The sequence below is a fragment of the Xiphophorus couchianus genome, chromosome 23, assembly GCF_001444195.1.
Source record: "Xiphophorus couchianus chromosome 23, X_couchianus-1.0, whole genome shotgun sequence".
Taxonomy (NCBI): domain Eukaryota; kingdom Metazoa; phylum Chordata; class Actinopteri; order Cyprinodontiformes; family Poeciliidae; genus Xiphophorus; species Xiphophorus couchianus.
In genome coordinates this window covers 20,333,573-20,403,354 of record NC_040250.1, presented here as the reverse complement: position 1 = coordinate 20,403,354, position 69,782 = coordinate 20,333,573, and the positions used below count along the sequence as shown (strand labels likewise).

The following is a 69,782-nucleotide window of genomic DNA, read 5'->3' as shown; positions in this document are numbered from 1 at the left end:
AAAGAAGCTAAACAGAAAACCTTCAGTTTCATATCTCGTAGTTGCCACTTTTTTAATCGCCGTTGTCATTTAACAGATAAGTGACACTCTTCCTCTATGCTTCTCATCTTTTGGGGAAATGTGTCTGCTAAATCAGCATAATGTCATGAAGAGACACAGGGCTGTTGCGGGTCTAATGTTACTGCAGCTTCACACAGTTCATGATGATCCCACCCACGATGAGAGGATAATGTCTGTGCTGAAACACGAAGCGCTGTGTCGAGTCAAAAGCACCATAATTGTAGACATAACGAATACATTTGACTTGGTTTTTTTACAGTCAGTTTCAATGTTAAGGCAAATGATGGGATTTTCCGATTTAGATGTAGGTAAAATTTGGAAGATTCATTGATAAATGTTACATTTAAACAAAGAAATATACTAATAATGTTGATTAGTTAGTAGGGTTTTTTTGTCAATCCATTCATAACATCAGAAGAGCAACAACTTGCTTGAAGATTACAGCAATAATCAAAAACAAAATCCTGAGAATTTATTTTTAAAGTGGTTGTAAGATTCCATGATCGAAAATATTTCTGTTTGGCTAAATTTATGAATCTCAAAGAATTAAAGGGCCATTTGCACCTAAAGCTAGCGAGAGACCAATTGACACAACAGTCATGTTTTTGGACTGTGGAGAGACAACAACACTTAACATGTTACTTCAAAATAAGAAACTAAAATTGACTCAGCTGGTTAACTTCAAATGTTAATTTTCTAAAGAGCATGTTTTTTTCAGATTTCTACAGAATATGCACATTTCCATCTGTTGTGTTATATGTTTGAAACCTCGGCAGGACACAACAAAAATATTTGCAAAATCAGTTTCCATTGGTGTTGTGGAGCCAAAACAGAAACATGTCAGTGAAGAAGTGAAGCAACAGTTTTACAGACCTCTCTGCCGCTCTGCGCTTCCAGCTGAGATAACCATTCGAATAAAAGTTGCCATTTGATCTGTTTGAAATGTGAATGATGTAAGATCTTTTAAGCAAGAATTACTTTTTGAAGATGAATAAAATGTTTAAAGATAAAACCCAATGTCCTCCGCCAAAAAAATCGATTTGATCTACTACTGGTAACAAGCTATGAGTCTCCCTGCAGGAGGAGGACGTCTCTCTGGCATGTCACTAAGCAATCTGAGGAACAACATATTTTTAGCACCTCTCATCCCAAGAAGAAACGTTTACCTTGTTACTGCTACCCACTTCAGCTATGTGTTTCTGTTCTATAGTCATTCCTCGTCTTTCCCTTTCAGTCTAAACATCTCTGCTCACTGCTTCACTCAGCCTACATCATGCCTGCCGTCAGTAGCTTCATATGGCTGATGATCCCAATGAAAGACCACATGCAAATGGTTTACATGCAGCAGATCTCTAGCGATGACCTTTTATCTTCTTTGTGCCGCGACAATGAAGGCAGCATTAAGGAAGGTCTTTCTTCAGGAGCGATGGCCACCTTCACAAATCCTCTGGTGTCCCCGCCGGCGTACATTACAGATGGAAATCACTTGGGGATTATAGCAGCAAAATCAGCTCTGCTTGGATTAAGACGCAGATTGCCATCAGCCGTCTCATGCTTCCTCTGCCCCGCTGCGTTTCTCAGTCTTCGCCACTCCCGAATCACACTCCCACATCTGAAGGCAAGGCTTTAAAAGGAGAGATCGCACCCATCCTGAGTGTCAGCATGGGAACAATTAGCTAGCAGGTGCAGTTTGTTGCTCTTTTCATAATAAATGTTAGTTATGTGGACTTCCCCCACACCACACACACACACACACACACCCACGCCCACATGCCCCCCCATCTCCTCCAGCTGAATCATGGTTAAGGCTTCATCTCTTTACGTTGCTCTCATTTTTTTCTGAACACACAAAGCTCCCAAAACAGAGCAGTAATAACCGGACGCAGGAACACAAACTAAAGGTTGCAAAACATACCTCCCCCCACTGGACGTCGGCTTAGACTAGGACGTTACTGATTCTCAATCCAATTATTTTTATTGACCATAGAAAATCTATGTGGAGGGTTGATGAATAATCTTTAGTGCCAAATTTCAGGGATTGCCTCACTATAATTGCAGTTGGTTGTGTCTGTCACTTTCTCTCTAATGAAATAATCACAGACAGGCATTGTTGTTATTAATCTCCCTTTTAAGAACAAAGTCTCCGTGACCCACTCCTGAGACCTTCCCTCTCTCTCTGTTTTTAGATTTTTTTGTAAAAGTGTCTGACATACAAATAAATCCAAAGCATTTTTGCCATATAACAAAAACACATGCAGAGATCATACCAAAGAGGACAAGGGGGTAAGGTGAGAGTAATCCGTCGTGATTTCTGAGGCACTGCACTCACTCTATGGACATTAAAGATGCTGAAGGTCACGCACTTTTAGCCGATCGCTAAGTGAAAACAGTCTGCTGTGATTCAGAGATAGCCACATCATAACGACTCTCACTTTGTGAGGCACGTTTAATTCAGTCCACAAGGTCAGAAGGGTCAGTGGACAAAGTGTTGCTCATCTCAACTGACAAGCAGCCACATGCTGCTCCGCTCAGCTCCCTACAAAGAGTGCTACTGCTCTCTACTGATGGCTGCAAGACACTTAATGTACCTGACGACAGCCCGAGTCAGGTTTACCTTGTAACCTGACATTGAATGACAATGTGGTGATGATCCCTTTTAGTTGCTCATATAAGAAAAGTCCATCTTTTATATGTTCATGACAATTCGGATTGTATTATTATGGGATCATGACATCTATTCTGTCCCATCAAACTTCTGGTTCTGACTCTCACTCAAGACTCCATATTTTTTTTAATCAACTCCATCACTGTATCCTGCAGGATTTGAATCTGACTGGCAGTTCTGAAATGTGTTATGTGGTTCCTCTGACTGAACAATGAACCCACTCTGATATGATGCCATTAATGCCACATGTGTGTTGCCTGCTGTGTTGTCTCCATCTGGTGGAATCTGGGTGTATTGCAGCAAACCTGGCACCCTCGCCCTAAAAGCTCTTCGGCTTCATTTGAAAGCTTATTATTTGTTGCCACAACAAATCTTATTTCTAACTGCCATTTACTTGGAGCCGGTTTGGAGCCGAAATATGAGAGGAATAAAATCCCTCGGATAAAATAAAAAAAGAATAAATTTAGTGAGGGAAAGCATCTGTGTACTCGTTATTTTAACATACCCACTAAACTAGAAGAGTCTCAAGTCTGCTGCAGCCTCTCACTGTTGTCTTTCCAGAATTTCACTGGGATTTATCTCCGTTCGTCCTCCCATCAACTCTGACCAGGTCCAGAAGCCATATCGAAGAAAAGAAGCCTAACAGTATTATGCGTCCACTATCACACTTCGTCATGTGGGTGATATTTTTTGTAGATTGATGTGAAGTGGGGCAGTTTTCCACCACATTTGAGGGGTTTTATAGGGCAGAAAGGTAAAGGATCTTTGCAGCACCTGGAGAGTTACTATTCTGGGTTTCTCTTTTGATTAGACTAGGTTTAGTTGAGAGGATTGCAGTTGTAAGATGCTCTTTCCATTTTTGGAACGCAGATTGAATGATTAAGTGTCGAGCGTTTAGGATAATGGTTTACGATCTAAACCTGATTTAATTCCTTCACTTAATTATTTTTCTAGCTTTAAAGGGGAAGAGGTATTATGCACAACTAATTTTTTTAGCCTCATATCACATTATAATGTTATTACCAAATCAAAAACATACCTGGGGTGCTACTTCGATTCTTTCATGCATGTTTGAGAAATCTTTGAATATTCCATGGAAGCCATTTGGGGTGCTTAAACATTTGTTCATGTCTCTTCAGGTCGAGCTTCCACCTCACAGAGTATCTTTCCCCCATGCCTTCCCCACTCAGCTCCTCTAGACTAGCGGCAGCAGCAATGAACAAACACCTGGTGAGACTGAGTCTGCTGAGCTTATCATAAGAACTGCCTCTCACTCCAACACTCCTTAGCACAGCCATAAACAGCATGATGAGAAGCACTGTTGTGATGACGTGCTGAAGGTGAAGTGCAGGGAAGAGTAGGAGGTTCTTAAAGAGACAGTATCTGTCAAATTACAAAGTCAATTTGCTTTTAAGCCATGTTTGAAATGTACAGCATTTTTATAACTGAAGATAACATAGTTACCCGATTGTGCTGTGAAATGACACTTTGTACCTGGAAAACACAGGTACAAAAAATACATAAAATATTTACCCCCTTTTAAAGGAAGTTAAATACAAATGCATGATGCAATTTATAATTTAAAAAAATGAAAGCGATGTATCATTTTCCTTCCACTTTACAGTTTTGAAATTTCACTGCAAACCATAAACCGTAGGAATTAAAATACAAAATAAAGACAAACCCAACAACAGAATTGTACAAGAGATTTCATTTAAAGAGACTGTTAGGATCTTGTGTTCATCATCAGTCAAACCGCAAAGAACCTGGATGGCAAAGGGAGGCATACGATTCAGAGAACAACAAAGATTTTTGGCTCCCACTACAAGTGGGACTGAAAATCACAAAGAAAGCCCACAGAGATTTCCAGCTCCTTTAACGAACCACAAAGAGACATCAAAAGGACTCACAAGCGACAGGAGATGACACAAAACTGCAACAAACAACTGCAAAAGCTCTTCAAAGAAGGAATTTGGAAATCTGACACTAAGGCAGTAGAAGTGACTCTAAAAACAAATAATAGAAACGACAAACGTTATAAATAAAAATGGCTATGCGTACAATACATACAAACCCACACAAAAGAGAATAAAACTAATAAAGAAAGAATTGAAAATGATCACGGAGGCAAACAGTAGCCATGGGAAAAAGGAAGATAAAATGATTTGTACTTTCTCAGTTTTGTTGCTCTGCAGCTTCAGGGAACATTTGACAAGTTTGTTTTCATTTGTTTTTATACATCCATATGTCAAACTTCTGCTATTAACACTTGAAACCAGAAGATTAAACTCACCCAGGACATACATACGTTCTTCTGATTTTGAAGACATGAATAATAAATCTCTGCCATATTCCTTCTCTCAGTTTTCGGCAACTCTAGCAGACCTAAAACAAGAAACGTTTGGTGTGATTTAACTTTAGACAGTGAGACAAAAATTTGAATGCGTCTTTTGATTTTTTGTATGTAAACTTCTGGTTTCAGCTTTGTGAATGGTCACTGTGTGAATTCTTCCAAAACAACACCACCACAAACTGAACCGGAGCTTCAAAAATCACCACAGGGTAGCCTCACCTTTTTAACACCGCAAACGGACAAAAAAAGATGTGCATTAAAAATAAAAATAGAAAAAGTGCTCTCTCCTTTCTGGGTCTTAGAAATGCGTTACAGTGTATGAACAATAGAAAACAACTTTCACTTGGGCCCAGGGCCAAAGTTTCAGTGGAGTCCTTCATGATAAAAATGGATTGGGCCAAAGATGCTGTCCACTCATCTGCACGCCTGCCCATCAACGGCATATAATGATGTCATTACAACCACAATAGCCCGCCCAGGCATTCAGTGTGTAATGGATAATAAGTGTCTATCCACCGCTGACAGCTTTCAGGGTCCCTGATGCTCAAGTGTCTGGACGCCTTTCTTCTTTTGGTTGATGGGCTGGTTCTTTACAACACAGTCAACGCACGTGTTTGCCTATCTGCCATATGGTGTGCTGGTGCATTAAAAAAAACAAAACGCTAAAACATGCATTTCATTGTGGTTTCACAAGGTTTTAATAGTATTTGAAAGAAAATCAGCAAGATTAAAAAAGATTGATCAAGGAGCATAAAAGTTCATGCAAAAATGGGATTAGTTGTATAAATGTAGGATACGTCCTCCACCTATATTGAGTGGCAAAAGTACTATGATGTGTGTGTTTAATGGATATTTTCAGTATGTTCTGGTAAAAACTCAGATTTGTCTTACTCTGAATTTAATGGTTAGCTTACTTCTGTAACTTTGCACATCTAAACACATTAGCACTACTGCCTTTTAGAAATAAGACACGTGGTTGTGTTTTCTACACAAAGCTCAAAAAACCTGAGAAAATTTGTTTATGGTTGATTGTTTCTTTGTTGTACCAAAGCTTATTGTTAGGTATCACACATATTTTTCATTAACCTCACATTCACCCTTTTATTTCTTTTACAAATAAATCACTAGGAATTAATTATATTTTTTTCCTGAAAAAATATTACAAAAAAACAAACATTTAATGTTAAAGTGAACACTGATCTGAGCCGAGTTTGCCAAGAGCGGTCATGGTCAAGTGGAAGAAAGTGTTTTGAGCTGATGAGATCAAAATGAAGCTTTTTGGCCACCAGACAACAAAGTTGGCCAAACACTAAATATCACCACAAACTCACCATCCTCACTGTTAAGTATGGTGGTGGCAGCACAATGCAGAGGGGATGCTTCTCAGCAGCAGGCCCTGCATGTAGCATTCCAATTTTCTAAGAAACTAAATGTTTGTGTTTTCATTAGCTGAAAGCAGAAAATAAACCCACTAAGCAGAAATACAGATCTGAAAACAGCTGTATGTGTGAATGAATAGACTTCAAACTATCTACCGGCTCCATAGCAATGACAAATTAATGTTGTTTGTTAGCCTGGGTTAACAATCAACAATAAGTGTCTGCCAGGCTCCATGTGAACCATGATTAAAGATATCCATTCATCCATCCAACCAACTCTACTTAATGGCATAAATATAAAGTTGATCGATTGATTGATTGGTTGATTGATTGTCTATAGCTACCCCCTTATGCTGGCAGGGTCACAGGGGTGTCTCCAGCAATTCATACCCTGCACAGTTCTACAGTAATATAAAAAATATATAATAAGGCCATCCATAAAAAGCTTTATTTTTTTTAATTACAGTTCACTGTTTCCACATACACGCAGCTCCTGTGGGTTGTCTTTTTAAAGTAAATAGTGGTGTGGTTAAAGTATTATTTTCAGTGGCTTAAAAAAAAAAAGCTTTTCTCCTTTTTTTGAAAAAAAAGTCCAATCCAAGCAAGATGCTGAGTGGCACGTGCCGCCCGGAACACTGTGATCATTGGTGCAGGTCCGCCTGTAAGAACCTGCTTTGTTCTGCCTGAAGTACCGCTCTTTCGGACCCCGTCTGTCGGACTCGGACTGAAAAGGCACCCCCTGCAGGACCTCGACTTAAAGCATCGCGACATTTCCTTCCACTTCACTGGAGCAGCGCGCGGTTACGCTCGAGATGACCGAAAGGAGAGCTGAAGATCATTACAAGCAGCTTCTAAACGAAAGATGATGACACACAGCATAAAGTCAGAGAGAGAGAGAAAACTACCCACTGTCTTTTTGAGTTCATCAATTAGCCCTTTGCCACAGATACCATTAACTTAATGAACCGTTTCTGTAAGGAGAATATTACTTCCCTCTTCCCAAATTAATGAGGCCGCTAATTGTCCTAATTTGCGTCTGAAACCCAAGCATTAAGCTTTCTCTCTGTGCTCACCAGAACCACCTCCGTAGCTTCGGGTGTGAGGGGATAATTACACACTATGGACTGTTTCCAACATCAAGAGGCTCTCTGTTGCTGGTGCACGGTTGTGTAAAATAATCCACGCAGTCTTTTGTAGGGACATTAAAGGATCTTTAATTAAATAAAAAGATAGTTGACACAGAAACTTCCACTAAGATTCATCAACTTTACATTATAACCAAAGCATCCGAAAGTGTGTGGCGGTAGCAATCCTGAAGATAGAAAATAATATTCCTTTTTGAACTGAAACCAAAAAAGAATAAGGTATTTTTGGTTTAAAGCTTCATCAGTTATTTATCACAATTATTACACTGTATAGACCTGTATTTTGCAAACACGTCCAATAAATACCAGTATTACTGTAATAATAATGTAATAATATTAAGCAACAACAAACCATGGTTTAGGTTACTTTATACGCTAATGTGGCTTAGAGCTTTCATCAAGATCAAAAACAAAATTAGTCACTTGTCGCAATGTTAAAGACAAAATTTGACTGTTCTTGTGTGGAGCTAACAAAAAATAAATTTAGCATGAGTTGATCTTTAAATGGGACAAAATTGTCTTAAATCAAGCCTAAAAGACGAGAGAACATTGGGGCCCTTGTGGCTCCCCAGGGAGTTCACTGAGTGGGTCTGAGTGCGTCCCCTGAGAAATATCAAGACTGTTTGGTTTGCTTGGCACATCATCCGTCACGCTGTGTTTAATAAGTATGATTGCTATTAAAATAACCAGGCCCTGTGCAGTGCCTTGTGGAAGTACATATGTGGGTGGGTTTTTTTCCACATTTTGCCACAAAATAATAAACTTCAGTGCCTTTAATTGGAATTGTATGTGAAAAAGTAGCATAAAGAGGCAAAGAAGTGGAACGTAAAGGATGCATGCTTTCTTTCTTTTTTTTTAAATAGACTTTTGAAAAGTGTGCAATACACCTAAATTAAATCCAGTTCAACCAATTATTTTCAGCAGTCACCTAATTAGTGAATGGAGTCCATCTGTCGGTATATTAACCTCAGTGAAAACACACCTGTTCCCTGGCGGCCTTAGGGACTTTTAGAACATATTAATTATGATATGAGGATAAACTGAACTTCTTATCTGCTGTGCAAAAACTCTTATGTGAGACACTGCACATCAACCTGGACACATCACCTCCACAGTGACCATGGTAGTGGGGGTGATTGTTATTTAGCAGGGACAGAAGAAAAATACAAAACGCAGAAGAAGACCCGGCAGCCAAAGGTACTGTTCAGATCAAAGAATTTTTAACCCTTTCATGCATGAATTATGATCCTTTGTGTCAGAATTTTTTTTCCATTTTTTTAAGTTTTTTTCTTAAGGCATAAAAGGAATTTTTTTTTTGTAAAAATATATATATTTTTTTTTTTATGTGATCAATTGTAATTTTGTCCAAATACAAAGTTGTTATTTGAAAAATACATCAGTAGTATTGTTCCTTAGGGGTTATCTGATGTCACAATATTTTTTTTTACTTGCAAGAGTCGTCTACAGTAGAAGGAGGGACCGGGTCGGTTCTCATGCTTTTTTGTCTGTCGGCCATATTGTATTTAACAAAAATAATTTCTTGCATTTGCAGCTGATGGCCAGTAGTTGATGGTATATTTTATGATGCATTAGTGTCCACTTCAGTGGTCTGTGTGCATTTATAACATAAAAATCCACAGGAAGCACAAGAAAATGGCTTTTAGAAAGCTGTCCACTGTAGTGACCACTATGCATGAAAGGGTTAAGTATTTCAGACCTTTTGTTAAATAAAATGCACGAATCTCAAAATGGTGGAAAACAAAGAAAAAAATTCTAAACATTTTTTAGTTCTATATTTTGCTGCTATTGATCAGACGTTTTTAATTCTTTTGGGTTCAAGTCCAAGCCACCTATGCTAAATCCAGCAGCTCAGGTGGTTAGCTGAACAACAGCCATGGGGACATTGTGTCGACACAAGTGGGTGCTGCTGCTCTTGGCTGATTAAGGTTTGAATAATGGTTAAGGCTCAGGAAACAAAGCACCTGGACTGACGCCAGGTTCCATCACTAACATCGTGGGCCAGAGGCAGTCATCTGCAGCTCTCTGGTTGCCAGGCCTGTGACAAGTTGTGTGCAGCCCATTGGCTGTAAACGGATGTTGTGAAATTTTCTCAGGGAAATTTGTCCAACCAGCTCGACTAACCATGTTAACTCTGACAGCAGAGAGTCGGAAAAAATCTGAGGAAAAATGATTACTAATGAAAATAATAATGTTGGAAGTTATTTGTTTGAGGCTATTTGGAGTTTCCATCAAAACTGTTTGTGTTGGTGACATCAGTCATCAGATTCAACTTCTATTGTTTTATTTATATAATGTTTATGCATAAATTTTATTTAATCGGACTGAAAAGAAATTTAAGGACATAAAGTAATAGATAACTTATATTTTAACTTTACATATTTCTACAATTGTAAAACATAATTTTGGCTTATAAGCAAGAATATCTAATATTAAATATATTTATCTCTTAGTCATAATATTTATTTTTTTTATTTGCTTGCTTGGCTGAGTAAAATTTAAGAGATATTTTATTGAGATGACAACATTCAGATTTAAAATAAATAAAATAATCTTGTTAAAACTTTACATTATTTTAAAAATCATATTTATTTATTTATTTATTATTTTTGCTGCATACCACATTGTTTCTGCTGGCATAGCTTTTGGTTATTTTATAATTTTACTAAAGACATTAATATATTTCAGTGTAACTGGAAATAAACTTGGGCCAAGATATATTTTTTAAATAGATTAATAATATAATCTATTTATATATTGAAATCTATAATGTATTTATGTATAGTTACTGCCCATAGAATGTCCTGTCTTCTAATACCTTTTAGTTGTGAAGCCTGTGCCTAACCTGAAGTGAGTTAACATGGAGTCCATACTATCTACCACATCTCAGTGTAAAGTAAAGGCCCCCAGCAGGAGCCACTGGGCGATTCAGAGGGTCAGTAGAAGTTGACCTCAGCAATGTTCCTCACACCTCCTCGGCCTGCGCTGCCACTCCTCCGCTCCCGCCCTGCACCAGATGGGAAGTGTAGCCGCATTTTTAAAGCCTGCATGCAGGGTTACAGGCTGTTGTGCTGGCCGTGATGCCGAAGGAATGAAATATTCATGCAGGCCCCCAAATAATACAAAAAAAAAACCTGAATGGACTCCCCGGGAGAAGAACGTGCCGATTTATTCAACTAAGACCAGGGCTCATTAAACTGCTGGCGGCGAGGCAGGTCACGGTGATTTTCACTAACACTGCCCGACCCCGACTGTCTCTCTCACACAGAACTACCCAAACACCAACTCCACACACTTCAACAGGGGTTGGGGGGTGAAAAGGGCTGAATATAAAGTGTGTCCAAGTCACCATCGCCGGTCTACATGATCTCAAGATCTCCCAGCGGGACAGGTCTGCGCTGGTGCCGAAGCTGCTCCTCTGCAGTAATTGACGCCCTAATGAGTGATTAGCTTCGGAGCGCCGTGGGCAGCATATGGGAGATGTGGGTGACACTGTGTCCACCAGAGGTGCGTGGCTTGTGAGGGGTGCCAGGGGACACCAGCTGATAGGCACAGGGCAGGAGCCAAGTTACTAAAACTGAAATTTGTAGCCTAATCAATCATCCTTCACATGAAAACAACATCTTCATTTTGGCAACAACAGCTATAACAGGAACCTGGTTATTTAATGGTGTAACTACCTCTTTTATGAATGTTTTCATCCTGCTCTTAAATGATTCATAAATCGCCTTGAGACAACTTATCAGTTATCATGGTTTCGCTGTGTAGCCAGGTGTGTCTCAGCCTTGTCTCCCACCTGTTCGTTTTATTATTCTTCTGCAAATAATCAGGGAAAGATTGGCCTTTTTTTTTTTACTGTTTGTTTGAGCATGCATTTATTTTCCAGATCTGCCTTTCCCTCTCACAGAGATCTGAGCCAATAGTTAGTTTTATGTTCAGTAAAATACTCAAATTCACTTTACCATGGCTGATGATGGTCCGTGGTTAATCCAAAAAGGATTGCTGTTCACTACACACCAACATTTAATGTGTAGCGTATCTTCTGTCTATTCAATAAGATTATTTTGACCACTGTAAAAATGATTTTTTTGGGTGGTATCAACCATTAGTCATTAAATGGGTTTACACTTTTATCAAGGATTTTATATCGTAAATGTAATCTTGATTAATGGTTGAATTATACCAACTTTAGCACTTTATTTTGATCCTAAATCCTCAAAGAAGGTTTAAGAATTTAACAGAAGATGAAATGTACTTAATTCTCAGTCATTGTGTGTTGTTACCAGCAGTAGAAATGAAAAGCTGGGATGATTGTGTGGCTTGCATTATAAATAGAACGTTTGAAAAATTTTGCCACAAGATTTGTGATTGAAAACATTTCTCTGCTGCACTAAAAATTTGAGTTTGGGTCCAGCTTAAGGTAGTTTAGCAGCACTGCTAATGATAAAGTCAAACTTATCAGCAAGTTGAGCTTCTTAAACATCTTTAGCTGTCGTCAGGGAAAATATTTTCATGCCATCTTGACAGAATAGATTTCTTGACAGGCTGAACAATGAAACGATATTTACTATTTTACAATACAAGTCAAACTGGAGAAATTTGATTTGACTCGCTCTTTCTCTGGTGAATCTTCTGGAGACATTACAATAGAGTTAGAGGCTTTAGATTCTCCCGTTCAATTATTCGTGACCTGAAGTAAGGGCATAAACACTGGAGATATGTTCATATCAGAAATCTCTTGAGACATCAGTGCAAAAATATAAGCACGATGTAACAATTTGTTATAATGCAACTCTGTTGACAAAGCAGATTTTAAAGTTGGTTAGAGTTTAACATACTTATTTTAGAACATATTAGCCATTAATCTTGCAAGATTTCTACGCAGGATGTTGATTAAGCTCCATCAAAATAAACTGCTAGACCAAATGTACTGGTTGAATTATAACAGCTTGTTTCATCAGTGTATTTAAATGTAGATCTGGTTTCAGTTCAAGCTCAAAAGTCGCTGTGCATAACGTCAAGTCTTGGCAAGCACACTTGTAATATGATCTGCATTTATCCATTAAGATTGTGTTTGCAAAGTTTACTGTCATTCCAGTAAGAGAGACGTTACACCCATTTCTTCCTTTATCCAAACTTTCTAGACCTCCAGTGCCATCCACGCTCCTGAATGATTAATACTCCAGCTCCCCTCATGTGTAAGGACAACAACAAGGTCGTGATTGAGTTACAAAGCACAATAGGAGAGAAAAAGTCAAGCTTTGTCTGATTGTTCTTTGACAGGGTCAGAGGCTGCTCTCTCCTGAGACAGCAGGGCTGTCACTGGGCAGGGAGTGACAGCAAGGTGACTGAGGGGAGGCTCTATAAATTGGCGGCGCCGAGCAAACCTCTCCAAAGACGCGGAGAATCCCGTGCGCAATTCCACTGCAGTGCATGAGCGCAGGCTGTCACTGATGATGACCGCAAAAGCAGAGCTTCCGGGCTGGCCAGAGTACCCCGAGGACTTCTCCCTGCTACAACAGAAAAATCTGGCCCACCTCAGCTCCAAAACGTGGATTTCCTCAAATTCGGTCCGTGGCTTTTCGCGAAGGGAAGCGCACGACGCCGCAGAGGCTGGGATTTCACTGGAGAAACTCGGGTCAGTGGGTAGACTCCACGAGTGCGCGTCCGCAGAGGCAGGCCACGCGAGGGCATCCGATGGAGACAAGGGGAGCGGCTTGGGGCCTCAGAGACACCGGCGCGTCGCAGCCAACGCCAGGGAGCGCAGGCGGATGCACGGTCTGAACAAAGCCTTTGACGAACTGCGGAGCGTCATTCCATCGCTGGAAAACGAGAAAAAGTTATCCAAGTACGACACCCTACAGATGGCGCAGATTTACATCACTGAGCTGTCTGAGCTGCTGGCCGGCGTGGTTCAGCAGGAGTCCAGAGGCCCTCGCTCGGGGTCAGAGAAGACCTCCAGGAGGAACTTGATTCACTCGATCCGGCCAGACGCGGCTGCGCAGCCAGCCATGCTGCTGACTGGAGAGGAACAGCAACAGCAGCAGAGAGACCAATCCATCAACCACCTGATCATACTCGGACCTTCATCTGTGATAGAGTCCAACACGTCAGAGGCGTCCTCCAGCAGCAGTGATGGCGAATCCTCGAATTTCAGCGACACGGAGGACAGTCAGACTGGGAGACAGTGACAGAGAAGCAGTTTATTTCTAACTTGGTTCCCAGATGTTCACATGGCAGTGAGGCAGAGCTGCTGTTTACTCCATGGCCGTCTCTAATAGATCAGATGTTGCACTGCTGGATTTCAAAAGTGAAGAGAACTCATTCATTTCTCAGAGATCCTGACTTGGTTTCCTCTTGATGAACTAAAAGAGGCCTACATCTGCACTTTAAGGTCCTGAACAATAACTTTTTCCAGAGTCAGTGGTTGGATCCTAGCTTTTATTTTGAAATAAAACAAGTATTTTTCTATTTAAGAATAGCTAATCTGTATTGTATGAGGGATGTTTTGTTTTTGGTACAATAAAGATATAATTAATTAATGGGTGTGCATTTTAATTTATTTATGTATCACTTCCAGTGATATGTGCACAATTTATACCAAAGCACAATTATTAATTATGCTGCAAAATAATTGATTTATAAATATACATTCCATGGCTAATAAGAAGACAATGACCCTTTCTGGTGCACAAGTCATTAGGTTTGAGTAAATACACTACATTGCAATGATATTCATGAATATTATAAGGTTTCACAAATGATACCACATTATAACCACAAACCTAAATCTATTTTTACTGGGCCTTTTTGTCAGACCAACACAAAGAAGAACATGACAGTACAGCAGCAATGATCAATTGTGTTAAATCATTTTTAGAGGTCTGCGACTCTTGTCCTTGGCTGCCACCGACCTGCAACGTCTGTGCCACTCTAGCACACCTCAATCAAATTAGGAGATAATGACCAAACTTTTCTAAAACTTGCTGACATGCCATTTGATTTGGGTTTGTTGGAGCAGGGTTGCATCTAAACTTGCAGGCCGGTGGCACTCGGCGGGCTGGAGTGTAAAGAGAGCTAAACTCAAATCCATGACAAACCTCTATCGTTTTCATTTAGAAAAAATGTAGAAAACCAGGCAACCTTTTCCTTTTGTTTCACAATTTCGAGGTCCTTCGTGTTGGTCATATCCCAATAAATTACACTGAAGTTTCTGGTTTGTAATGTGACAAAATATTAGCGAGCTCAGCACTGTATCAGCTAGAGGTTTCATTTTTAAACAACTGTTTTCTGCTTCGCCTGGTCAACCAAAGTGGCTGTAAAAGGTACAACGCTTCTTCAATGTCCAAGCAGCTGCAAAGAACAAAACTGATTATCACATTTCACATTTTGCTATTGCAAATCCCACTCACCCCCCAAAAAAGTGGGGGGTCCACTTTTCCAGATCCATTTTCAAAGCAGAAAAGCATACAAACATCTGCAAGCACCAGAAGCCTAATTATGGTGCGTGACAGTTCATCATGTTTGAAAAGGTTTTTCCCAGTCAGTCTGTGAGCTAACAGCCTACTGTAAAACGTGGGGCTTCCTGCTCAATAGGGAAGAGGAGGCTGGAACTTCGCCAGATCCTTAGAAATGATTTCTGCCAGCCTCTGTTTGAAACTGCCGGGGGGCTCAGATGGGACGGTGGAGCTGATGGCCTCCTCCGGGTCGATCGTGTTGTCCGCTGCCTGTGCGCTGTACCCTGCACATTCGTAGGCATCTGCAAGGGGGAGATGCAGGCTTTGTGGTCGTGCTGAGGCAAAGTGATCTGCATTGGTGAGGGTGAGGGTAGAGGGCTCATTCGAATAACAGAGGTTGGAGGAGGAGTAGCTTTTGGTCTCACTGTACACGCACTGAAATTCACCAATCTCAGTTTTTCTCATCAGTGGAGGCGTGGTCTTCCTCAAGTTGTAATAAATGCTGTCGTTTGTGTCGCTATCCTCATCTACAGCTTCAAGGGAATGACACCGATCATCCTCGCCCTCGATTTCCTCTTCCTCCTGGTTCTCCTCCTCCTCCTCCTCTTTGCTTTCCTCTCCCACCTCCTCTTTGCTGCCGGAGAGATAAGGCTGGATAAGACACAGATGCTTCATACTCTCCTCGGAGGGGAGGAGATTAATCGTAGCGTATTGGCTGACAGAACTGTCCTCCTTGTCATGACGAACCCGAACAAGACTGTAGATTGGAGGAGCATCGTTCTGGCCGACCGTTGTTGGAAGGGCAACGGAGGACGCGTCAAATGATGGCCTTTTCTTGATACCGGAGGGCTGGGCATCCTGTTTCTTCTGCAGCGAACACTGCCTCGCTAAAGTCTGGTAGATCTGGGGACCGTCACGGGTCAGGAAGGTGAACACTCCCTCTCCCGAATCACAGCGACGGCCTGCTTCGATGCAGAAGCCCCCCTGCAATCACAATCAAACCAGCGCACAATTCATATTTAGCATATTTTGGCGGATACTGAGCCATGTGAAATTATCCATACATCTTGGAAGCAGTAACGTCGTGTCACGTTACAACCACAATCATCACTGTTTGGTGTTGGGATTTTATGTGGTCGACACAAAGCAGCTAATAACTACAAAGTGTAATATAACATTTTTAAATAAAAAAAAATCTAAAAAAGTGTGACCTGCATTTGTAAACAGCCCCATTTACTCTGATTGCATTTTCCCCCTCCCCAGTCTTCTAATTCCAATTTCCCTTAGGGGTGAATAAATTATTCTTGAATTTTGAATTGAATTGGTCAGCATAAAATACAACGAAAACAAAAAAGTAAAAATAAAATAAAACAGAGTCCAGCTGTGCTTCAGTTTAATTCAAGCTCTTCTGTAAAGACATCGGTGGTTTGCAAGACAACATTAGTGAGCCACAAATGCAGCCACTATAGAAAATTTATTGTTTGCCTCAAACCTTTTAACAAGTTCTTGTCTTAGAAGACTATACTGGTGCGATAAAAAGGCCCAGTCAAAGTCTAGACCAACTGACTTGAACAGTGAGATGTTCTCCATCTAAATTATACGCGCTTGAGTTATTTTTGTGCAAAGCTAGCAGAAACATACCCCAAAAGATTTGCAGGTATAATTGCGATTAAACAGTATTGATTGAGAGAAAGGGGAGTATGCAAATGTGTTTCATCCAACCTTTATTTAACTAGGTAAGCTACTAATAAGGCATTCTTATACACAATAATGACCTGACAAGGCTGCTATTGACCTGAAGTGCATGCTACACCTTCAGATTATTATTTTAAAGTAAAGCCATGCCATATGCTGTACTTGGTGTTGCTCCATCACACAAAATCACAGTAAGATATATTGATGTGCCACGTCAAAAAAAAAGTGCATGAATAATTTTGTAGGACATTGTATGTTCACAAAGACTTCACTGAGCATGCAACTCATATAAATGAGTCGTTGTGCGATAATCTATGACAAAATTTCTCTTTAGGCACTAAGATGAATTAATGAGGTTCACTACAACTTTACCTCCACTTGTCCAAACTTGCGCAGGAGTCTGTACGGCCAGCTGTAGACGACTCCACCTGTGTTGACGTCGAGGAGCTCCAAGGCCTCACTGTCTGTGAACACCACATACTCCCCGGCCAGTTTGCACCTCTTAGCCGCATCCGTGCCCAGAACCTTCACTTTGTACTGGTCAGGAGGAAGTGTCGGCTCTACACGTCAGAAAACAAACCCAGCAGGGAGATGTTCACACGTCAGGACCGAGCAAATCCAAAAAAAAAACTTTTCTATAGCAGCTCTTGAGAAGCGGAGTGTCATCAAAGGAAACAAGCGCTCACCACATTTTCAGACAGTCTGATTCGAAATTACTTGCACTCTGCTAATCTCTCCATGCGTTCGAGCTACGCGGGTGTCTTGGGAATGTAATCCGCTCGGAAATGAAAGGAAATGCATTTTTATAAGCCGGAACTTGCTGATGCCAAAGCATTCGAGCTTTAACGCCTGAACAAATGAGCACACTTAGCTGCTTCTGACGAATAACGCGAGTTTCAGCAGATGCTTACAATTTATTGTGTTGCGACATACCGTCTGGTCGTTTTACATTTGTTTAGTAAGTGATAACGAATTTGACACTAACCATCAAGGTATTTATACTACATTACAGTGACGACTTGGTAAGAGCTAGACCTTCTATTGTTTGTAAAAAAAATATATATACCTGTTTATCTAAGCAAGAGTTCAATCTTTCAAAAGAGAGATTACTGAAAAGTTTCTAATGTTAAACGAAAATAATCTGGTTTATGATTTTGATGATGATATTACTTGGGTGTAAACAGTTTGTGGAGCAGACTAAAGATAAAGGGGAAGGTGTTTGACATTTGTAGCCGTGTTTACGATGAGAGGTGTTGCACTTCTTGTTGCTCAGTTCAACTTCTTGGGATGTTTTTAGCATATATGCAAATTGGGAGGGAAACCACCATCTTCTTTCGTTATTTCCTTTCTAGAAGAAAACACATTCTCTTTAAATTCACATGTACGTTTTCGGACATAACAAGAAATTGTCTGGTTTGAGGTGTGGAAAAAACAGTCAGCAGTTTCGAAGGAGTCATAGTTTATGAAACTAAGAGAAAGGTAATGGGGGGGAAAAAAAGGTCTGCATGAAAAGCTCCACCCCGTGATTCAGTATCTTTGGTAACAGTAACTTGAAATAGTTGTTTCCTGTGCAATTTTATCAGTCACTCATGTCACTGGGGATGGATTTCGGCCAACTCTTCTGTACAGCTACTTCAGTTCATTGGGTTTTCAATTAGTTTGAGCCCTTGACCTTAAGTAGGCCACTGCAATGCCTTTATGCTTTTCTTTTGGGCGTACTCTGCTGCAGATTTGTTGATGCATTTAGGATTTCTGTCCTGTTACATAATAGCATTTGAAACAAGCCTTAGTGTTCAGACAGAAAGGGTTTAATTTCACTCTTGTAAGCTTTGGGTTACAAAATGCTTGTGGTCATTTTGGCGACTCTGACCAAGATGACCCCACACGCCCTCTTCATCATTGGTTAGTATGAGCTGGTTGTGCTGATATTGTGATTGGTTACTGGTTGAATATAGTGTAGTGTAGGGTATTGTGGCCAAACATCACAAAACGTTCTCATCCGATCAAAAGCTATTGTTCGATCAGATGCAGTTTTTTAAGTCATGCTTCCTCCTGGAAGAAAAAGAAACTTTCAAAGAAGTCAGTTTTTTCTAATTCTTATTGTCATGACCTTTAACAATTAACATGCAAGATAAGGTCATCAGAGTCACAGGTGTTGTTGTTTTTTGTTTGTTTTTAGTCTTTTCTCTGAGCATTCTCTGACAACAATCTTGAATATAATAGTCTTTCTCTTCAAAAATGACCTAATAACCATGTTTACATCAATTCTCTCTCTAACGTCATCGCTGGTGTCTGCTTGGCATCGTGCTAACACACTGGCAGCAGCTCCCGCTTTCACACAAGTGGCCACATTTGCTGATGAGCAAGTTCAGAAGCAGTATGGCTGTGGTGAGTTTTTTGAACACAGTTTTTTGTATTTTGGCTCTGTTTTTCACAATGGCACCAACGGGTTCGAGGGTACCGGGCCCTTTGATACGGGCTGTCAGGTCCCTCTGGGTTGGGCTCTCCAATCTCTGGGGGCGAGGTCGCCGAGGTGGTTAAAAAGCTCCTCGGTGGCAAGGCCCCGGGGGTGGATGAGATCCGCCCGGAGTCCCTTAAGGCTCTGGATGTTGTAGGGTTGTGTTGGTTGACGCGACTCTGCAATATCGCATGGACATCGGGGGCAGTTCCCCTGGATTGGTAGACTGGGGTGGTGGTCCCCCTGTTCAAAAAGGGGGACCGGAGGGTGTGCTCCAATTATAGAGGGGTCACACTCTTAAGCCTTCCTGGCAAGGTCTATTCAGGGGTCCTGGAGAGGAGGGTCCGTCGGATAGTCGAACCTCGGATTCAGGAAGAGCAGTGTGGTTTTCGTCCTGGTCGTGGAACACTGGACCAGCTCTACACCCTCAGCAGGGTCCTGGAGGGTGCATGGGAGTTCGCCCAACCAGTCTACATGTGTTTTGTGGACTTGGAGAAGGCGTTCGACCGTGTCCCTCGGGGAGCCCTGTGGGGGGTTCTCCGGGAGTATGGGGTACCGGGCCCTTTGATACGGGCTGTCAGGTCCCTGTATGACCGGTGTCAGAGTCTGGTCCGCATTGCCGGCAGTAAGTCGGGCTCGTTTCCGGTGAGAGTTGGACTCCGCCAGGGCTGCCCTTTGTCACCGATTCTGTTCATCACTTTCATGGACAGAATTTCTAGGCGCAGCCAAGGTGTTGAGGGGATCCGATTTGGTGGCCTTAGGATCTCATCTCTGCTTTTCGCAGACGATGTGGTCCTTTTGGCTTCATCAGATCGTGATCTGCAGCTCTCGCTGGATCGGTTCGCAGCCGAGTGTGAAGCGGCCGGGATGGGGATCAGTGCCTCCAAATCCGAGGCCATGGTCTTGAGCCGGAAAAGGGTAGAGTGCCTTCTCCGGGTCAGGGGGGGTGTCCTGCCCCAAGTGGAGGAGTTTAAGTATCTCGGGATCTTGTTCACGAATGGGGGAAGAAGGGAGCGGGAGATCGACAGGCGGATTGGCGCAGCGTCTGCTGTCAAGCGGGCGCTGTACCGGTCCGTCGTGGTGAAGAGAGAGCTGAGCCAAAAAGCGAAGCTCTCGATTTACCGGTCGATCTACGTTCCCACCCTCATCTATGGTCATGAGCTTTGGGTCATGACCGAAAGAACGAGATCGCGGATACAAGCGGCCGAAATGGGTTTTCTCCGTAGGGTGGCTGGGCTCTCCCTTAGAGATAGGGTGAGAAGCTCAGTCATCCGGGAGGGACTCAGAGTAGAGCCGCTGCTCCTTCACATCGAGAGGAGCCAGTTGAGGTGGCTCGGACATCTGGTCAGGATGCCTCCTGGACGCCTCCCTGGTGAGGTGTTCCGGGCACGTCCCACCGGGAGGAGGCCCCGGGGAAGACCCAGGACACGCTGGAGAGACTATGTCTCTCGGCTGGCCTGGGAACGCCTCGGGATTCCCCCGGAAGAGCTGGAAGAAGTGGCCGGGGAGAGGGAAGTCTGGGCCTCCCTTCTGAAGCTGCTACCCCCGCGACCCGACCTCGGATAAGCGGAGGAAGATGGATGGATGGATGGATGGCTCTGTTTTTCTTCACTGTGCAACAGCATTGTGGAAACAATTTTCTATTTTATTCATTTGTGGGCAGCACTGAATCATTTTAGAACCTGGCAATGTTTAAGTTGTTATTTTGTGATGATTCATATGGTCTTCGGTCCAAAAATACGTTTTTTTTATGTTACTATGAATGTACACTAAGAAATTAAGAGCGGAAATTTCGTACCCGAAAGTATTTCAAATAAAAGGCAAGATGATACTTTAGACTTTCTTCTTTATCCTGAGTAAAAATGAATTACTCCTTGCTGTACCTTTTTATTTTCTGAATAAAGCACATCTTCCAGCTTTTCAGCAGTAGTTTCTCATAGCAATACATCATCAATTAGCAGAAACAGCGCAGTGTTGCGCTCATCCTACTGGATGAATGCTACAAATGATGGGAATTACCACTTTTCCAAGACGAGTAAAGGTCATTATCCGCCATGGTAAGGCCATTCCCTTCCTCAAAATCCCCTTCCTCTGAGTCTCCAGGATCCCTCTGCAAACACGATGGCACAATAAACATTACACAGAGTAAACGCCTCCCTCTTATCGCTGCTTTTTATGACTTCAGAGTGGTAAGATGCAAGCAAGAACATGGCTTGTGCAAGCACAAGAATTGGAGAAGTGGCAGAAGTTCCAGATAATGTTTCAACTTCCCCATGTTCTTATCATGTCTGGCTGTGGGGAAGGTTTCTGAGCATTTTTCCCAAATTAAAGCACTGATATGAAGTGAAAGTCTGGCAGCTGCAGGGGTCGTAACAAGGGGAAGTGTGATACCTGGAAGGCAAGACAGCAGAGGGCGCTGATCCAGTCCTGGCTCTCCATGGAGGCGAAGGTGTAGGTGTGGTGTGTGGTGTTCAGGTAGAAGGCCGTGCAGCGAGCCGGGCACGACTCCTTGGCAGCAGGGGTGACACTCAGACAGTCGCTAAAGCGCACAACCTTTCTCTCTTGTGTTTTCTGTCGACTGGCCTTTAGCTGCTCGCTGTCGGATATAGAGCGGAACTCCAGCCGACCCACACCCATGGAGCTGGGTTTGAAAAGCACCATCCAGATTTTCCGCCATGTTCTCTGACAAGAAAAGAAAGGAGACGTTTTTTTATCGGAGACAGATTTTGAAAGTGAAATCGGCCTCCAGCATCTCCACTGAAAAAATGGTAAATGGTCTATACTTGTGGAGTGCTTTATCAAGTCCAGAGGACTCCATAGCGCTTCACACTACATTCATTCATTCATTCATTCATTCATTCATTCATTCATTCATTCACACACTGCATCATCTTCTAGCTGCATGAGTGGAGGCACACCACAAGGGGCGCCAGGAGGTAAAATAAAGATTGAGCTGTCATTTAAACTCTAATTACTTCTTTGCTTGTCTAGTCTAAATTACTTACTTACCTACCAATAAAACAAACAAAAAATGGCACTGAGAAGGCCATGCCGCCCTGTTAAAATTTCTGATTTTTAAACTTTAAAATACTAAGACCATTAACGTGAGGTACATCATGGAATATTTCAGCGTTCCACATCTGAACTTTTTTTGCTCATTCTTCTGAAAACGTTTCCCAAATCTCTCAGATTGTGTGGAGATCTCTTGTCCACAGTGATCAAGTCATGTCATGTATTTGCTCCTGGATTTAGTTCTGTTCTCTGGGGCGCCATTCTAAAACTTGTATCCTTTTTTATTTTATTTTTTTGCTGAAAACATCTATTGTTGCTGATTTAAATGTTTGCCTGGACTCGCAGTCATGCAACAAATGAAGCCTCTCTTCACTTTCAGATTTCCATGAGATACCTGAAAGTTCGGGGTCTAAACTAGCTAGTAATTAAAACTTATGAATTCACCCAGGTTCAATCAGAAGAGAGGGAGCCCCAGATCATGACCCTGCCATCACCATTTTTCACATGTGTGAACTCAGGAAAAGTCAAAGCTGAAATAAATCAAAAATTGCTTCAGCAAAGTATGTGCTTAAGAATGTGTGCACACTTCTAAAAGATTTGACTGTCATATTACAATATTACTGACAAGTTTATTTATTTCAGTAACTCCATACATTACGGAGATTAATTGCGCACATTGATGATTTTAAGGCTTTTAATTTTGATAGTTATGAGGATTTTCCACTAACAAATGAAAACACGACATTAATGATTAGAATTTCAGACCAACATTAAAAATACTTTCAATTCAGAAATGTGGACTTATTAAAGGCTATGCTTAATGCCTTATTTTAAAGTTATTTTTCAAATAATCTGACAAACAGTCTCATCAGAATCAATATTCTAATTTATTTAGTATGATCGCAACGTCACATCAAACGTGAAAAATTTTAAAATTCTTTCTGAAGTCTGGAAAACAGGATTTCAGCAGGGCTGTGTAAACTTTTATTGTATCAGTATCTGTTTAAAACTGCGTGTGCATCCCCGTCCAGCATGATGCTGTGGGAATATGTTGGGGAAGTCGGTCAGCGTTAACAGAAAGATGGATGAAATTATAAAAACTAAAAAAGGAATAACATGAACATTTTCCAAAACTTTACATAATTGTTGTTTAAGACTGAGCTCAATCCCAGAGTGTCTGATTGGATGTGTGTGAGGTGACAGAAGGTGTGTTTGCACTGTTCTTACAGGAAGCGTGATTAATAGGTAAACCTCCTGTTCTTGTTCTAACACAGCTTGATCATCCTCATCGTATCCACAGAGCTGAAGTGGAAAATAAAGTCAAAAGTCTACAGGTGACGTATTGTTCCCGTTACTCAGCAGCGAAGACCAGAAGAGAGAGTCTCACTTCTCTTTTCGCCACCCATCATCAACATCAACTTACACCTCTGGTCTAGAACCTGAAACCGATTCCAGGAACCAAATTCAAACATCTGTAGCCTTTCTTTGTATTATAGTTTGTTCCGCCTTACATTTCCTGAACAAGTCTTATTTGGGATTCTGTGTTGTAAAACACGGTTCTTCTCACGGTTGAGTCTGTCGGATGAAGTTATACCAAATTTCTGACGTTGTCGTGAGGACTCACACTGCAGAAAGCATAGGTGACCCTAATAGTAGGGGTCAAGAAAAGAAGGTGTGAAAGTTTATCTAAAAGCATCAGTTTTTAAAAGGCAGAACTTTATTTACTCACTGCAACTTCTGGAAACCCAAATTTAAACCTTGCAAAACAATACCAGAAAAACTTCCTCTCTGCTAATAATCTCTGATTAATCTATCAGACCACTTTAACAAGCTTTTAGTTGTTTTTGGCGCCATAACCAGGTTAGATTTAATTAATAGTGACAGTCCTTTACTTTTCAGACCTTAAGGTTTTTGCAAAGCAATGAACATTTTTGCTTACTCCCAAAGAAACAGCAAGTTCCATGTTTTTAAAGCAAAACACTGATCTGACAAACCCCACATTTGAATTGTAGTAAGACAAACATACACTGCTTGTCTTCTAAGTTATCTGTTCAGTTATCCTGAATCTATATTCGTCTTTTTCTTCTCTTTTAAATCAACCAAAAGTAAGTTCAGTCAGTCAGGTCTTTAAAAGAACTCAGTATCACAACTTTTAACAGAAGTAAATTAAACTCTGACATAAAATAAACAAGTTGGCCAACCAGAAGCATTGATCCGATTTAGATTTAAGTTTACGTGCAAAACCGAGAAGGGAATGATTTGCAAAGAGCTGGGATGCAAAGAACGTGTAAATGACTGGGTCAACTTCTCTGCAGGCTTCGGATGCTGCTGTGGGCCCTTCCCCTTTCAAGTCACTCTGATCACTTTGGGGGGGAAACATGGCAATGACAAGGTAGAATCGGGAGAGTTCCTCTTGCATGTGTATCTTTGAATTTCCAAGAACCATCGAAACAGCCCCAACGTTTAACAAATGCTGCACAACGCAGTCAGAGGAGATGTTCTTCACTCTGATATGGTTAAAAAATGTAATGTTTGATGTTTGACCAGGCATAGACAATGGATGGCTGGAACATTAGTGTTTTCTTCATTTGGTTCCATCTGGTTAGGGTAAAAAAAAACCCCCAAAAACCTCTTTATATATATATATATATATATATATATATATAATTCTTACATCTTTTATAGTGTGAGAGGTTCTCACACAATGCACCAAGTTCTAAATCTTTTTTTCCACTGGTTTACCAGGGCACTGCACTGTGAAAACCACAAACACAGTGTAGCTCCAAACAACACTTGCCACAAATATTGTTCTCAGAGCCATCAAGTGTGACAATAATGCACTATTCATGGTAATTTGATGCAATAAAATGTTTTTTTTTTTATTTGTTAAAAAGTAACAATTTAATCTACCAAATGCATGACAAATGCAAGAAAAAAGTTGGAGCATTAGCTGCAACAAAAGCCGATCTCTGCTCCAGCTTTTTGCAGATCCATATTTGCTAGTTTACAATAATATAACTGTTTCCCTGTTAAAAGGTTCATTGCTTTACTGATTAAAAGAAAATGCTTTTTAGAGAAACTTGTAAATCCAGGGAGATTTTTTTTAAAGTTACTTAATTTATTTCTGTGAATTGCTTTAAGTATTATTTTCATTCTTACTTTTCAGTTACTTTATATTTCAAGATACTGTAATTATTATTATTTCACACCCGTGACTTGGTTTTCTGTGCAAGTATTTTAAATTTTTGTCTGAAAAATAAAAGCTCCTGACAAGTTTGAGTTCACCACACCTTTAAAAATCTAAAGTTTGTATGAAATAAACATTTTAAGGCTCCATAAAATATTTTACGTGATGTTTTGGAGCAAAAATCCCATAACATTTCAAAAGGATTTCAAAACTTCACTATTTAAGCTTCAGATATAGACTTTGTGCATAAAAATGTCCTTTAAAGTAAAACTTGCTTGTATGAATTATTGAAGAATGCATTACTGTTGTAAAGAAAGTCTTTGCCTCACGTGTTTCTTTTGTACTAGCATTTTTGGATTTTGTTTCATTCTTCCTTTAGGCAAGTATGTCCCAATCATGAAACTAATTATAATTTCAGACAAAAATGGCCTTGGTAGAAAACAAACAAAATTTTCAAATTATGATTTATTTATTAAATAGAATTTTTAAAAAACAGCCAACTTGACTGAGAATAATTTATTTTTCTTATACGCTGCATTAGTTTTTACAACAGATGTAACAGGAAACATATCTTCCTTTTACCTTTACCTTTTCTCCTCATCAGTCCACAGAAAATTTCCCTCCAGAGTATTGAGGATCATTGAGAGTTTTTGGACAAATGTCAGATTTTCCTTTAAGCTCTTTTTGGCCAGCATTGGTTTTCTATTTGGGAACCTCCCAGAGATACAATTTCTCCCACTCTCCGTCTTATTACCGAGTTATGAGCATTGACGCTAACTGAGGCATGTGATGCCCGCAGTGCTTTAGATGACGTTTGGGTACTTTTGTGACCTCCAGGATGAGTTGTTGATGTGATCTTGAAGTAACTGCACCTGTTAAATTGTGAATTTACCATGATTTATTTTGGAATGTTGGTTTTAATTTCAGTAGCAACAGAGACTTGATTCCCGGCAGAGTCATAGAATCAAGAAGTGGCTTAAAAAGCACCTCTCTAACACCATGATGTAAGGTGAAAGACCTCTACAAGCAACACCTCATGCACCTCATGGTAGAAAGAAATTCAGAAACAGATAAGAAAGTTATTGTTATAGATCAGTTTGGAAAGGGTTTCAAGCTCATGTCCTTCAAAGGCTTCAGAAGTCCAGCAATGAAGAGAGACATCCACAAATCAAGAAAAAGAAGAAGAAAAAAACACTAAACACTGCTGAACCTCCCCAGGAGTGGCCAAAAAAATATCTCAAGACCACATCAACAACTTATCCATGAGGTCACAACAGCAACCAAAATAACATTGAAGGGCGTGCCGTGGTGGTGTAGTGGTTAGCGCGACCCGTATTTGGAGGCCTTGAGTCCTCGACGCGGCCGTCGCGGGTTCGACTCCCAGACCCGACGACATTTGCAGCATGTCTTCCCCCCTCTCCTTCCCCGTTTCCTGTCAGCCCACTGTCATATAAGGGACACTAGAGCCCACAAAAAGACCCCTTGGAGGGGTAAAAATAATAAATCAAAATAACATTGAAAGCATCACAGTTCTCACTTTCCTCCGTTACGGCCAGCGTTCAAGATTCACTAACACTAATGAGAGGCTCTGCAAAAAAGGTGCGAGAGTTCCAAGGAGAAAACCACCGCTGGCCAAACTGAGAATAAAGACACGTCACATTCGCCAAAAAGCAGAAACAGAACAAATTTGTAAGAAGGAGGGGGAACTGTCTTTTTTCTTGGCACTGCAGACATGTAAATAAATACACAATCCTGTGCGTGGGTGTTGAATTCATAATTTACTGAACTTGGCATACTATTTTCATGTGGCTGCTGCAGTTATTTTAAAATTCCATTTTGCACGTCTATTTATTGCGATGGAGTAAGCTGAAGTGGAACTTACAAAGCTGATTTCTGCTTCTGTAGAAATATCAAGTATTATTTTATCAGTCACTTAACCTCTAGATTCTCCTAATGGAAAAAAATCATACAGGTAAATGAAATTCAACACGAGTTTTCACATCAGACAATTATTACTGCAGAAGAGTGACAGAAAATTCTGCTGCCTTGCACCAGTGACATGTAGTAAATCAAATGTAATCTAGTTTGTAAAGCTTTGCAATATTTGGAGTAGAAGTACATCTATATTTGAGAGGATTAATAACCCGATAGCACCATTGACATCTACAGTACTTTTTAAATAATCTTAAAAAGTAGAACGCTGTGCCGTACAAGGTACTGCAACAAATCCCAATACTGTGAAAGCGTTCTTATGCAGCAGCACTATGTACGTTTAAACTTTCCCTACCTTTTATAAGAACTGGACACTCAATTGACACATTTTAGCTGAGCAGTAAAAAGCAGGCAGTGTATTTCTCATTCTATATCGTGATAAAAGATTCAACTTACTTTTCCAAACTTGGCCCCTTGAAGGTGCAGCATCCCCTCTTTGAAAATGACCTCCATGCTCGTACGCTTTGGGTGAAAACTGTTCACACGTTAACAGCAGTTGTTGCGATGTGGCAAAAAATGTGACAAGTGATGAGGTTAAATTTAGGCCTCCTCTACCACAAGTCTGACTTTTTCCTTGACGTCATGAACTGCTGTCATACTGCCGTCGACCTGTGTCCCTGGCTAAAGGAGGAGTTACAAATCATCTGCAACCTGTTACAAAAGAAAGGACACACAAGTTGTGTGTGCTGATGTTTTCTTGAGTCCAACTTCCCTTTGAATTATTTTGCAACCACATCAACTTCCTCGTAGAAAAACTCACGACACTTCTTCAATTTTGTACATAATACAAAAAGATCATATAAAATATAAAGGTTTTATTTACAGTTCAGATGATACTAGCAGTATTTAAAAAAAACATATTCACAGCAAGTAACTTAAGAAGAAAAGAAGCAAAACAATCACTTTTGTCTAGCAGACCTAGAGGAGGATGATAAAATAAACTTCCTCAATTCAGAGACATTACATGTAAGTGTAAAGTTTCCACAGAAATATTTTCACCTCCATCAGGACAACTTGCATTCTTGTAAAAAAACAAAACAAAAATAGTATTTAAAAGTCCATCGAGCTATGAGCCAGGTAGTCTTTCCGACCGATGTTGGTGACCTGCTTGGTCTGCATGGCCTCCAGCTTGGGACAGTCGGTAATACGATGGCCGAGACCACCGCAGAACGTGCAGCCCCTCTCCCCTGGGAGGACACAGCAGCAGGATGTGTTAGAATAAAACCGCTAATGCCGCACGGCGGCGTGAGGCGACATGAGTTCAGAAATGTCACAACAAAGTAGCTCACCTCCGATGTCCAGCATGGTCTCGTCGCCCGTCTGGAGCACCTGGAGGACCGGGGGAACCTTCTGTTTGGCTTCAACCAGCAGAGCTTTCAGGTCCATCAGCACAGACTCGTCTGTTAGGAGAGACGAGACGAACGCTGCTGAGTTCAGCCGTGAAGAGGCCAGCTAACGTCACAAGTTCTTGTCCCCTGAAGCCTAGCTGGTTTCACCCTGCAGTTAACTTTTATCAGCTCCTCCATGTTGGTCATTACTATACTTAAATACAGTCTTTGGAGCATTTGTACTTTATTTGAGAAGCATTTTGTTGTAAACCTTACTCCATTTTACTTTAGATACTTATTCCTCCACCATTATTGCTCTAATACTCATTACTACTGTCGACCGCGTTTGAGTAGTTTGTGTCTATTTTGTCCCACTAAAGCATGAACATACAAATCTGACATTAAAATAGAACCAACTTACAGGAACTAGCCAGCTGGTATTTTGCATTTGGTGAATGCCATTTGACTTTACTTTAGGAGCTTCATTTTCTAAAATGGTTTGTGGTGAACAGATTTACTTTGTTTACCCTCATCAAGCATTTCCTCACAGATAATGTACAGAAAATAGTCGCTTGGGCAGCAGAGTTGGGTGGTTTTTAATGTCTGGATCCAGTTGCCACTGGAGGACTAACGTCCTAAGACAGATGAAGATTTGGTCAGGATGATTCGGCAGCACTTTCATTAGGTCTCATCACTGTATCTTGTTTACAATTTGTCACTTTTTGTCAAGTTGCAGTGACCTTGTAGCATTGAAGTTTACATACGCCGAATAAAAGTATAGGAACACGTTTTTTCTTACTGTCTGACTCTGAAGTTAAATAAGGCTTGTTTAAGCTCAGAATGACCAGATCTACTTCTATTTACTAAAGGCCACCATAGTGAAAAAAAAGAATGCGTCAGATTTATTTACTGATGTCTTTAAAATCAGAAGTTAACATACAGAAAGATTACTGTTTCTTTAAGCAACAAGAGAAAGCCCCAATGACAATGTAATGGATTTGGACATTTCTGGTTCATCCATGGGAATCATTTCCAGATGCTTCCAGGTGTTGTGTTCATCCGTTCAAAGTATAACATGCAAGTGCAGACGTGGTGGGAACGTCCAACCATCACACCGCTCAAGTTTGGTCCAAAATATGCAAATTGACCCCAAAATTAAAGCCAAAAACTCTTGTGAAGATGCTAGCTGAACCTGGTAAGACAGTGTCATTCTGCGCAGTGAAATGTGTTCTGTACAGACATGGACTGAAAGGCCATTCAGTGAGGAAGAAGACTTTACTTCAAAAGAAACAAAAAAAGCCAGACTGCAGTTTGCAGATGGACACGGACATTTTAGAGACATGCCCTGTGATCTGATGACAGTAAAGTGGAAATGTTTAGCCATAATGACGTCCAGAAGAAAAAACAGGGGTATTGCTTGTATCATTCTCACTAAGAATTACGTTGTGGGGCCGCTTTGATGCAGAAAGAACTGAATTTCATAAAATAGATGGCATTATGAAGAAAGACCATTATGTGGAAATATTAAAGCGACAACTACAGACATCATCCAGGAAGTTAAAACTTGGGTGCAGACTGATCTTCCAAATGAACAACACTGAGCAAACAGAGAAAAGTGGCTTAAGGTCAACAAAGGCAATGTTTTGACGTGGCCACCACAAAGTCCTGATCTCAGTCCTATGAAGAAGTTGTGGGCAAAAAGCATGTGTGAGTGAGGCGACCTACAAAATAGACTCAGTTACACCAGAGAGGGAAGAAAACTCAACAGGTTTGACCCAAGTCAGATAGTTGAAAGGCAACACTGCCAAACACTTTAAACGTCTGACATTAAAGACATTAATACATCTCTGACACACTTTTGCCCTTATTTTTATGACATTTAGCCAATAGAAATAATTTGCTAAATAACATTACGCAAATCTATCAAGCAGAGTGAAAATTATATTTTGCTTTCAAAATATTAAAGGTTTTGAAACTTCTTTGTTAAAGTGTCTGACACAAATACAAAGTGTGATTCTGCAGGTGGCGAAGTTTAATGCAGAGCAATCCTGGAAGAAAACCTATTAGAGGCTACAAAACACTTGAAACAGCTACATTTTACTTCTCTACAGTAAAGATGGATGGAGGTACAACAGATATTAGTAATATCTGCAGCAAAGTAAAAGTAAAGGAACAACAATTTTGAGAATAAATAACTTGGATAACAAAAGCAATGTTTCCTCACCACAGCCCTTATTGATGAACGTTGTGGCAATACCGGTCTTGCCTGATCGTCCGGTTCTGCCTATTCTGTGGACTAAAACAACAAAAATTTGATAGAGAGGCATTAGAGAAGTCCACAACCAACTGCATAATGTGACAATCTTGTGTAGTTAGATTCATTTATCAACATATATCCTCTTTACCGTAGTTTTCTATCTCCTCAGGCATGTCGTAGTTCACTACATGCTGAATAGCTGGAAAATCGAGACCTTTAGATGCAACGTCTGTGGCAACTAAAACGTCTTTCTTCCCTTCTTTGAACGCTTCTATGGCTTTAGTTCTTTCTTCCTGATCTGCAAAAAGAATCAACAAATAAAACCTTAGTTTTTACACCTGATTAGTGACTGCTTCACACAACCTTGTGACATTTGCGAGAAGGGCGACATCTGCTGGTATTAATGAGGAAACACAAGCAGATTTTAGAAGAAAATCTCATGCAGGGTTAAACACTCCTTCATTCACAGTTTTTGTCACCTAATAGCTTTGCATAGCAGCATCAAAATAATTCTGCATACCTTTTCCTCCATGTATGGCTACCGCCTCCACTCCCTTAAGCAACAAATATTCATGGATGGCGTCTACATCGGCCTTTTTCTCAGCAAATATCAACACCTGTCAAAACAAACAGTGGCTTTACATATATTCGCTCATTTTGTCAGGATGTTTGCACAGTAAATTGAGATTATTACTGGAGGCGGGGTTTTCTGGAGGCACTCCAGCAGGTACACCATCTTGGCCTCCTCTTTGACATATTCCACTTCCTGCATTGGAAAGAAATAAGCTCATGAAAATCTTTAAGATGAAATCTGTGAGAAGATTTGAGAAGCTTTACAGCGACACAGAAAAAACGTACCTGGATTACATCCAAGCTTGCAGCTCCGGCTCTGCCCACGTTAATAGTGACCGGTTTGACCAGAGCACTCTTGGCAAAGTTCTGGATCTTCTTTGGCATAGTAGCACTGAAAAGTAGGGTCTGCCTTTGTCCCTAGAATACACGGACAAAACACACACATACACACACACGCAATCAGGAAGGCAGTTTTTTTTACAGATGGAGAAAATAGTCTGCATCAACAGATTGAGTGCAGCAGCTGGAACACACAACATGGCCAATTCTAGATGATTAACTTCACTTCCTCTGTGCTTTAGGAGAAAAATTATAACTTAGCAATGAAACGCAAAAAAAAAGAAAAAGAAAATTCTGGAAAAATCCAGAATGAAAACACAATTTAGGAAAAACAAATTTATTCCAGAGAAATGTCACCAGAAAGCACGTAGATGTTTCTACATAAAAAAAAAAAAATACTTCTATTCAGTGACTAAAATATACAATAAGACACCCAGATCACTGAACAGAGGAACATGAAAACTGCAGCAACTGCACTGTGATGTGTGTATTGTAAAACAAACACTCCAGATTTGACCACTCGCTTACTTAAACTACACTTGCCCAGGTCACTTCAAAATGTCCTAAAAGGATCTTTTAGCTCGAGCCAAAACTGTCATTTTTTTTTCCCATGCAGCTGGAGTCCTGGAATCTCCAAAATGTGACTGGTTTAATGATCCTGACAAGTGTTACCATCAAAAAAGGCTTTGAGAGTCTGTCAATATATCAAGTATTTCATAAATAACTTACGAAACCAGGAAGCGTTTATGGCACATCCAGAAAGTATTTACAGCAATTCACTTTTTCCATGTTTTGTTATGTTCCAGTCTTATTTCAATTTGAACTAAATGAATCTCTTTCCTCGAAATTCTACTACATTAGGCCACAATATCCATTTAACTTTTCTTTTCCACAAAACCCCTTTCCTTTTAATCAGTTAGGAGCCCAAGTCCAGTCCTCGAAAACTACTGTCCTGCAATTTTTAGACACATCCCTTGTCCAACACAGTTGAATCAAATGACTAAATTCCCTCCTCAGCAGCCATTTGTCCCAGTGGAGGCCTGGCAACGAGCCATTCATTTAATTCAGGTGTATTTGAGAATGGTTGCACTTGAAAGTTGCAGGAAAGTGGTTCTCAGAGACCAAACCTGGACACGCCTGATAACAACATGTTGATGGTCCGTTCCCCAGCATCGCTTATTTACACCACAAGTGCCTCACCTTAAAATAGGAAAATATGGTCCGGATGTCTTCTTCGAACCCCATGTCAATCATCCTGTCTGCTTCATCCAGAGCCAAGTAGCGGCAAATGTCAAGACTGACCATCTTCTTTTGTAGCAGGTCCATCAATCTTCCAGGGGTGGCGACCATCATGTGGACGCCACTGAAAACAATACAAAAAAATAAAATAAATGAAATAAATCCTCAAATGCAGGTAGCTACTCTGCTTTTTGACATTACACTTTGTGACACGGTTCATAGGAACCCTTTCTTGAGATTCTGCGTTTGTCTCAGAATGACGCAGCTGAACACTTCCAAATGGCACAGTGAACAGATTTTTCACCGCTGAACAAGCCAATCAATCTTACTTACTGTTTCACCACCTCCATCTGCTCCTTGACAGACATTCCTCCGATGCAGAGGGCTGTGCGCAGCTGAGGAGCTCCTTCCTCTTCCAGCAGCTTGCAGTAATACTCTATGATGCCATGAGTCTGCCTCGCCAACTCTCGCTGAGGGGGGAGAAGGCTGCAGATGTTTTATTGTATGACAAGTAAAAGATTTTCCATTGCTTATGTAATTGAGGTTTAAAACTGAAAAAAATATGAGGGGACTAAGATGTGCAGCAAATTTTGGTCTGAAGAAATCAGAATAGTAGAGATAGATTGTTCAGGCTTTTCGTAATTGATTCAGATATCCTTTTTTTCCCAGGTGTTTTAACTGTTGATTACAATTTATCTTTTCAAAGTAACTTTTCTTTTTTGAAAGCATGCGGTTCTTTCACATAAATACCAGAAAAATACAACCAGTTAAAGTACGACAATATTTTTACAATATAAACTCTCTGAAATCAAACCTAACAATTATTTAGACTCAACACATTCATCTTCTGTTATTGCTGAATAATTTCTACTCACATTTATAATGGCCAAAATTATAAAAGTTGTCCATTTCCATTGTTATTTTACTTCCATTCAACTTCATTTGTTTGCGACAATACAATGGGCACATTTCCACTGAAATTATTATTTAATAGGCAATTTGCCAAAATTTGGCTTATTAAGTACAAATAAAAAACATTTTTGAAGTCATTTAATCAACCGGTGTTTGTCAAGTAAAGAGTCAAATATTTCCCTCGTTTCTTCAAAAAAAAAAGAAAGAGTCTGGCATGACTTACTGAGGGACAGATGATGAGTCCATATGGTCCCTCTCTCTTGAAAAAAGGCAAACGTTTCTCCTGCTCAAGGGAAAACATGATGATTGGTAGAGTGAAGACCAAAGTCTTTCCTGATCCCGTGAAGGCGATGCCAATCATGTCTCGACCTGATAGACTACACACAAGCACTGTCAGTTCATAAACAGTTTTCCATGCATTAAATCCTAACAGAGATCATCACATCACTTACACTGTGGGGATTCCTTGTATCTGAATTGGGGTTGGATGGACAATCCCCTTCTTTTTTAAACCTTTTAGAATTGCTGCAAATGTAAAGACAGAAATATGTTAACAGGGGAGACATAAAACCACAGAATGCAGTTTTAACGTGTGAGGTGTCAAGTGGTGTCACCTGGCGGAAACTTCATCTCCCTGAAGCTTTTGATGGGAGCAGGGATGCCTTCTCCGTCCACCAGGATGTGGAATTTCTTCCTGACTCGCTCATGTCTTGTGTTTGGCATATTTAGGATGTATCGTGGTGCCTTCCAGCTACGAATGAATAATCAGTCAAATGAGCCCTCACCACCAAAAAAACATAAAGTCCAACAAACACAAAAAAAAGCTTCATTACGTAAAGCTTCACCTTGTTTTAATTGGGTCATCATATATGATACCTTTGGCCATTTCCTTTACAGACATCAGAGCTAGAAGAAAAGATATAAGTTTGTGCAATTAGTTCTGTCATCTACACGTTTCTCAATTTCACCACTGAATTACTCTGACTTCTGAGGGTCTTGGTTGTGTTCATGTACCTCTGCCCTCAGCCACGCTTTCCAGAATCTTCTCTTCCTCCTTCAGCTGTTTCTCTTTTGCAGACTCCTTACGGGCTGCATACACAGACAAGTAAAAACTGTTACAGATCCCTTAACGTAAAGACAGAAAATAGAGACGAGTGTTACATGGAGAAGCTCTGCTCTGAACCTTCTGCTTTCTCCTTGAGGTGTTGATGTTGGTCGAGGAGACTAACATTGGAGCGTGGACCAAGACCCTCCTCTTCATCCCTTTGCTCCTCTCCGCTATCCTTCTGCTCCTCATCTACGGCCTTTCCACGCAGGCGTAGCATCTTCTGGAGCTGTGAACATTCAAAAAGCTTGACTACATACTAACTTAAAGTACAACTGCACAACATAAAGTTAAGTAACTCAAAATATTAAAGGCCTAACAAACCCTTAATATTCATTTACTCGACTTTGACGAAAATAATTTTTTCCCCCAAGATTCAGATTATTACAATAATAATAAAGTAAAAAGATGAAAATTATTTGCGTGTGGTTTCATAATGGGATTAATATAAGGGGGGAAATGATTTAATAAATATTAAGAAAAAAGGTTCATGTAAATTCATTTGGTCACGTGGAACAAGAACCTAAACATTAAATTTGTCACTTCTTTGTTTCGTAACATTACTAATGCAAGATAACTCACCATTTGTTGTTTCCTAATTTTGACTGGAACATATGGGACATAATCATCATCCTCCGATCCTTCTGAGCCAGACTTTTCTTCACCTCCATGGGATCTCTGGGGAAAAAAAACAAACGACAGATGCCATGATAATTCAAAAATAAAATTCTGAGAAAAAGTTGTAAAAGTGCATTGTGTCTGAATGATTCATTTCAGAAATTTAAATTCATATTAGCGTGGTATATAGACAGTTGTTCGTAGTGCCCCTCATTTTTGTAATTAAAGCTGGTACCACGGACATCAACCTTCAAGTCTCCAATAAATGCTCTCTGACATAGACACGCATCTCAGTTTTAAATGTCACCACCGTATTTACATTAAAATAGAAGCACTGATCATCGTATAGCCTTCGAAAAGCCTAAATTGCATACATAGCACGGCTAGCTCACTTTGTAAGGCCTGTGTTGATATAGTTTAGTTTTAATACCTGCACCATATTACAAAAATGTATTCTTACACTTTCTACGTGATTTTATTTACATTTAAATGTACTATATTATGTGAAATTATGCTAGACCTTCACTGATAGAAAAAACTGTTAGCATTTTCATATTAGCTTTCCTTAGCTAGCTTCACCCGTTTAGCTCCCGCAGTTTGATCTTAACTTACCTTTAGAGCCCGATTTTCGGTCTCCATTTTTATTTAATATTTACGTAACTTTACCCTGTATATAGTATAAGTTAGCTACAGATCATAATACAACAATTTAATTGATCAACTCCTCCTGTTTACGCAACAGAAGCTGCTAGTGTACGGAACGCCATGGGGGTCAGATCAACCCGAGCCACATCTTCCAAACAGGCGAGACAGCGGTACGGATACAAGTATGAGACAAAATTTAAAAAAAATAATTAAAAAAAAAAGAATACCACACCTGATTTTGTCAAAACTGTATTGTTTTAATCTTTCCGAACGAAAGATTTTTTTTTCACAGTATCAAAAGTGAATTAAAAAAAGAAACAAGCCAACATACACTTGGCTGTTATTGGTATAGTATAAATCTACATTCGAAACATTAAGGTAATCTTTTCTAGTTGAGTATAACCTGGAAAGCATCAGAGATGTTACATTAAAAACAGAATTTCAGCACAGATTTAAAATAATAATTAAAAAAAATCATCCATCTTCATGAAAGCCATCAGGCAAAAACATTGATACTGGTGTGAAGCCAAAGGCTTGTGTCCTAAAGGTCTGTTTCTATTATTTTTGCCAAGAAAACACTTGGGAGGAGGGCGTCAAGTTAACAGTACAGGTCAGAGCATAATGAATGAAAAATGGAGCTCACACATATACACAAACAACCCTCAGGAAGGTAAGAAAAAGACTCGAAGGGGCCAAAAATATTCACTCAGTATGTACAAGCATTTAAATTAACTGCAACAAACAATGCGTTTCCAATGTTGGAGTGAACATTGCACAGTGCGCTGCCAAGCAGGGAATGAAATAGCAGTTTAGAGAATAAGCACTTCATGGCAAAGGGGTTTCTTCAACACATAGTCTCAGAGTGTATTGGATTTCGTAGTTCTTCATAACTAACACCAAAGAGGGACTGACACTGAAGCAACACAATTTTCCAATACAAGATAGGAGCAAAGAGTTTAGTTCCTTTTCATCATGCACAGGGATGCATCTGCAGGGGGGGTGGGGTCGGGGGTGGGGGCTGATAGAAATCACATTTATCATGCATCCCATTGGCCAAATGTAAAAAAAAAACCTCAATTTAATAAGTGACAACATGAATATTATTAGTGTTGCTCTCATATCTATTGTTTTAAAAAAACATGCTGTATTACTTTTTTCAATTTCATAACAAGAAAGTCTAGCAGGTAGGTCAAGTGAAAGGTAGATTGTTGATCGTAATCAAGTGTAGGAACAAGTATCCAATTCAGTGCCAGGACTGACTTCAGTCTCTTTGAGACTAAAAGCGGCACATCCTGTTATATCTGTAACTTAGGATGGTAGCTGTGTTTTCTTAATATTAGTTCAAAATATTATATTGTGCTCCATTCTGTACATTATTAGCATATTTGGATTAGACTGCAGGTTGTGATGGATGATAAGCACCAATTCCATTTGACTTCATTGTAATTCATCAGTTTAACAACGTTAAACTTTCGCAGATTTGTGATAAAACCATTTATTTCATGTAATTGTTTACATACTACATACGTAAGCACATGGATGCAGTTGAATCAACAGACTTCTCTTCGGTTCTGCATCACTCATTCAGTTCACGCTGCATTCATAGCAAAAGGGTAGAGTTGGCCTTGAGAACGCCAAGTGGCTTAACGGCCACGAGTCGCTTTTCAGTCTTTTTAGTGAAGAGCAAGATTTTGAAACCAGGGTCCCTTGGCTTTATCAGGAGAAGAAAACTGGGAATGAGAGAAGGGCTCAGGCCAAACCGGGCTCTGTTGAGAGAGTTTGTGATGTGAAGAACTTTTTTCTCCCCCTCTGAATTTCATCCAAGTTATTGAGCTGCATTGGAAGGAACCTTTTTGAGGCTGAAGTTGGACCAGTTCACTGCTACTTTCTGGCGAGTTTGCTTTGCTGAGTCAAGACAGAACCTATGAGAAGCAAAGATAAAAAAACTGGATTAGTGATGCAAATAAGGCTAACACTGACAGATGTGAACAGAGAAATCAGCAGATGTTCAACTCGAACAGCCTCTATGGGTTACTAGATGGATCAAAACCTGGATCTTTTTCTGATAACTTAAGAGCTACCAGTTCACCCAAACAGCACTTTTCCATGTGGAATTGCTTACTGACTGAAAAAGACTCAAATGTAACTTTTACCAGAACCACTGAGTTCTTCAAAATTAAGTTAGAAAATCACAGAAATGTACAGTGGTGTGAAAAAGTGTTTGTCTCCATCATGATTTCCTGTTTTTGCATTTAATGTTCTGAAACACTTCAGTGTTTCAGAACATTAAATGCAGTAGTTAATTATTAAGGGAGAAAAAAAAATCCAAAAACTATATGTCCCTGTGTGAAAAGCTACTCTTTAAATAGATAACAGGAAGGCTCAACATAGTAAAACAGACATGTTGGGTTTTATTCATTTACCTTTTGTTCAACATACCACTATTGATTCGAAAATAAGACAACCTTTTAGAAATCTCAGAGTTAAAGGTTTACAACCCCTTCCCAATTTTTTTTATTTATTTATGCTAAATCTGCCAATTGCTAATATAGAATAGTAAATGGCCTGTACTTGTCTAGTGATTTAGCTAGTCCAGAGGACTCCACAGCACTTCACACTACATTCAGTCAGGAAGGAAAAACTATCTCCAATACTGTGCATTTACCATGCTGTTTTTTTCATAAAGAATAAAATGACAAATGGCAAGAATTTGCATCGGCAGCTCCATTTAACAGCTTTTTTAAAGCTTTATAAAAAAACTAAGATCGGAATCTGAGCTCAAAATTCTGATTAGTGCGTATATGGTTTCAACTAAATCACAGCTGTATTGTGATTACCTTTTAAAGTATTCAACTTCCCGATCAATCTCATCCATTTCTGTGGGATCCACATCTTTAGGGAGAAATACATCATCTGAAGAAGTGACATAAAGATGCAACATTAGATGGGAAGACTCAAATTCAGCATAATGTGGTAAATACAAAGCTGTTGCCCCCGTACCAATAGCACTGTTGGACTTTTCTCCCTTATTCTTGTTCTTCTTATTTTTCCCCTTGGGTTGTTGCAGTGGAGGCCCATTTGGAGGAATGGAGGTGGGAGCTTTACTCTCTGATTCCTGCTCAGATCGACCTCCTCGGGTCTCCATGTCAGTTTTCCCCCTTGGTGCACCCACAAGGCCGTTTGCTCCATTTGACACATGTTTGGACGACCTCCCCTCCTCCGTTTTCTTAGGCCCGTTCCTCTGGTTGTCCGCTGGCTGCTGAGGCTGTTTGCTCCCAGCCTTTGAGCCGTGAGATGCCGTGTCTTTAGACTCATTGGTTTTCTGTGCTTCGTTCCCAGAGGCAGCTTTGGTTGGTTTGATTGAGTTTTGCTCCAATACTAACTGCTCCTGTTTTAGCTGCTGCTTTTTATTCTTCTTCGACTTTGCGCCGACGTTTCCAGTGCTCTTGGGATCAGGAGCATCCTCCTTTGATTTTGCCGTTGCTTGGGCTGGCACCTGTGGCAAACTGTCAGATCCAGCAGAAGTACATCTTTCTGGGGAGCGAACTATAGCGAGCTTTGAGAGACTGCTTGTAGTGTGCAACCGCTGGGTGTCCTTTGAAGCAGCACTGACACCTGATGGGGTGTTGGCAGCAGCGTTGGGAGAAGAGGACATATTCGTGTCCTCCCATCCGTTAACCAGGTCCAGGTGGCTCTTAAAGCTTCCCAGCGAGAGAGGAGAAAGGTCCAGGTCTATCTGCTGCAAGTCAGAGGAACCGTTGAGATGGGACAGCAGGTGGTTTCCCTCCAATGTAGCCGCCTTCTTGGGAAAGTCATTGACGTCCAGATTGAGGTCGTACATGCTGAACGAGGCCCGAATCGAGTCTTTGATGGTGTTCTTGATCTCTTCTAGTCGACTTGTGAGAAAACTGTTGACTCGCTCAAGTTCCAGCTGAGGCCAGTCAAGAAGCCGACTGGTTTCAGGGCCATCGGGGATGGGCTCATCTACGGGCTCCTCAGGCGCACCGGACTGGGGTTCACTGCCAGCAGAACCCGTGTTAACCTGCTGAGCTTTTTCCTGCATCATAAGAGGAACAAATTCAGGAGCAAACTTAAGTACAAACACATACACACAATTCAGAACTTCCTTAGAGATGTTTGTATGCACTAATCTACATGAATGTCATATTGATCCTGGTTTTTTGATTATTTATTGGAATTGTTTAATGTTGCGGTGGCAACATTAAACAACATTACAATTTGAAAACAAAATTGAGATGCACAAGTTTGAATTTATTGCAGGTTAAAACTATTTTAATTATGATGTTCAAGAACAATACAAGAGCCAATGTGATTTCATTTTATCACAGGTTTGAAGATGCTGGTTCACCAGTGCACACGTCCAGTTAAACATCAACATAGGTTGGAAACAACCTGTCCAAAAAGAATCATCTGCTCCCAAGCAGACACCTTCAAGCTCAAATACATTTTGCAGGCAAAACTATATTGAGCACAATGTTTATCTTTATTGGCAAAGATCACAAGAAGTATGTTTGGCGGAGTCAACTTAAGTATTAACAGTACTAGGATCACTGTACCAGAAGTCAAGCATGGTTGAAGCTCATTAAAATGTCCTTGAAGTTCAATTTTATAATCTTAAGGCCAGAACTGTCCCAAATCACGGTTTATCAATTTTTTATGACAAAATTAAATCTGAAGTTACAAATATGCTCATAATAGACTTGACCTTTTATTGCCGGACAAAGATTTGAGTTTTAAGCTTTAAAAAAAATCATCTACAGTATTTGTTTTGTTTAAAATTCACAGTTAAGTAAAATTATTTGTTTAGCAACTTTTTCAGAGGTCAACACACCTTTTTCTTTTGTTTGTGTCGAGCCCTCTTGGCAGCCTTGGCACTGTTGACTGGTTTAGGCTCCGAGCTGTTTATGAAGTCCAGCAGCTCGTCAACGTCCCTGTTGTCAATGGCACTGACTGCGGTCAGCTCTGCATCCTGACGCTGAGGCAGCTCCTCTTTACGTCGCGTTAGACGTGAGCGAAGCTTCTCACGGATCTCAGCGTAGTTTCTGCTGGTTGGTGCAGCTGGAGGCTGTAAGATGTTAAACATGTTTAAATATGATGCATGTTTGGCAGAGCAAATGCTTTCCATTTCTTGCTTTCTATCTCAAAGGAAGAAAAAACAAATCTACCGCATTGTGTCCAAAGAACTCGCAGTAGCAGCAGTCACAGTATTTCCCGTCCTTTTGATTGGTTGAAGAGGAGGCACAGGAGCTCCTCTCAGAGCTGCTGTCTTCATCCTCACCTTCTTCCAGCTCAGACAATGGGTGGCACAATGTCCCATTTGTCACTTTGTGCCCTTTACATGCCTGATCCCTGCAAAAGACCCCCACATAAATTGTTTTTTACTTTCAATAAATACATAAATTTTCTAATTCCACAAAAACAGAGACACCAGTTCTAACCTGCAGGCTCCAGCCGTCAGATGCCCTACATTTGAAGCGGCCACAGTTCCCGGGTTGTGTCCGTTACAAGAGTGGTTACAGCCCATTAGAGACGTTCCTAGTTTGCCGTGTTGTGTATTTACCGCAGGAATGTGGGAGTTTTTGCATGAACTGGGTTTATGAACCGATGTTGGGCTGTCTGGACTTGGGGAGTTGAGTTTGGCTGTGGTGTTGTGGAGGTTTGGTACCAGTGGGGAGAAAGAAGTCTGGGCTGCCACGCCAGTGCCGCAGGACGAGGTGACGTGACCGTGCTGTCCGGAGTTTGGCTTTGGGGGCAGGAGGGAGGAATGCTGGGAAGAGAGACCGGTGGGACTGTTGGGCGGTACCGACAAGTCTGCATGTTGATGGTGGTCACTGGGATGAAAGGCTTCCCCTGGACAAAAACACACATTAAAAATTAGCTCTAGGGTATATACAAGGATTGACAGCAGGAATTAGAAATGAGCAATTCCTGTATGGCCTTCAAAATAAATTACATCTCTGGGACATTTTATGTCGCTACAATGGATATGTTTTTGCATGTCTTATGTAACTTGGGAAATCAAAATAGTAATAGAATTACATTTGCTTAAGATAGTGGTAAATTAAACTCTGTTTTTTTTTTTTTTATAAAAAATACTTAAGAATATTTTACTTAGTAATTTTTTAGTCACATAAAAATGACTAAGTAAATCTTTTTTTTAATACAAAGAAAAAAAACATACCGTAACTTAATTAGTGGCATAAAGTAAAATATTCAGTTGGATAAAATTAAACTTTCCATCATATTTGTTCCTAAGACAAATACAGTTTTTTAAAATTTATTTTACCAAAAGGTTGTACCTGATCAGCAGTTGTTTATTTAAGATAAAGAAAAAAACTTTACATGCTACTTCCAGTTAGCAATCTTATTTGATCAGCATAGTAAGCAACTGTACAATCTGATTGCTTTCGCTCTAGAAAACACCAAGAGATTTTTCTTTAAAGCCCTTTTTATTACCCTGTGCATGAATAAAGTCAAAAATTGAAAACTGGCAACAAAATATTTCATCGGTACGTTACTACTTTTAATAAGACTACTGACCCAAACTAAACAAAACGAAATACCTGGTGGCGTTGGTCGACGACACATGGTCTTGAAGTGCTTGGGTGTGGTCTTACAGAGGTCTGCTGAGGTAGACTGGGAGTTCCCAGCAGAGGATCCACTGGAATTCTGGGATGACGGGTGACTGTAGGGACAGACTTTAGGACTTGAGGTTTTTGCCGATTTTCCAGGTGCTTCGTGAAGCCCCCGTTTTTCGTGACAGGCTGTTAGCCCTGTAAATAGAAACATGTCTAAAATATCTCAGATAACAGAGGGCTTAATGGCTGTTCATTTCCATAGTTCACACTGATCAACACATAGAAACAGGAATAAGCATCGGACCTTTTGGTGTAATTGAACCATCAATATCAGACAGAAGCATGTAGAAGTCTTTCAGGATTAGAGTTTGTTTTGTGAAATCGTCTCTTTTCTTTGAGGGGACGTTTAACTATCCAATTATAACTAATTTTTATTGCTCCTACTAAAAAACAAGCTGACAAGTATTTTTTGACACTTTTCGGTCCAGCTGGTAAATCTCTTTGAATTACATTTTAAAGTGTTAACCTACTTATAACCGATGTAGAAAGACACTTCAGACGTTGACATGTCTTGTTCCTTTCTTATTTATGTTGTTCCATTGGTGTGTCAGTGCTCTGCACCCTTTGCTTCTTATTCACTAAACAATTAAACCTTTCAAGAATGACATGCGACTTCATGATGCATGCAAGCATCATTTGACTACTTTCACTTTCCAAGTTTAAGCCTCAATCTTACATTACCAATTCAAATTTTCTTTCCAGATCAGAGCTACAGGAACTCTGGTGTATTTAAGGTAAACTCTACAACGAAGTCTCAATGAAGTCTTAAGTAGAACTATTTTTAACCAATCTGAATAATAAACTAAACTTGATTGCATTGTTTGAAAACAAGGATCAACTGCAAAGCATGCAGTTGACATGAAATCTAATTGTATGGAATATAAAAAAACAACAATTACATTCATGTTGTTTTTTTTAATTTCTAGTCTTTTTTTTCTTCCATTGATTATATTTCTAATTTGTTCTATTCAACACTAATGTTTACTTTTTAGGAAACTACCTGCTCTACTCTTTATTGGTCAAAGTGTTTTGTGGCTTTTTAAGACTGTCGAAGTGGAAACATCTTTTTGCTGCCTATTTTTAACAAAACTCATAAAATTCAAAAACCAGGACAGGTCCCTGACAAAAAAACAGCTGTTTGAGCACAGCTTCAAATGTCTAACAACTTTGCAAGTGAAGAAACATGGGTTCATTTTGGGGCTAAAATTGAAGAGCTGGTTTAGACACAAATGCAAACGCATTTGTGTACTTATTTGATACTCAGATAATGACTATGAATTGTCGATAGGTCAGAACACAATAGTAGATGTCACCAGTTCTGCAAGACTATTAAGAGATGATATGTAGTTTGTTTTTGAGTCATTTATACTGTGCATTTAAGAAGTTTACTCTTTGGGATTATGTTTTATTTTTGAAAATTTTTGAGGAGCAATAAACTGTTGGTTCTTTTCCTTTCCAACCATTAAAATGTTAAAAATGATGATCTTGTCCATTTAAATGGTTTTCAGTTGTTGAACAAGTTTAAGACAGAGCAGCTTCTGCGTCACACTCTGATCAAACCTTCACTGCCCGACAGATTATTGACGTTCTTTAAGGTTCGATACCAATTTAGGACAAACTAGGTTTAATTCAGCAATTAAACACAAAGAGTTTTCCTCAACTGAAAATAAAAAAGTATCCAACATACCATTTGTCTATGCCAGAGAACAGCATTTAATTTTTCAGAATTTGACCTAGCGATCACCAATCACCAGATCAAGTCTATTTCATTTATTGGCTGATCAATAGTTGAGTCACTACATCATCTTCTTTATTTTCTTATGTTAACACCATCATTCATTAATAACTCAGACTAAACACCAGCCTACACATGCAGTAACTTTGTAGTTATCATTTTACCTGCAATAATTCTGAGCCAAAACTTTATTTTATCCTTCTTTAGGTGTAGCAGAGCAAAGATGCCAACCAATAAAATTCCATTCAGTTTCTTCTGAACAACAACACCAACTCAACATCTGGATCTTAAGCCTGGAGAAACCTTCATCCATCACCGTGTGTGTGTGTGTGTGTCATTGATGCCTTTGTTCCTTACCTTGTGATGACAGACCTTGTGAGTGCGAAGAAGTGTTGTGGTTGCAGTTCTCGCCTCCGTTGGAGTGGGCCGAGTTCCAGAGACCTGACAGTTTGTGGGCCGACAGGAAGGAACTCGGGTCCCAATCTACAGTACTTTGCTCCGGGTAACCGTTCCCACAGCTTTGGGACTTACAGGAGGAAGAGTGTGACAATGGTACCTAGTTTGAAAGAAACAAACAAAACAAAACACCAATTAGTTACTCATCTGGCCTTCTTTTATTGACTTAAATCTTGGCAGTAAAAGAACCCGACAGGAGAGTGAGATAAAGGTCAAACAGCTTAGAAATGCGTTAAACTATTTTAATGAGAAAAACAAACGGTAAAAAGACCGCTTCTTGTTTTTTCTAACGTTTAACACATTTACAATTTGAACTGGAAGTGCACACATTAGACTTTTTCTGACATACCACTATCTTTTTTATTTAAGGTCTGAGCAGCTAATTATGAGTTTGAGCAATTCCACTTTTATTTTTCTCAGGACAAATAAAATAGAAAAAATGTGCTGCAGGTTCCATGTTAGATGTTGTTTTGCATTCAATGGAAAACTAAAAGAAAATACTCGATTATGCCCAACTACGCATCAATTAGTTAGCTGAAAAAAGGACATTTAAGTGCATGCTGTTGGATGATGAATTATGGACCAAAGAAAGATGGGAGTTCTTAGTTTTAATGCATTCAACAATTAGGGGAAAAAAAGTCAAATTAGATGTTTCAGAACCTGCATCCCCATATGAAGCAAATCAAAAACAGGTTCTCCCAGAACACATTAGTAATCAAAACTTAGTAATCAAATCAATCAAACACATTATCCAAATATAAGAAAGCAGGAGTAGAGTAAAACTTCGCCTGAGCCAAACCGCTAAATTTTTTTTGTTTAACGTACCGATGAGGGCTGCTCCTGCGTGCTCCTTCTCTCCTCCTCCTCCACACTCTTGCAGCAGCTCTGACAGATCCACAGAGGGACCTCTCCCAGCAGGGACTGGGACAGCGAGGGCACCGCGTCGGCCAGTTTTCGACCCGGCGCCTCCCGCAATAAGGCCTGGGAAAGTGCAGGCACCGCGTCGGCCAGCTTCGTCCCGTGGCCGGCGGGAAGCCCGTTGACAGAACCCGCTCCCCAGTCCTTGAATTCTCGATGGCACAGCAGGCAGCAGGTGTGCATGGGCTAGGTAGATACAGAGAGAAAGAATGTGATGACTGTTTAAGATCGAATGAACTGTGGGATTGAAGCCTGATTTCATGTGGCGCCATAATAAGCTTGAACCAATTTGAAGCCGGGTGAATATAAATAGAAAACTTCTAAGCGTCAGAAGAGTTGCTTGCTTTTTACTTGGCCTAAGAACTACTACTGAGTCTTTCTTTGTTTTATCACTTGAATACTTCCCTCTTATTTATTCTTCTCTTTGAGACCCATAGTACTCAATGAACAGACAGCCACCATTTTTCTTTTTCCTTCATATTGTGATATCACCATTTTGCTCTTTTAAAGGCAGATATAAACAATAATAAGATAGATATTTCTTGCAATGTCTGCACAAAACTCAGTTTGCTTTAAAACACCTAAAAGATTTGAACCACAATCTAAAGGCAGCTACAAAATGTCAATTTTAGGTGCCATAACTGGCTTATTACTAAGTGCAAATGAACATTGTGCTTAATAATGGCCCTATAGTGTCACACACTTGACAAGTTAATTTGAAATCATATTGCTTAGTATCACAAGACAGACTTCAGGGGTTCTGGAGTGTGTAGGGCTTTATAATCTGCACTGGCCAGCAATTTTAAATAATGCAAAGAGTTATACTAGTAAGGAGCAAAGTTATTCTTTTTTTTCATTTAAAATTATTGGAAGGAAGATTAAAAAAAAAAACAGAAACACAACTGAGTGCTTTATTAGAAAAGTAATAAAATGTTTCTTCGTGTTTCAAAAGGATAAATGGAACATCATTAGAAGCCTTTCTGATGTCATTATGATTTAAATCTAAGAATTATGTGAAAAAAATAACACTTACCAGTTAATATTGATTTTTTTCTTAGTTGATTACAACGAGTTATATCTGCGTTCAAGTAGTCTCAGATTTCAGAGCAGGGAGTCACACCTGAGTTAGAGGGTTCTGGTTGCAAGAGGGAAAACTGAGGGATTTGCCTTTTCTTTTGGCACCAACAACAACGAGCCTATTTCTTTCAACTTCCTGTATTCAAACACGAAAGGAACATATTCGCAAATAGATATTTTACAGTGTTGCCATGAATTAATGAAGTGCTAATAAATGGTTAATATGGGCAACTGTTACTACATTCTATGTGCATGAAGGTATATAAGATATTAAGCTCAGAGTTTCTTCATCAGCTCCAGCTTTTCTGGTCCAAAGATTGACTTTAGGGAGCATTCTGCTTGTTTTCCTGACTCAGAACTTGGAAAATACAAATTCTGAGTACAAAGTGAGTGGACAATTAGTACATCACTGTCAACGTAAATTGTTTACAGCTAGGGTATCTTACCTTCCGGACCTACAGTACGCTGTGCATTATGTAATCATTATTTTTCAGCTGAGTTTATTGCTTCCCTGCAACATGGGAGTCATAGTTTAGTCACGGGAGATGAAACACAATTTCACAAGTAATAACTAAATCCTCTGCTAGAGCTACTAATCACTGAACAAATTAACCCAACAAAAAACAGCATTTAATAAAGAATACACAGTTAGGAATTAACTGGACATATGTGGACTTTCCAGAGCCTAAAATTTTAAAATTATCTTTTTGACTTTTTAAAATCTTTCAGAAACCCTCTATAAACACTCTGCAGATTCATCAAGTTTAAGAATAATGTTACGGTTTTGCAAAAATCTGTTTAGATTATCAAAAAGGTTTTAAAACTACAGCACTAAACATGAATTTGACCAACAGAAACCAGAATAGTCAGTAAGGAGATGTAATGTCCGGTTTGTTTTGAACTGTCTATGTGGAGCTTCATGGCATAAGAAGTATTTTAGATTGGTTACATTTTTGGAGCATTAGATTTCTCCGATTCCACTCACTGACTCAGTGAAAAAAAGAAAAGTACAGACATTGATGACCATAATCGTGGGGTATCAATAAACTAACAAATGTCAACAGAAGTCAACTCCAATTCTGCGTATGTATAACACTGAATCACATGATTATAAATCATATATAGCTAGACATAAGTTACATCCATGCCACAATATATGTTTAAGAAAAAAATTTGTAAGAAAAAAAAATTTGTAAGAAAAAAATAAACAAAACTACATGTTATTGTTTAAAAGAGTCACATTAAGTTAAACATGTTCCGTTTTATTGTTATTATATCTTATTATAGTAGTTAAAAGGGAAAACTGATTATAAATAAATATTATAGTTTTAAAACTTGTTCGTAACTGACCCAGACTCAGCAAAATTCGCATCAGCTGGAGTTATATTTTATAATTTAATTAAAAAAGAAACAATATTAAATTTGAGTCATATCGTGTAGTTTTGACATCGTTTTACATGCTCAGTGCAAATGACGGTCTCATTAAGACATAACAAAATGATGCGTTTACAGTTAAAGTTTCCACCTCCCAAACAGATCATAAAAAAACAAGACACGACGAAAAAAAGAAAGAAAAATCCTAATGAGATTTGGCATAATAATTTTTAACCCATTCTCTCCTGTAGCCCGGTGGGCTGCTAAGCTGTTAGCTTGTGCTTGCAGAGCGCTCCTGCACATAGGGATGAAGCACGTTTGCAGCACACTGACTAGCCTTGAGGCTAACGCTAGCTGGGCGGATGAAGAGTTTTAAAAGGCTGGAAACGGGACGACCTGTCCGAGGTACAATGTCACCTGTCCGACACAAGAGATGGGGCTGCAAAGCTCCTGGATTCTCCTCCCTCAATCCAGCTTATGTGCTGACCTGCACATCCAACGCGATCAAGCTCCACATCCACGACAAGTACATCAAGTGTGAAATAGCTTTCAAGTACGGAGCGAATGCATTTGATTTTACCTCAGCGGTTTTCGTTAATTAAATTTTTAAAAGAAAGAACAGTACGGTTCTGTTTGGATTAGCAGAGTGGAGAAGGAACATAGGCCGAGCAGTCTTTACAGATGGGTTGCTTCTTTAGCTACCTGGTTCGCCCTGGTGCTGGCCAGCCTATCCAACCCAGCATCTCCTCCTCCGCCGCCACCGCCAGCTGCATCGCCGGGAGAGACAGAGCTCTTCGGTGCGGGCTGCTGTCCAGGCACAAGCTCCTTCTGGCCGACCCCTTGTTGCTTGCTTTTCTTCCTCGCCATTACTGTGGTGTTTGCGGGACGCTTTGGCCAAGTTTGCACCAGTTTCAATGTTTCTACGAGCACACTTTCGTTTCTTCTCGGACCTCAAAATGTTCTCTATCTCCTCCAGTCAAGACAACAGTCAATATGGCGGAGGACTGGCACACTCGGGGGTTCAGAGGTTAAAGATACTACTGGCAAGAAGGCTTCACTTCCAACCGGTGAATGAATTTGCTGCAACGTTCAGTCGGTGAAGCCAGAGATCGCCATGTTTAGGGAGGGCAAAATTATCTTTTTTTTCTTCTTTAGAGTATAATTGAAAATACAGCCCTAATTCCGAGAATTTCTTTTATTAGAACACATCGTTAATATCTATTATAATAGCATAATTCTCACAAGCATGTATAAATTTTAAATCAAATGTAATATATATAATTAAAGAACGAATGTGTCAGCTACGATTTTGTTTAACTGGAAAATAACCATAAACATGTTGCTTTAGGTTATTATTATTATTATTATTATATTATTATTGTTGTTGTTGTAGGAAACAGATTTATATAGTCGATAATTATGTAAAGTTGTATGATTTTTGCATGTGAGAAACTTTTAAAAATAAAATTCAGTACTACTACAATTATTGCCGTAAATACGCGTGAAAACGTTTTTATTATGCTTGAGCAAATTAGAAACGGGTACACGTCTCTCGCGGAGGGGAGTGGCTGGCTTGACCATGACGTTTTACGAGGCATTACGACCCCTCCAAATGCTTTTGGAAATGGTAGAGCCATATACATAACATTTTCATTTTTGAATTTAAGCACACTTGAAAAAATGAAGGGCCATGTCATTGCTTTCAAATTAAGAGCAGTCTATTTAATCCAGTACCGGATTGTGACGGGCTAACTATTTTTTATTAGCGTTTTGACAAGGCAGCCGAAAGACTGGAATTTCCGAGATTTACGTCCAGTCCTTGAAGGCAGCACTATTGTTGGATCTCTGTGAACTGTGGACGTAGCCTGCACAGACAGTCCTTCGCTCATAGTAGATGCTTGTCTCGTTGTAGTTTGTTTACCTCCGCTTGTTTTACTCTTGCCAGCTCAATAATGGAAGGAAGTGTTTGCAGCATCCAGGTTCTCCTTTGGGCGGCCGAGTTCGTGGAGAGGAAAGGCCGAGGTTGGTATTTCATGTCAACAGTCAGCCTAGGGGTAGGAGTTATTGTTGCTAAAGAGGAAAAAACAATCTGCATCGAGAAGCTGTTATTAATGCATTCGGGATTAATAATACAGTAATCACATTATTTGCATTTGTTTAAGATTGCACATGATTTTCCAGCTAGATGGTGCCGCGGCCGATCTGTGCCATTTGACTCAGTGACCTACATATCGGTGGCATCTTTGTATTGGAAGGCGCCAATCTCACCGAGTTTGAAAATGAATCCAGGGCGGCGCTCATCAGTCCTGCTCGATGAATGAAAAGAGCGACTGGGCAGGAGAGCTGCGTTTTGTCGCGCATTGTGCAAACTGAGTCAATGCTAGTTTAATTTAGTAAGTTAGACTACTTTAAATCTAAAAGTCTCGGTTTGAATGTGACGGATAGCTAATGGATGGATGGCGCCAAAAACCAAAAAAAATAAATAAACGTTCAGCTGATGACTCCTCAGATTGTTTTCATCATTTTTGCTTGAACGCTTTAGCTTGGGTTGGGGTAATATTTCTGGCATGATACATACTTAATCAGAATCCCAGGACTTCTAACATATTTACAATGAGAAACCCACCATTATAACATTGTAACAGTAATTTTATCAGCGTCATAAACATGGACTTCCTCCCCGTGCAGAGGCTGAACATGGATATGCTTCACCCCCGCCTCTCAGCCCCGGTAACTCGGTTAAAAGAAGCAAACAGAAGAACAAGAAGATTTCTGCTGCTGGCGGTAAAAGGTGAGCACATGATGTAACAGATCAATGGCACTTTGCATGTGTCTCTCAGTTATGATAAGGAACCATAAACCTCACCTATAAAAGTTGTTTCATCATTTCCTATGCATATTTATAACATTAAGGAAAGTGTGTTTTTAATTCTAATTGCAGGACAGTTCACAATGAGCTGGAGAAAAACAGGTACTCACATTTTTTTTTTTTTAATTAAATTACATCAGAACTGTCAAAGCTGGGGTTTTTTGTCTTGAGAGATATAACAGTACATTGCCTTCGTTTATAATTCAAACTTTTCTACATTTCGTCACATTGTATCCATGGAGTTTGCCTGTGCAATGCCTGAAAACCTCAGAGGCTTTCGCAAAACAGATCACATACAGACATATTTTCCTGAGTTGACTTCTTAAGGTTGTCACGGTAAAGTGGAATGTATACAAATGCATAACAGACGTCACATTATTTGCAACGCAACGTGAAACTGAAAACCACATGAATCTTCGTCCACTTCACAATTACGTTGTGTGGGAATATAGCATAACTCAGTCAAGGTTCCTTTGAACTTTGTGGTCGTAATGTGACGAGATATGAAAAAGTAACATTGCTGATTGTTGTAATCTGCAGACGAGCTCAGCTGAGGCAGTGCTTGGAGCAGCTGAAGAAGCAGGTTCCTCACTCTACCGACTCCATGAGGAACACCACCCTGAACCTGCTGAGACAAGCTCAGCTTCACATAAAGGTACTGCAGAAAGCCTCACGCTGACCTCTCCAACAACATTCCCTTCCTCTCTCTTTGTATCTGAAGCTTTGCTCAAATGTCTCTCTCCCCTTCGTCTGCGACGATTCAGAAGCTGCAGAAACAGGACGAGCGTGCCGAGCATCTGAAGGACCGCCTTCGCTGGGAGCAGAGGGAGCTGCGGGTTCGGCTGGAGCAGCTCCAGAGGGGAACGGAGAGGATGAGGAACAACAGCCAGGGGTCCACCATGTCCTCTGAGAGGTCGGACTCAGACAGAGGTGGGTGCATGACGGGCTCTCAGCTGAAATCTGTTATGTCACACTTTGTTTTTACTCTCTTTTTGGCTTGAACTTTTAGAATGATGCAAAAAAAAAAGTCTTTGTTTTATTTACCAAAAACACTAATAACAGGAGTTTTTTTTAAACAGCCCCAGTTTTCAGCTCTTTCACCTTGAGTTTCCTCTCCTAATGGGTTTGATCTTTGCTGCTGTCCTCATTACAGAAGACGTGGAGGTGGATGTGGAAAGCATCGTGTTTGACTGCGTGGACTCTGACGGGCTGAGTATTGCACACATGGACGCAGACCACAGTTACTCCAGCTTGGACAGGTCCCGGCTATGACCACCATGACACAGGGTTTAACCAGAGGGAGGGTGGGAAGAAAACATTCCAAAAACAAGACAACAGAGGATGAGGCAAGACGTGGATACTGTACACAACCGAACACTTTTGTTTTTACAGGACAGCTTTCTTTTGGGGGGTGGGAGGGATATCTTCTTTCAAAATAAGTTCAGGCTAATAATGTATTCAATTGCACTGGGATGGATGTTACAGCATGAATAAGCATTCCTCTGATAAAGCAATTATGTGTTTTTGTTCCCAAAAGCCATGAGGTGTTAACCTTTCTGTCATTTAGGAATCCAGTTTTTATCTAAATAAGGGCTTTAATACAAATTTCCTTCATGTCTGTGCTGAATTCTGCCTTAAACCAGATTTAAACTAACGTTCTACGCTGCTTCTCCTTAGCACCAAGTCTATATTGCAGCAATGTCACATTTATCATGCACTTAAAACATTATTTCTGTTTTGTTTTCCTTTTTTTTTTGTCCTCCTACGTAAGTTCCCTTCGTGTATTTATAGCTCTTTTTCTTCTGTTGCACATAACGTCCACCCGTTGCACTTGTTTTGTCAGAAGGACGTGGGGTAGGGCAAGAGATGGGGGAAAAAAAATCAACAACCAGGAAATGGGGGAAGGAAGAAAAAAAACCTCAGTCACATTTGCACATTGAGGTTTCATATCAGCACACATTTACATCTCTATTTAAAATAAAGACTTTTGACGCATTATGTGATCGATCGGATCTCGAGAGCGTTCAAGTCGGGGAGGAGCGTTGGCCATCTTGAGTATTCAGTTGGACATTTGAAAATCAGTCAAAGCAGGTGACACCTACTTGCAATAATTATGCAATCAATGCTGATTACATGGATTTAATAATTGAAGTTGCTTTCTTCTTCACTTTTTGTATATGCAAGATGCCTTATTACTTTTAGTTCGTCTTTCCACCCAGTAATATTATGTAGCATTTTTTTTGTACCGTTGTAAGCTTTCTTTCTTTTTTTTAAGCAAATAAATATTTTCTATATAAATTTTTTTCATGTGTTATTTTTTCAAAACTATTCTCTCTGAGAACTTTAGGAACAAAGCCTTGTAGAAGTATTCATACCTTTATACTTTTTTCATATGAAAACTAAAATAAATGTGTATTGCGGTGATTATACCTGATAGAGCAACACAAAAACCAGAATTTTTTCTACAAAAAAAACAAAAACTAGTATACTATGGTAATCTGCATTTGTATTCAGCGCCATTTAACTCTTATGCCACTTGATAAAGTTGTGGAAGAATTTAAAGGTGGTTTAACCTGTCCACAGGATAATTATTAGTTTTGCAATCCCAAAATCTGAATATTTGACATATTGTAGCTTTGTGCGTTTCCTCCCAACCAGTCGTTTCTTACCACTTCTGCTTTTAACTTTCTGTATTTATATTTTTAAATATAGAAAGTGTTTATATTGAGATGTTCCAATAACGCAATGATAGTCAGTCAGCTACAATCAAATAATTTAGATCAAAGCATACTAATGTTAGAATGGCTTTGTTAAAATCTAGATCTAATTCTAATCTAGAATCTGTGGTGAGACAAAAAAAATCTGCCATTTTGCAAAGAATGTGAAAATTATATTACAATTACACACTACTTTGTGTTGTGTTACCACATAAAATCCCAATTAAATACAGCAAAAGGGCGCCATCGCATCTAAAGTTGTACAATGCTTTACTTGACACAGAAAACCATATTATGATCAGGAAATGTCAATTTATTCACCAGCTGATACTTCATTTAAGCAAGAAAAGTCACAAGGACTACATGAATGTATACAGCGAGTTGACAATCAAGTTAAGAGGAGGCTTCATGTATTGCTCTTACCCAGCAGCAGAGACGCCAGGTGACAAGACGTTATCAAGCTTTTATCTCCAACAATGTGAAGCTAACAAACTTCAGCATGAAGCAGCCAGGGAACCACTCTCAATATCAGGACTAAGGTAGGACTGGGTAAACTGAACTAACACAAAACAATTGGGATATCATAACACGTATATTAATCATAAAGAACTGATGTGATATTTTAAAGTAGTGCTCCAAGTTAACAATAAAGAACATGGGGGAAACAAAACAAGATGTGAAGTGAACCAGAATAAAAAAAAGGCAAATCCTGGTGGGTAGAGTGGCTGAGCAAAAGCCTAAGGAACACTTCCAGTATAGGTCATCACCTTTACTCTTATGGCACCCGGGGCCATGTTCAAAATCTCTATCTGTGGTAAATACTGAAATGACGTGGCATCAGACGTACAATAAACACAATCAGCGCGGGTGGAGCAGGCTCTTGAACCCAGCTCAGGCCTTTTCTTCACCACCACTTTCAGCAGGATGTGTCCTCACAGAGGTTTTTTTAAACCAACACTGGGATGCATTGCAAAATACCCAGTAACTGCGTGAGCTATGAGAGTGGTTAAATGTAAAACAGTCTTGATATAAAAAGCTGCAGCTGCATCATCATACGTATTGTTTCTTCTGAGCATGCGAGGCGAGGTCCTTGGCTTTCACTTTAGCTGCCATTGCTGTCTCTCTTGCCCGCTCTGTAGCGGTCTCTGCCAAGGTTCTGGATGGAGTTTCCCCTACAGAAACACAAAGCATGGCTTTAAATGAAACACATCAACATTGTCATCCTCAGGATGTAGAGGTAAAGGTTAAGCTGATGTGAAAAACAAAACTGGCAGGTTTTAACAACATACACTTTTTCACAGCAATGTATATTATGTCAAGATTACAACATCAAAATGTCCCTCGTTTCACAAACGTCAATCAATTTTATTAAAATCCACGTAGTCACCAAAAGGAAATAAAGGAGAAAAAGTCACAGCCGATCAGCAGCATGGTTCTGCTAACTATGTCTGCATAGAAATGAGTTGCCGAAGAGGCAGACTAGAATTTATTTGTTTCCTCTTCGTATTGTTCTGACTCAGAGAATTTGGTGTGTCAGCATTCTGAGAAATTTAATTTTTTTTTTTTACATTTCTAAAACAAAAAATTAACTGTTATTTTCTGTTATTTTACATTTCTATAACTCATTATTTTCATGAATGAACTACATGAACCTGTTAGGTGCATGTAGTTCATGACTCCACGTTAACAGTAAAGAACATGGAGGAAACAACTCTATAAAATAACTCTAGGGAAATCTGGAAAAAAAAACTCTTCAAATGACAATGTACCTTGCATTCTGGAGAGCACGTACTCAAAGCCTTTCATTGTCTTTGTGACGCTATTCTTGAACCTTGCCAGACCAAATTCCTGAAAAATGAACAAAGTCAGTAAAGGAAAAAGACAAAGTGTATTTATGTAAACCCAGCAACAATGAGGAACTACTTGGACTAATTGCTCAGCTGTTGCATCTTAACTCTGGCATTATGTTGCTGATAATGCCAGAACAGAAGGCAGGTGGGGAGGTCTCCCCATCAGCCACTCCATGCTGCTTTCTGTGCTGTAGTACCACTTTCCACTTTACTCTACTGACCTGAATAGCTCTAGAAAGCCCATAGAGACTGGAAGAGATCCAGGCTTCCCGTTTAATCTCCGTCCAGGAGCCGTTCTCTTGATTAATTTGGTAGAGACAGCGCTCCTCCACAGACTGGCACAGCATGCAGAAAAAACAAAACAAAACAAACATTACAATTATGTTTTGACTTTGAGCAAAGCCAAGTTCTGCTGGATGAAAACCGGAGCGTACCATGAGGCGAGCGTGGCTGATGTTCCAGGTCAGAGTGGTCATGGTCCGTTTCTGAGGGTCTACGACTGAGTCCTCGATGATGTACGCCGAGTTGGTCATGTGCTTTGGGAGGTACCGCTCCATCCAGCGAGGTGCACGGCTGGTTTTGGTCAACAGACGTCTGGAAATGAGGCAGTTGGACGGAGTAACTTCTCTGAAGATGATGTCCTCCGTCAAGACATGGTTACTGAAATCAAAGGGATTGGTAAAATATTAAAAATTAAATTTTATTTGCAATATATTTATTTTTGGACAACTTTAAATTCTCAAAGTAACAAATTAGTGTTCTATTTTAGTATGAAAGGATTTTATTGATGTAATTTCTGTGTTGACTACTTACAGTAAACCTAAAATCCTAGATCAGTAAATCAAACTTAGGTCAGCAAAATGTCCCTCTTCCTCAACAAGAACTTCACAGTATTCAGGAAACACAACATCAGTAATATGTTAGGTGTGGATATTTGTGGTAAATAGCAATTGTTTACTTCTGTAGCAATGCTTTACTTGATTGTCATAATCTTAACTTGATAAATTTCTATGTATTTTAATTACAGGGCTCAGTGTATTGCTGATCCAGAGTCACATGAATCTTTGGTTCCTTCAATGATGATTAAAAACAAAGTTTTTAAATCATGAAAGGAAATAGAAAATGGAGGATTTAAGAGTTCTTTATGTTGTCATGCAAATTCCAGATTGAATGCCAACAACAAAACGTCAATAATCCAAGGCTTTTTTCCTATGTGAGAAACTAAGGGGAAATTTTAGGGGACTATAAAAAGGACAGAAATAGTCTCATACATAGTTGTGTGTATGAGACTAACATTTGTCTAAATGCATAATTAAATTTCGTGCCTGGTGTGTTCCTTTTTGGTCTTCATGATGCAATTAGTTCACCAACAACAACCTCTGAGGTTTTCACAGAAACAGTTTAGATTAAACACTGAGATTAAATTACACAAAGATGGGATTTTTTTTTTTTTTTTTTACTAATCAGTTGGATTCTGAAGGCAGAATAAAAGAGACTGAATACTTGGATCAAATTTCAGTTTTCTTTGTAAAAGGAAAAAAAAAGATGCATAACTTTTCTCCTAGTTTACAATTGTGCATGACAATTGTGTTAGTACATAGCAGCTAATCACAAAAAATAAATAGCTTTGTGGTGACAAAGTAACAAAATGTGGAAAAATTGAAGGTGTGTGAAGAACTTCGTAAGGCAATATGCATATTATGTAATGTGATTCTAATTACTAATAAACTGCTTTTACAGTTATGTCAGACAGGTTATCATGTCCCACTTTGTTGCCTCATGTGACAGGCAACACATGAGTGACATTACTTTGATCATTTCAAAGTCTGTGTATCAGAAAATTCCCATAATGCATTTTTCAGCTTGGCATGATAGCACCTTATGGTTTCAAATGGCCAATAACTGATGTTTTATAAAAAACAAAAAAACAAGGTTGTAGGTACACTACAGTTATGTGTGTACTTATAAGAGTGTTGATACATCAATTAATTCATCTACATTAACAAACCTCTGCAGTATGCAAATGTAAAGACCTATTTCACCAGCACAATTTTGTACAGTATAATTAATAATCGTGCACTTTTACACTAAGATATTTTTTCTCACCTGTAAGGATTGGGATAACGTTGCCAGAAAGCAATGCAAACTTGGTCCCAGGTGTTCTTCAGCAAACCTGTGCAGCAAACGTATTTCCCCATTGTTCCCTTGGTTTACTCTGGCAGTACTGTGTGCAACGACGGCACAAAAAATAAAGTCAGTTACAATCAGATAAAGCAGAAGTAGAGTAAGGTTGACAGTAATCATATTTGTAGCTCATTCTGCTGCAAATAACTAAATAACTGCTACGAATAAGTAGGATTTAAGTGCATGCTTGCAAAGGTCAGTCATGACTGTACGGACATTTTTCATTCATATTTTGTAGAAAATGGTACAAAGTGGCTAAAACCCACATAAAAACCTACCAAGCTATAAAACAAAAGCACAGCGGGGCATTTTTACTGACGGCTTTATGATGTATTTGCAGTTTAAATAAGGGCTTCATGTATTAAAAAAAAAAAAAAACTGAGGTCAACGTGTTTAAAGTCGTTTCTGTCACATTCGTCACGTCCACACTACCAGCTTCCTGGACGGTAGGAGCTAGCCTAGCATGTGGCTAACCTCGTGAATGAATGGCTCTCTCGGTATACATTTGCATTTAGTCACATATCAACACTCAGGAGGAAGGGCTCAACACAGACGAAATAAACACCGACCTGCACAGTGACGATATTCAAAAGATCAGAACGGACATTTCATTGTTCGTGAGGAGCAAAGTCCATCGTGCGACCACCTACATCAGACGCCAAACGTCACCAGGCCGAGAAGAAGGTCAAACGTTGAGCGTTGACGGAACATCCGGCAGGAGGCACTGGTGATGCTTGTTTCGATCACTAGATGGCAGCAGAGATCCTGCGCAAAATGTTTCAGTTCCCTGCAGGGTTGACACCTACAGTTTCTTCCTGCCCAGTTAAATGTTATTCCAAAAAATTACTCAAATCAAACTCTTATTTTCTGCTGTGTTTGTGACTGATATTAACAAATAGACTATATGAAAATACTGTAAATTTTAAGGAAGAGATTTAATTTTTTTTCTTCAAGGCTTGAAGCCTGAACTATATATATAATGATATGCTTAAACCAGGAAATCTGCAATGTGGGAGTTAGGAACCAGTAATGCAATGGCCATAGCTATTCTCTTTGACATACAATGAATAAAAAAAATGTGTGGGTCACACTAGTAATTTTGCCATTTTAATGTTTTACTGAATTTACTTTTTTATAAATCTAGATGTACTTTACTTCCACACATACACAACCAATATCTCTTTATTTGACACAGAGGAACAAACAATAAATTGTCTTTCTAGAAACAGCAGCTGTAATGTATCAGGTCCAGGCTTGAAAACTGTGCCCAGAGGCCTCGTTGTTGATTCATGTCCCCACATTTATTAAATAGGATCACCAGAAAGGTCACTTTAGCAGCAGCGTAATGAACACAGAATTGCATGTTCTTTTTACATCCCCTTGAACAAGTTTCTGTAATGAAGACATCAACAGTGTGCTGCCCTGGCGTCACACAGGTCACCGGTTTCCAGTCCCATTCTTCTGGACACAGAGTCCCGCTGCTCTGTCTAATCAAGAACAGCTGGTGGCCAGGTGAGAACAATTAACTTCTATTTTCCCAGATTAGAGGATTTGAATGAATGATAAAACAATTACCGAAGTATCATGAGAAGTCTACATTCACTGTCACATAAATCTCTGCTTTCTCACTAGAAAATATCCTGCAAAGTTGAACTTTATTTAGCAACAAGAATTATGTACATACAGTGGAACATGTTTACATAAGACATAGGTAAACATTTTAGATACATATTTGAATAAATTAGATATGTACTTTACAAGTACCACTCACAATTCAATAAGGAGCCTTATAAAGAGATTTGCATGCAAAGCATTGGGCCCTCTTTAGTGACCAATGCTTTGTGTCAACCATTGTCTCTATGCGGAGGGGTTATCTCTTGTCCCCTCTCATTTAAGCTGCAGGGTCCAGGGTAGGGAGGTAGCACTTTTGGAAAAAACCTCAAAAGGGTGGAGCTTTGATAGGTTGTTAGCCATTTCTGAATAGGTAAGTATGACAGCGAGAACATTGCATTGCGTTAGGCACTAACACCTTTGTCACATTGTTGCTTATCTGCCAAGTGTTTTATTGGGGTAGGATTACATACTGTCTTAGGTAAATCACTGTCCAGCATCACCACTTGTCCTTGCATTTAATACTGTAGGATAGTAAATGTAAAAAACATTGTATGTTTAACCAAAAGCCCAACTGGAGAAAAACATTGTAAACAAGCCTTGGTTAAAAATGTTGAAGTGTTCAAAATTTGTTGACACTGAACACTTGAATATAGATAAATGGAGTAGTCAATGAAAAATATTAAGTAACATAACATGATCACTAGCTACGGCAGGCTGAATGTCCCACTCTTTCCAGCACTCAACTTTCAGGAAGTCATCACAACATCACTCCTCTATAGACCCTTGAGCAACAATGCAACCATTGAGAAGTAGCGGGTATAATGAGATCAGCAGATGCACAGTTCCACCAGGCGTTGGCTAATTGCTGCTGACTAGTCTGAAGGAGATGAGTGAGGAAGTTGCAGAGATCTGTGAGGAAGAGGCTCTGCAGCGTGGAAACTGCAGCTCTGAGGGGGAGCTTCATCCTCAAAGAAGATCAGTCCCACCAAGAGTTTTGTACAACTGAATGGTTGTGCAAAACAAGATTAAATGATTTCTCAAGCATGCATGAAAGAATCAAAGCAACACTCCAGGCATGGTTTTGATGAGGAAATAACATTATAACATGATATAAAGCTAAAAAAGTAGATATTACATAATACTGCTCCATGTAATCCCAATTTATATGCATTATGTAAAGTGGGAACATGTCAAAAGTGACAAACACCCATCAAAACTGTGATATGATTTGATGTTTCCAAAATGATTCCTTTTTATCCTGATTAGTTTTATGAAACACTTATTTTTAAGGCCCAGCACACATGGCAAAATAAAAAATAGTGTGATAGCAGCTTAAGGATTTCACATAATTGGTAGTTATCTTACTGCTGTTTTATAATGTACCCAGTGTTAAAATAGTCAAAAAATTATGCTTTATTGGTATCATTTAGAAAGCCATCTCCTAATCTTATCGTAGTTGTGCAAATAGCTATACCTAAATGTTGCGTTTGCAAACAATAACAAATTTTTCCAGCTGGAAACACTACACCAAAAGCATAAAAGAACATGTAGTTTTGTTTTGCTTTATTTTTTACTTTTAAGACACTGTCAGCAGCAGCAACACCTCAGCAGTTTAGTATTGACCAGAAGTAAGTGACACATACTGTATGTACCTAAGGTACCTGTACTTTGAACTTCTGTAGACAAATGGTTTCCAAGGTTCTTGAAAACCAATTAGGAGCTGAAAGCTTCAGGATAGATACAATTGAAATACACCCATAGGTGCATTTCAATTGCTGAGTCAGTTCTTTTAAGTCAAAAGACTTCTTGAGAACCACACACCCCTTAAAGCAGAGGTCTAGCTAATGTGCTAAAATTCTGCTTTTAAACAAGACAAATCTCATACAGCAGTAGTAGGGTGTCTGCTGTTACGACCGTTCGGAGTGGGCCCTCTTACAGAGCGTGTCCTGAACGACCCATCTGGGTGGAAAGTATCTACCTTGTCCTCGCAACGGAACACCATTATGAAGCCATTCCTGTAGTTTTTATTCATCCATCCATAGAGGAGAGGGTTGGTGAAGGTAGGGCACATAGCCACGATGTGAAACACTGTGAAGATGAGCTTATACTCCTCAAACCGGAGCACCAAGTCCAGATCAGTGGCCAGCTGGAGCACATGTAAAGGCAGCCAACTGGTTGCAAACACCACTACTACCAGTGCTAGCATCTTTGTGGTTTTCTTGCGTCGGTTGATGCTGTCGTTACGGCTGGACGGACTGACATGGTTTTTCAGTTTGACCCAAATGCATATGTATGCATAACTAATGATTGCTAAAGGAAGAATGTACAATAGTAGGATCATTGAGAGACTGTAGATGACTCCATCCCTGTTGATGCCATGGGGCCACTTCTCAGAGCAGACAGGCATGCGCAGATTGATAGGAGGAATCTCTTCATAGCGATATTCTCTGAAGATAGCAAGAGGAGCTGCCAGGACAGAAGAAATAGTCCAGGTGAATGCCATGATGAAGAGGCTGGAATGCCAGGTGAGCCGTCGACCAAGGTGGAAGACAATGCAGCGGTAACGCTCCAGAGCAATGACAGTCAGGGTCAGGATGGACACATGAACACTCAGAGCTTGGGCAAACGGGACCATGTGGCACAACACGGCACCAAACTTCCATTCATCCAGCAGAGTGTAAATCAGAGTAAAGGGCAGGCACAGAGTGACCATCAGAAGGTCTGCCAAAGCCAGGTTGGCTATGAAGTAGTTGGTCACTGTCCGCATGTTTCTGTAGCGAATAATCATGTAGATGACGAGGGAATTGCCCAGCAGCCCCAGCAGGATTATTAAGGAATAAGCCATTATTAGAGTGATTTGGACTCCAAGGTGCTTGGTGACATCATAACTGAAACCGGGCTGGTATGAATCAGAGCTGTCGTTGAACAAAAACGACAGATCACTTTCGCTAGACTCCACTTCTGCTGTGGCGTTGGATGTGTCAAGTGGGCTCATTTTTACTGGAAGGTCCACAATACTGAGGCTGCACCAACACCTGAGCAGAGAAAACAGAAAACAAAACAGCTTGACACAAAATTAATAGAACATCACTTTCAGACAGAACATAGCTATGTTGGATATTCTGGAGAAGTAAGGAGTAGAATGTAATAAGCCTGAGCTTTTTTCTATTCCTTTTCAAACGGAATAGGAGCAATTAAGTGAAGCAGAATTAGAGGCAAGTGCAGTAGCCTCCATGCGAGTCTGAAAGCTAACCTACATTAACAAGCACTACCAAATCTTGAGGCTATTCGCTTAGCTGGCCACACTGTCTATTGGGTAGATAGAACCGCAAACTCTGGTAAAACTGGAGTTCACAACTGGATACTAACTGGATATAGATACTAACTAGAGATAGGGTAAAAAGCTCGGTCATCCGAGAGGGACTCAGAGTAGAGCCTTCTCCTTCACGTCGAGAGGAGTCAGTTGAGGTGGCTCAGGCATCTGGTCAGGATTCCTCCTGGACGCCTCCCTGGTGAGGTGTTCCGGGCACGTCCCACCGAGAGGAGGCCCTGGGGAAGACCCAGGACACGCTGGAGAGACTATGTTTCTCGGCTGGCCTGGGAACGCCTTGGGATTCCCCCGGATGAGCTGGAACAAGTGACTGGGGAGAGGGAAGTCTGGGCCTCCCTTCTGAAGCTGCTACCCCAGCGACCCGACCTCGGATAAAGCGGGAAAAAACGGATGGATGGATGGATGGGTGGGTGGATGGATGGATGGATGGTTCCTCCAATTTTTTTCCTTAGGGCTTGCACACCCGGCAGTTCAGCAGTGATGCCCAATGCTCTATAGTGCTCCGACAGAAATTCCCAAACAGCTGAGATGGCATATTGGCCATTTTCAACCTAAGGAAGAAAAGAGCCTTTGTTGAGCATTCTTTTCAGGGCTAGCAGAGTTTTTTTTTTTTTTTAACTACATCTGATCCTCACTGGTGTGAATTGGATGGACACCACTTTGAACTTAATTGACAGTCAGTGGAGCCTTGGTCTTCCTCTTAATCCTCCAAACATCCACAATGACATCTTTTTAAAAAAAATGGTTGTTTAAAACATAGTTATTGCCTGTACAACATTCAACCAGATGTTGGGTCTCCTACCTCCATTTACATCTGAGATTAGTCAGCGTGGGGTGGCATCATTTGGAAATTTGATTATGATGTTGGAAGAGTGTGTGTGTGTGTGTGTGTATATGGGGGGAGGATCAGTCATTGTAAAGAGGGTAAGAATGACTGGACTCAACACAAAGCCCTGTAGCACACGTGTCAGGTCAGAGTTATGGATGATGATGTCTGGGTTTCCATCCTGACATTTTGTGATCCATTACTGAGAAAATTAACAATCAATTCACATAGTGTGTTGGGCAGTCCAAGGCTGGTGAGTTCGGAACAGAAGTTCAAAAATACAGAGCTCCAGGTGGGACGAGGGCGGCTGAATGAAACATGATACATCTTCAACAGACTCAGTTTGCTCGGCAAACATCCAGGCAGCCAGTATAGGATGCTTTTGATGTGCAATACCACTCTCTGAAAGCACTTCATTATGGTGTAAGGCCTACTTAGACAGTAGTTGTTGAGGCTGGTGGCTGATGTCTTCTTTGGCAGTGGGATGAATGTGGTGGTTTTGAAGCAGGTGAGCACTGACGCGTGCTGTAGTGAGAGACCAAATATATCAGTACACTTGAGGTGTGCTCTCACCTTGCTGTTAAACAAAAGGGCTCTAATGGTCAGCAATGCCTCAGTGCAAAATTTGATGTAATTAAAGCCAGCAGAAGCATATGTCTCTGAGTCAGCTCCCTGTGAAAGCACACCTTGTGTATGCTTTCAAAACAGTCCTGTAATGTTACATCTGTACTCACAGATGCTGGGGTTTTGCAAACCACAGGTTTATATGATAGATTCAGGATCAATGAAATGTGATTTGTCGTCTGTCATCCCCAGGATGTGGTGATGGCACAGCTTTGTATTGTCACGGGATATTTGCAAATAGTTGATCCGGGATATTTTTGTTTCTGGCCAGAAAGCATACATTTTTATGGCACTTGGGTAAGACTGCTGTCATATCTGCATCATTAAAGTCTTTAGGATGAGCATTCATCTGGATGATAAAAAAGCTATGCAGCTCTTCTAGTGCTAGGCCAATGTTAGCTTGCAGTGAGATGTAAATAGCTATGCAAAATATATAAGTAATGTCTCTCAGTGGATAAAATGCCCTGCATAAGGCACTCTTGATATAGAGAGCAATGTTTCCTCATAACATTTACTGGAATACTCCTGTCATTCTTGATATAGATACTAACTCTAAGGGAGAGCCCAGGCAACCTACGGAGAAAACCCATTTTGGCCGCTTGTATCAGTGATCTCGTTGGAGGAACCTTTTCTGGGTAATAAACACAGCACTAAGGGTCACAGGAGTACACTGTCTGCCCTGGACACTGTATCATGACCGGCTGCAGCAGAAGTCAAAGACTCAGTGCTGATGTAACTCACCCGAGGCATTCACTGATTGTCCCTCTGCCATGAGGAAGGAGATAGTGCCTTTTAGAAACATGCAATACATGTGTGAGGAACAGATTATTTTCAAGAACAATAACTTCTATCAGCCCTCGACCCCTTATTGATTAGTCCAATATGACAATACATGGGTTATGGTAACATCCATCCATCCATCCATCCATCCATCCATCCATCCATCCATCCATCCATTAATCCATCCATCCATCCATCCATTGTTTTCTGCTTATCTGGGGTAATATTCAGGGGTCAGCAGCTTAATTGATCCCCAGAGTCTGTGGGAACCAATGCTATTGCCCCCAAATTAGTGGACACTGGGGATGAGGCTAAGCAGAGAGGCACAGTTGTTTTTATTACTGGATTTTTATCTAGTTAACATGGTTCATTTTGTGAGGAAACGGGAAATAATTTTAGTTTAGGTAACTGCAATGACGATAAAGTATTCTTTTTTTTATTATTTTTATTCTATGTTTGATTATTGTTCTTGATTGTTTTTGTATTATTTTCTTTAAAAATTAGTTGTTTATATGTTCTAAATACATATTTCATTTGTTCGTTTGTTCATTCATTTATTAATTAATTTGTTCACTCATTCAGCAAATGAGAATATGACGTAAGGGAATAAACTCAAGCTGCTTCAGAAGTGTCTGATTCAAAATTCTCAAGATCTGTGAACTGTGTTTCTTGTGTGTGCAAGCACAGTGGGATCTGTATCTGTCATTTGCTCCTGCATAGTGGGGCGACATGTACCAACCTTCACATATTCTCCTGAACAACAACTCCCAGTGGGGCTACTGAGTGCAGTTAGGAGGACTTGGCTGTCAAATCCTGCCACCTAACCCTGCCGAGGTCTCTCAGCTGGGAGTCTGCATGTACTTGGCTGTCAGTTGGTTCTTTGACCCCTTTTTTCATGTGTGCAACACCTTTTATTTGTTCCCATTCATCTCTGTCATAAGCGACTCTGTCATTTATAGAAATGAACACTGGCTGCATGAAGGCAAAATGATAGCATTGGTGATGTATCTTAAAATTATGTTATTTGTTTCCAATGTCATTTCCTCCTCAGTATGAGAGCTTCTTATGAAACCAACACATTCTCACTCCCGACTCGTCATATATTGACGAGTCGGGACGATTTCTGACCATGCGACTTGGGCAGGGTCCTTCAGCGTCACATGTTGACGATTTGGGAAGGTTACATGTTTTACGAGGATTATTAACGCGAAGGGTTCTCGCAACCGCTGCCGAACCTTCAAAACCCGACGATTTGGTTAGGTTTAGGGCAAAAATTACGGTAAGGCATAGGGTAAAACCCCTCGCGTCACATACTGACGCGAAAGGGGTACCCTGCGCGTCAATATGTGATGAGGACGGACCGTCCCATGCGTCAATATATGACGACTTGGGAGTGAGAATGGGTTGATGAAAGAGTATGTAATTTTTACCAGGCTTGAGCTTCCATAGAAAATGTCACCACCATAAAGACAACTATTATTTAAAGCTGAAGAGTAAAAACTCAGTGCATTTTAGCAGATAAACTGATTCTCTAATGCGTGCAATCTCATCATTCACACAATCTTCCCTGATTGCAGGGAGAAAGGTGGATATTATACAAAGCTAAGAAAAGGAAAATTGAGCAGCAATCACAGAGAGAAATTAATAGAAAATTAGCTTTCCTGGAACAGAAGTAGAAATTCCAACCAAAAAAAAAATACACTAAATAGTCTATCTTATCAATTGACAATAGTGAGAAAACATCTTTCCTCATGCTCTCTGTGTTGCTTGCCTATTTATTTACGGCATGCTTTCTTTTTTTCCCCTTAGGAACACCTGTGCCTCTATTGACACTAAAGGAGACGATGGAAGAAGCAATGAGGGGTAGTGAGTGAGTTCAAAGCTCAATCATTAGAGCTGCAGAATGTGTGCCTACGCTTGCAGCTCATATTAAAGAGAACAAATGCGGGAAAATATTAAGGAAAAATCAATGCAATTCAACATTTTGTTTTTCCTGTTAATTTACATATGCAGGCAAAGTGCTGCTGCTGCATACAGATATATATTCAATTATTGCTACTGGCGGGTTAGACTGTCAACTGATGGTTTGCCAGATTAATCAAGCACACTTAAGAAATAGTTCATCATCAGAAGATGAATACAATCTACTTCAACAACCAAACAAATGGAAGCAGTTTGTGAAGAGGACCAGCGTAGACTGGAGATTTCATAATCAAAGATCTCCCATTTTCATTTTAAGGAAAGATGTTATGAAAACCACATGTTCAGGACTTTCCATTAGGATGATTATCAAGTCTCAATGAGGTTTGGACTGCTGAATCATTCCTTACTAACCCACTCGTGCACCTGCAGTACAGCCAATAATCATCTCCATCATTTAAGTCAACACCAAGGGGAAGATACAATGAAATGATTTTCTTATAAATTTTCAGTGAAATACATTGGACTGTTCAGGTAAACTAAAAGTAGACGGCAGGTGGCCCTGCTGCACTGAATGGGGGGAATATGGGATGTATTTAATCATTCAGTCATAAAATTAATCAGTCAGATGAAAACACTCAAGCAGGAATTTAATGAACCTGAGACATATGAGGAGAAAGAACACATAAGGCTCAGCCCCTTCTTAATCACATGCTATAAAATCTATGCTGAAATTGCTTTTCTAATATAATGTTCACTAATGCCAGGTGATCATGCCCATTAATGTGCCTCCTGTTATATTATGATCCAAACACACAAAAAGCAAGTTTCAGCCATTTTTGTCCTTATAAAAAGACACATTTATACTCATTTTCTGAACTTTTGTCATAGAATTCCAGACTTCTTTCTCAGTTGTATTTTAAATGTATTGTGCAAATGAGTTAGAGAACTGTTACACCACTCCTAGTATAGTTCAAGTTTTGATTCTTGGAGGAAGAACTGAGAAGAAATCAGGCATAATTTATTGAGATCTTTTCTTATTCTCTTTCATTGTTCTGTTGATACAGGCTTCAAGTCTCCAAAAGAACCATGTTTACTCAATTTCTTTTTCCATTCAACTTTCAAAGTTGATATGTAATATTTGCAACACAGGCAGAAATATGATACCTGTGTTCCCAGCTGATTTAAAGATAAAAGCTTATTCAACAGACTGCCCGCCAGGCTGCCTTAGTTTATAAAGTTTTATGTTTCTCCTTGTCTGTTAAAGTAGTTTTGATACATTCAAAGTATGCAGTGAAATGGCATGAAAGCTATAAAGCAAATTAGAAAATGTAGCCGTCGTCAAGCAACTCAGCGGGATCCCCTAGACACCAAAGTGCACAGATGCTCAAGAGCAAATGGATGTGATTTATCTCCGTTCAAGCAACATTTTTACAGTAATTAAAAAAAAAAAAAGACACAAGCACAAAAAAGACACTTCCTATAATTTCTTATCCCAAGAGTTATTATTATTATTCTTTTCTACGATGCACCTGCTGAAGGGATCCAGCTCACATCAATGGCGAGTTACTACTGATATATTTTAATAACCCAATTCAATCAATTATGCATTGACGCGTAATTTGTGGCCATTTGTTTCACTTTCTCACTCTTTAAATATATCTTTCACAGCCCTGAAGGCTTATTTAACCCTTCAAAACATATGCAAATTACTATAATTGTCTCACATCATTTGGACTCTTCATCATCTTGCTTTGAAAAGGTTTCTTCATATCCAAATTACGCACATGTGGCAGTTTCAGTTACAGGATGCGCCCACAAGAACAGAACAGAACATTCAGCGTCTATCTGGTGCACTTGGACACATATCGAGCCCCGCATTATGAATTCACGGTCTACACGAATACCAATCGCGTGTTAATGGACTCACCTTTCGCCGCAATATCTACTTTGGGAAACGAGTCTTCACTCAAGAGTGGCGTGGAACAAGTGGTGTGAAATTCCCGAAGCTCCTCCCTGCCTGGAGTGCGCATCTTGTGGATCCACTGAGCGCTCCCGAGTCAGATCCAGCGGAGTCAGAGTAGGAATGAGGCGCCAACATCTGTGCCAGGAACGGTCCGCTGGAGATCTGCGCAATGGCCGCGTCCTGTGGGCTCCCCGCACATCACAATTTTACCCGAAGCATCTCTCTCATCTTCGTTTTTATTATGTAGAAGAACATCACAAAGTTTATTGCATTCGAGGTTTTATTTCTAATTGTGGTGCACAGTGTGGACGCATCTCTGACACGAACATGTCGTTATATCATTTCAGTTTATGGTCCCCATCGTTCTGCTCCAGTCTGATCTCAGATGAACAATGTTCAAGTTGATATAACCGTTTATTTTCCACGATTGGGATCAAGTTAGTTT

At 40.0% G+C, this 69,782-nt stretch overlaps 7 protein-coding genes across 8 annotated transcripts; 2 read left to right on the top strand and 5 right to left on the bottom strand.

Annotated features, from left to right (window-relative positions):
- The first annotated feature begins 10,221 nt into the window (after window positions 1-10,221).
- On the top strand, window positions 10,222-14,315 carry atoh1b (atonal bHLH transcription factor 1b). Its single transcript, XM_028009853.1, has one exon. It carries the CDS (start codon window positions 13,074-13,076, stop codon window positions 13,809-13,811), a length of 738 nt encoding a protein of 245 aa, XP_027865654.1. The 5' UTR covers window positions 10,222-13,073; the 3' UTR covers window positions 13,812-14,315.
- On the bottom strand, window positions 14,159-28,070 carry dok3 (docking protein 3). Its single transcript, XM_028009852.1, has 5 exons — window positions 27,818-28,070; window positions 21,622-21,912; window positions 21,250-21,340; window positions 17,145-17,332; window positions 14,159-16,061 (listed from the first exon to the last, which is right to left on the bottom strand). The coding sequence occupies exons 1-5, from the start codon at window positions 27,872-27,874 to the stop codon at window positions 15,210-15,212; spliced, it is 1,479 nt and encodes a 492-aa protein (XP_027865653.1). The 5' UTR covers window positions 27,875-28,070; the 3' UTR covers window positions 14,159-15,209.
- A 151-nt stretch (window positions 28,071-28,221) lies between these two features.
- Window positions 28,222-36,641, bottom strand: ddx41 (DEAD (Asp-Glu-Ala-Asp) box polypeptide 41). Its single transcript, XM_028009591.1, has 17 exons — window positions 36,405-36,641; window positions 35,757-35,852; window positions 35,253-35,403; window positions 35,084-35,158; window positions 34,915-34,975; window positions 34,684-34,820; window positions 34,522-34,594; window positions 34,293-34,446; window positions 33,491-33,627; window positions 33,119-33,281; window positions 31,865-31,996; window positions 31,701-31,772; window positions 31,527-31,623; window positions 31,155-31,304; window positions 30,974-31,045; window positions 28,711-28,821; window positions 28,222-28,608 (listed from the first exon to the last, which is right to left on the bottom strand). Exons 1-17 carry the CDS (start codon window positions 36,429-36,431, stop codon window positions 28,472-28,474), a joined length of 1,845 nt encoding a protein of 614 aa, XP_027865392.1. The 5' UTR covers window positions 36,432-36,641; the 3' UTR covers window positions 28,222-28,471.
- Window positions 36,642-36,670: 29 nt separating this feature from the next.
- Window positions 36,671-49,878, bottom strand: fam193b (family with sequence similarity 193 member B). Its single transcript, XM_028009112.1, has 10 exons — window positions 49,359-49,878; window positions 46,113-46,391; window positions 45,189-45,387; window positions 43,022-43,231; window positions 41,897-42,308; window positions 41,624-41,807; window positions 41,290-41,523; window positions 39,438-40,494; window positions 39,275-39,350; window positions 36,671-38,359 (listed from the first exon to the last, which is right to left on the bottom strand). Exons 1-10 carry the CDS (start codon window positions 49,521-49,523, stop codon window positions 38,263-38,265), a joined length of 2,913 nt encoding a protein of 970 aa, XP_027864913.1. The 5' UTR covers window positions 49,524-49,878; the 3' UTR covers window positions 36,671-38,262.
- A 273-nt stretch (window positions 49,879-50,151) lies between these two features.
- Window positions 50,152-53,606, top strand: mxd3 (MAX dimerization protein 3). 2 transcript variants are annotated; one of them, XM_028009113.1, is made up of 6 exons: window positions 50,391-50,678; window positions 51,345-51,447; window positions 51,598-51,627; window positions 52,066-52,180; window positions 52,290-52,455; window positions 52,679-53,606. In XM_028009113.1, exons 1-6 carry the CDS (start codon window positions 50,609-50,611, stop codon window positions 52,795-52,797), a joined length of 603 nt encoding a protein of 200 aa, XP_027864914.1. In that variant the 5' UTR covers window positions 50,391-50,608; the 3' UTR covers window positions 52,798-53,606. The 2 variants fall into 2 exon arrangements, with proteins under 2 accessions (XP_027864915.1, XP_027864914.1); XM_028009114.1 differs by lacking the exon at window positions 51,598-51,627 and having other exon boundaries at window positions 50,152-50,678.
- Window positions 53,607-54,531: 925 nt separating this feature from the next.
- prelid1a (PRELI domain containing 1a) lies at window positions 54,532-58,996 on the bottom strand. The gene is made up of 6 exons (XM_028009741.1): window positions 58,846-58,996; window positions 58,199-58,318; window positions 56,527-56,752; window positions 56,314-56,427; window positions 56,012-56,090; window positions 54,532-55,414 (listed from the first exon to the last, which is right to left on the bottom strand). The coding sequence occupies exons 2-6, from the start codon at window positions 58,288-58,290 to the stop codon at window positions 55,293-55,295; spliced, it is 633 nt and encodes a 210-aa protein (XP_027865542.1). The 5' UTR covers window positions 58,291-58,318; window positions 58,846-58,996; the 3' UTR covers window positions 54,532-55,292.
- Window positions 58,997-59,440: 444 nt separating this feature from the next.
- Window positions 59,441-69,547, bottom strand: npy7r (neuropeptide Y receptor Y7). Its single transcript, XM_028008162.1, has 2 exons — window positions 69,302-69,547; window positions 59,441-62,925 (listed from the first exon to the last, which is right to left on the bottom strand). Exon 2 carries the CDS (start codon window positions 62,883-62,885, stop codon window positions 61,770-61,772), a length of 1,116 nt encoding a protein of 371 aa, XP_027863963.1. The 5' UTR covers window positions 62,886-62,925; window positions 69,302-69,547; the 3' UTR covers window positions 59,441-61,769.
- Between the last annotated feature and the right edge of the window lie 235 nt (window positions 69,548-69,782).

Excerpts from the sequence above, each read along its gene's own strand:
- ddx41 (XM_028009591.1), bottom strand. The coding sequence starts at position 36,431 with ATGGAGACCGAAAATCGGGCTCTAAAG. Across the intron at positions 35,404-35,756 it reads AAATTAGGAAACAACAAATG|CTCCAGAAGATGCTACGCCT; the intron begins GTGAGTTATCTT and ends GAATGTTCACAG. Across the intron at positions 31,624-31,700 it reads TCCAGAAAACCCCGCCTCCA|GTGTTGATATTTGCTGAGAA; the intron begins GTAATAATCTCA and ends TTGTTTTGACAG.
- dok3 (XM_028009852.1), bottom strand. The coding sequence starts at position 27,874 with ATGGAGGTCATTTTCAAAGAGGGGATGCTGCACCTTCAAGGGGCCAAG. Across the intron at positions 21,341-21,621 it reads TCTGCTGTCTTGCCTTCCAG|AGGGATCCTGGAGACTCAGA; the intron begins GTATCACACTTC and ends TCGTGTTTGCAG. Across the intron at positions 17,333-21,249 it reads TTACTCGTCTTGGAAAAGTG|AGCCGACACTTCCTCCTGAC; the intron begins GTAATTCCCATC and ends TCTGACGTGTAG.
- atoh1b (XM_028009853.1), top strand. The coding sequence starts at position 13,074 with ATGATGACCGCAAAAGCAGAGCTTCCGGGCTGGCCAGAGTACCCCGAG.
- fam193b (XM_028009112.1), bottom strand. The coding sequence starts at position 49,523 with ATGGCGAGGAAGAAAAGCAAGCAACAAGGGGTCGGCCAGAAGGAGCTT. Across the intron at positions 43,232-45,188 it reads ACAAGGTCTGTCATCACAAG|GGCTAACAGCCTGTCACGAA; the intron begins GTAAGGAACAAA and ends TTCTATTTACAG. Across the intron at positions 38,360-39,274 it reads GAAGTTGAATACTTTAAAAG|GTTCTGTCTTGACTCAGCAA; the intron begins GTAATCACAATA and ends TGCTTCTCATAG.
- prelid1a (XM_028009741.1), bottom strand. The coding sequence starts at position 58,290 with ATGGGGAAATACGTTTGCTGCACAGGTTTGCTGAAGAACACCTGGGAC. Across the intron at positions 56,753-58,198 it reads CGTTATCCCAATCCTTACAG|TAACCATGTCTTGACGGAGG; the intron begins GTGAGAAAAAAT and ends CTTTGATTTCAG. Across the intron at positions 56,428-56,526 it reads TCAGCCACGCTCGCCTCATG|TCTGTGGAGGAGCGCTGTCT; the intron begins GTACGCTCCGGT and ends ATGCTGTGCCAG.
- mxd3 (XM_028009113.1), top strand. The coding sequence starts at position 50,609 with ATGGAAGGAAGTGTTTGCAGCATCCAGGTTCTCCTTTGGGCGGCCGAG. Across the intron at positions 51,448-51,597 it reads TCTGCTGCTGGCGGTAAAAG|GACAGTTCACAATGAGCTGG; the intron begins GTGAGCACATGA and ends TTCTAATTGCAG. Across the intron at positions 52,181-52,289 it reads AAGCTCAGCTTCACATAAAG|AAGCTGCAGAAACAGGACGA; the intron begins GTACTGCAGAAA and ends GCGACGATTCAG.
- npy7r (XM_028008162.1), bottom strand. The coding sequence starts at position 62,885 with ATGAGCCCACTTGACACATCCAACGCCACAGCAGAAGTGGAGTCTAGC.